General features: G+C 52.1%; 3 protein-coding genes across 4 annotated transcripts; 2 read left to right on the top strand and 1 right to left on the bottom strand.

Moving 5' to 3' along the window:
- The first annotated feature begins 13939 nt into the window (after positions 1–13939).
- HAPLN2 (hyaluronan and proteoglycan link protein 2) lies at positions 13940–15916 on the top strand. The gene is made up of 5 exons (XM_065926135.1): positions 13940–14027; positions 14231–14584; positions 14782–14898; positions 15042–15224; positions 15636–15916. The coding sequence occupies exons 1-5, from the start codon at positions 13940–13942 to the stop codon at positions 15914–15916; spliced, it is 1023 nt and encodes a 340-aa protein (XP_065782207.1).
- Positions 15917–32558: 16642 nt separating this feature from the next.
- Positions 32559–46074, top strand: BCAN (brevican). The gene is made up of 13 exons (XM_065926122.1): positions 32559–32649; positions 33330–33704; positions 33990–34164; positions 34453–34580; positions 35280–35573; positions 37512–37745; positions 38310–38951; positions 42364–42471; positions 43127–43285; positions 43902–43984; positions 44335–44479; positions 45077–45267; positions 45585–46074. Exons 1-13 carry the CDS (start codon positions 32559–32561, stop codon positions 45690–45692), a joined length of 2733 nt encoding a protein of 910 aa, XP_065782194.1. The 3' UTR covers positions 45693–46074.
- Positions 46075–54509: 8435 nt separating this feature from the next.
- On the bottom strand, positions 54510–64021 carry NES (nestin). Of its 2 annotated transcripts, XM_065901877.1 has the most exons (6): positions 63962–64021; positions 62418–63840; positions 61248–61372; positions 59412–59485; positions 57802–59179; positions 54510–57708 (listed from the first exon to the last, which is right to left on the bottom strand). In XM_065901877.1, exons 2-6 carry the CDS (start codon positions 63198–63200, stop codon positions 55050–55052), a joined length of 5019 nt encoding a protein of 1672 aa, XP_065757949.1. In that variant the 5' UTR covers positions 63201–63840; positions 63962–64021; the 3' UTR covers positions 54510–55049. The 2 variants fall into 2 exon arrangements, with proteins under 2 accessions (XP_065757949.1, XP_065757941.1); XM_065901869.1 differs by having other exon boundaries at positions 54510–59179; positions 63962–64019.
- Between the last annotated feature and the right edge of the window lie 5071 nt (positions 64022–69092).

Here is a 69092-nt window from a genome sequence, read left to right as displayed (position 1 = left end):
ACTAGGTATTAGATTACTTTTCTTTACTCTAAGTCTGCACAATGTCATAAAAGTCATACTCTGCTAACAAATACCTTTGGTGCATAAACTTGTGTAACATTTTCCTCTACCTTTTCTCATTTATTTATTTATTCTATTACTGAACTACAAGATTGAGGGACAAGAAAGAATTTGTGGTTGCAACTACAGCATGGGGATTTTTTAAAAGTTGGTATCACAAATACTGACAATGTTTATCTAGTATAATGTGTGTGTGTGTGCACTTTGTGCTGCAAGGCTTTCAGGATATTATTTCTCCCACCAGGGATTGAACCAATAGTCCTCCAGTAGTGAAAGTGAGGAGTCCTAACCACTGGACCACCAGGGAATTCCCTAACATAATATTATTTTTCTGTCTGTCTCTTAGAGTTTTTCTTTAGGCTGATAGTATTTCCTAATCTTCAGGCCTAGGCAGTTTCTAATTTTCCTACTCCATTAACCATTTGGAATTTATAACAATAAAAATAATACAATTTCTTGCGTAGAGTGCTCTGCTATTTAAAAATAGTGGATTTTATTTAAAACAGTGGTTTACAGTTTGAAATATCTTCACAAACATCAGTATATTTCATTCTCAGCCCAATCCCATGTTGTATGTAAATTTCCCTATTTGTAAGTAGGTAACCTGAGGGCCAGTCGGCACAGAAAAAGGAAATAGAATGGTCTCCACCATAGGCGGTTGTTCTTTGACGCAGTTTAGTGTGTGTTTTGCTTAACAAACATTTCTCTTTGAATCATCACTGCAGCTGCTTCTCTCCAGTCTGGATCAAGACCTTTCTCTGAGTCCGGCATCACTGTCCCTATACTTCTCCTCTCTGTCTCTCCCTGGCCTCAGCGTCTCCTTCTGTGAAGGGGCTTGAACACCCCAGAGCCTGTCCATGCTGGTTGTGGTGGGGGGTGGGGAGAACGGATGAGGGAGAGAACCACCTAAGAGGTCTTCTTTCCTCTGTAGTGCTTTCTGCCACTTCTAGAGTCAGCCTAGAGGAGTCAAGTTTTCAAGACAGCAGATACTTCCAACTTGGGTTGCTTTTTATATTTAAAAAATGAAATGGAAAAATTTCAGGAAAAATGCCATGGAAAAATTTTGAACGGGGGAAGGATGAAAGACACCAACATGAGTGGGAGTAGAGGCAGGAAAAAGGACTGAGCTGAAAAGAGAAACACCTCTTTCCTTTTTCACTGCTGCCGCAAATATCAAGAAGAAAAACACTGAGAACTGGGACTCTCCCTCTGAACAGAAGCTTAGCTAAGCCTTGGCAAGCAAGAGTCTGAAGGGCGCTCTGAGTCTGGTAGACGCCCCCAGAACTTGAAAGTCTCTGCCGTAGCATTCCCATCTCAGAATGTTCTCCGCCTTAAACAAATGGTGATTTTCTAGCAGGGCACAGTTCAGTGCGGAGTCCAGCGCTCTGCAGGGCCTGTCAGTGCTGGTAATACAGCCTACTCCTGCTACCTGCTGGCTATGTGATGTATTGCATATTAAATCATGAAAAAAGTCAAACCAATGTAAGAAACAAAATCCCTTGAAAATTTGGAAGGACAGACAGCAAAATGTAAAATTTTAATTCTTTCTGCATGGTAGGATTAAGAGGAATTTTCATTTTTAAATGTTTTTATGTTTGTTAAATTGTCTGCAATTAGGTGCCTCATTGTGGGATCAGTTTTTAAGAAAACAATAAAAGTGGTCCTCCAATTTAAAAATTATTATTCTATGACTCATTCTGACTTCACTTTTTAAAATTTATTTACTTTTAATTGGAGGATAATTGCTTTGCAATGTGTTGATTTCTGCCATACATCAACATGAATCAGCTGCAAGTATACACATGTCCCCTTCCTCTTGAACCTTCTTCCCACCTCCCACCCCATCTCACCCCTTTAAGCTGTCACAGAGCACCGGGTTGAGCTCCCTGCATCACACAGCAAATTTCCATTGGCTCTTTATTTTATATATGGCTTTGTTGTTGTTGTTCAGTAGCTTAGTTGTATTTGATACTTTGTGACCTCATGGACTGCAGCACACCAGGCTTCCCTGTCCTTCATTATCTCCTGGAGTTTGTTCAAACTCATGTCCATTGAGTCTATGATGCCATCCAACCATCTTACCCTCTTTCATCCCGTTTTCCTGCCCTCAGTCTTTCCCAGCATCAGGGTCATTTCCAATGAGCTGGTTCTTCACATCAGGTGGCCAAAGTATTGGAGCTTCAGCTTTAGTGTCAGTCCTTCCAATGAATATTCAGGCTTGAGTTCACTTAGGGTTGATTGGTTTGATCTCCTTGCAGTCTGAGGGACTCTCAAGACTCTTCTCCAGCACCACACAATTCAAAAGCATTGCTCAGCCTTTTTTATGGTCCAACTCTCACATCTGTATATGACTACTGGGAAAACCATAACTTTGACAAAATGGACCTTTGTCACAAGTGATATCTTTGCTTTTTAATATGCTGTCCAGGTTTGTCGTAGCTTTTTTCCAAGGAGCAAATGTCTTAATTTCATGGCTGCAGTCAATGTTAGCAGTGACTTCAGAGCTCAAGAAATTGAAATCTGTCACTACTTCCACATTTCCCCCTTCTATTTGCCATTAAATGATGGGAACAGATGCCATGATCTTAGTTTTTTGAATGTTGAGTTTTAAACCAGCTTTTTCACTCTCCTCTTTTATCCTCATCAAGAGGCTCTTTCGTTCCTCTTCACTTTCTTCCACTAGAGTGGCATCATCTTTATATATCTGTGGTTGTTGATATTTCTCCCAGCAGTCTTGATTCCAGCTTGTGATTCAACCAGCCCAGCATTTCACGTGATGTACTCTGCATAGAAGTTAAATAATCAGGGTGACAATATACAGCCTTGACATACTCCTTTCCCAATTTTGAACCAGTCTGTTGTTCCATGTAAGGTTCAAACTGTTACTTGTTGACCTGCACATAAGTTTCTCAGGAGACTGGTAAGGTTATCTGGTAAACCATATCTTAAGAATTTTCCACAGTTTGTTGTGATCCACACAGTCACATATCATGCAAGAATGGATATGATAAAGGACAGAAATGGTAAGGACCTAACAGAACCAGAAGAGATTGAGACAAGGTGGCAAGAATACACAGAAATATACAAAAAAAAAAAAAAAAAAAGGTCTTAATGGATAACCATGATGGTATGGTCACCCACCTACAGCTGGACATCCTGAAGTGTGAAGTCAAGTGGACCTTAGGAAGCATCACTATGAACAAAGCTAGTGGAGGTGATGGAATTCCAGCTTAGCTATTTCAAAATAATGCTAAAAACTGATGCTGTTTAAGTGCTGCATTCAATATGTCAGCAAATTTTGAAAACCCAGCAGCAGCCAGAGGACTGGAAAACAAAGAAGGGCAATGCCAACGAATGTTCAAACTACCATACAATTGTGTTCATTTCCCATGCATATAAGGTTATGTCCAAAATTCTTCAAGCTAGGCTTCAGCAGTCTGAAGTTCTTGTACCAAGAACTTCCAGATGTACAAGCTGGATTTAGAAAAGGCAGAGTAACCAGTGATCAAATTGCCAACATTCGTTAGATCATAAAGAAAGCAAGAGAATTCTGGAAAGACATCTATTTCTGCTTTACTATGCAAGAGCCTTTGACTGTGTAGATCACAGCTGGAATACTATACAGACCTGGAAAAGAATGAAGTTTAATGTCATGCACTAATAGGAACAGATGCTCACAACATATTATTAGGTTAAAAAAAGCAAAGTAGGGGACAGTTTGTATAATATGATCTCAAATAGAGTTTAAAAAGAATATATACCTGATGTATATTTCTATTTATCTGCATTCTTGTAGTTTCTTTAAAACTTTCTGGGCATTTTATAGAAGAAAATTAGCAATAGTTTAATTGCTCCAGGAGGAGGTAAGAAGAAGGAAGGATTTTACTTTTCATTTTATTCCTTTGTTTGTAGTTTAATTCTTTTTTATTCTGTTCATGCATTAATTTTGTTGTATTTTGTGATAAAAATAAGCAGAACACTGACTTGTATGCATTTATGGTATTTGTGTTCTTAAGATCAGGTGATCCGTTAGAATCAATCAATCAGTATCTATGTTTTGATTGATTCTGTTCCCTTTGACACTTCTTCCCCTTACCAATGGTAAGGACTAAAATATATTGAGTTCATTATATGAGTCAGTTTGTTACTTTTGTTGCTAAGTAATATCCAACTCTTCTGACCCCATGAACTGGAGCCCACCAAGCTCCTCTGTCCATGGGATTTTCCAGGCAAGAATACTGGAGTGGGCTGCTATTTCCTTCTCCAATATGAGTCAGGCTCAGTTCTAATTATTGATGTTGTTATCCTCATTTTCAGATGAAAACAATGAAGAGAAGGTAAGTTGCCTAATGTTATCCAGCTGGTAGGTTGCCTGAGATTTATCTCCAGACACTCAAATTCCAGAGCCTGTGAAATTCTAACATTATGCCCTGCCTTTTGGTTAAGCTTGCAGAAATTAAAGAAAGAAGACCTCAATTTTATCTATCTATTCAGTCAACATTTTCTGAATGCCTACTATATGTCATGTGAGAAAGCTGTTAAATTTGGAGGAGGTGGTGACTTCCTGGAGGAAGAACAATGGATGCATTATAATGTCTCTGATGTAGCTAATGAAATTGAGTTGCTGTAACAATGGTGGCCCACTGGAGCAGCAACCTTCGTAGCCTTAACTGCAAGAAGGCACTGTAGAGGACTCTTGCTGCGAATGGCCACTTCCTCCTCGTGCCTTTGCTGGTCCTCTGCAGGCTGGTGATACAAAGGAGCCTACCCTCAGAGAGGTTCAGGCTATCAGGACACTCCTGTGCTAGTTTTACAAGTGGATCTGCTGTTGGAGGGAAAACAGCCACCAATATAGGGAAGTTGAGAAGTGGAAAAACATATTTCTCTAAGTTATTTGTTAACACACATTAAAGATTGACCTAACTCATTAATGAGGGAACTAGAAGAAGACAAAGGTGCTGCTTTGAAGAGCATTTGAGAAACAGGGAATTTATATAGTCAATAAACAAAAGGAATACTGAAATAAGACTGCTAATTTAGATATGATTGGTCAATTTTCCAGGACAATAGAACCAAAATACCTTTGTGGTTAATTTCTCTATTGGGCAATAAAACCCTATTGTTTTATCAACTTTAGCAAGTTAACCACTAACCATGGTTGTGGTGGTTTAGTCACTAAGTTGTATCTGACTCTTTTAAGGCCCCGTGGACTGTAGCCCGCCAGGTTCCTCTGTCCATGGCATTTCTCAGGCAAGCATACTGGAATGGGTTGCCAGTTCCTTTCCCAGGGGATCTTCCCAACCTAAGGATCAAACTCAGGTCTCCTTCATTGCAGGTGGATTCTTTACCGACTGAGCCTCCAGGGAAGACTAACCACTAGCTATACAGGACTGTAAATGTTTTATGTTTTTTGATTGTAGATTATTTATCAAATATACTTCAACATCAAAGTTACAATCTCCAAGAGAAACAGTTGAGTGTCAAGCAAACTTCTAGACAGTCCACTAGAGCAACACCAAAAATACCCCAAACTAACAAAAACCCCAATAATCAAAACGACTCTGGGCAACGCTATGGACAATGCTAGCCAAGGTCTTCTGTCCATAGTATTCTCCAGGCAAGAATACCGGAGTGGGTTGCCATGCCCTCCTCCAGGGGATCTTCCTGACCCAGGAACCGAACCCATGTCTCTTATGTCTCCTGCAAAGGCAGGAGGGTTCTTTACCACTAGCACCACCTGGGAAGCCCTAATGAACAAAACAAAACAAAACAAAAAGAAGCAATCTTGATTTTACCTCTTCTAAGTTTGGAGGAATTATTCTTCTACAGAAGGGAAGAACTTATCTAACTCTAGAGATGAGCTACCTGGGTTACTTACTAACAATTTAGTAACTTTCTTTAGATATTAATTTCTTCATCCATAAAATGGAAATGATACTGTGAGAGTATTTATACCTGTCAAGTGGCAGAATATAAAGCAATAATTTGGTGCTTGCTTTTTTATATTTGCTTTTTATTTTTAAAATTTTTGCCTGTGCTGAGACTTCGTTGCTGCATGCAGGCTTTCTTTAATTATGGCAAGTGGGGACTACTCTTCATTGCAGTGCACTGGTTTCTCATTGCAGGGGCTTCCGTAGTTGCAGCTCGCTGGCCCTAGAGCGCAACCTCACTAGTTGTGGCACATGGACTTAGTTGCCCCGTAGCATGTGAGATCTTTCCGACCAGAGATCGAACCTGCAGAGATCCCCTGCATTGGCAGGCAGATTCTTAACCACTGAACCACCAGGGAAGTCCAGGGACTTAACTTTTTAAAATTATTCACATTTGAGTCTGAGAATGGTTGATTAATACCTGCAAATCTTCTTACTTCTGGGCTTAAATTTGAGCCCCGTGAGACTGAGAGTGAGACTATGTACAAAGTCGAGTTAGATCCGACCAAGGCTGGCTTGAAGGAGAACAGAAGCAGGAATTTGAGAGAGCAAGCCTGAGGTCCAGGAGCATGAGAAGGGATGATAAAAATGAGGACTCGGGAACTCAAGAAATTTGCAGAGGTCAAAAACACAGTTTTTAAAAAAAATTTATTTTATTGAAACAGAGCTTATTTATAATGTTGTATTAATTTCTGCTGTATAGCAAAGTGACTCAGTTACACACATATATACATTCTTTAACACATTCTTTTCCATTATGAGTTATCACAGGCTGTTGAACATAGTTCCTTATGCTATACAGTAGGACTTTGCTGTTTATCCGTCCTACATGTAACAGTCTGCATCTACTAACACCAAACTCCCAATCCTTCCCTCCCCAGCCCTCCTCCCCCTTGGCAACCACAAATCTATTCTCTATGTCCATGAGTCTACTTCTGTTTCATAGGTAAGTTCATTTGTGTCATATTTTAGACTTCACATATGGTATTTGTCTTTCACTTTCTGACTGCACTTAGTTTGATAATCTCTATATTCATCTATGTTGCTGCAAATGGCATTATTTCATTCCTTTTATGACTGAGTAATATTCCATTGTATATATGTAACACACCTCTATCTGTTCATCTGTAGATGGACATTTAAGTTGCTTCTATGTCTTGGCTATTGTGAACAGTGCTGCAAAGAATTATAATTCTCAAATTATAGTTTTCTCTGGATATTTGCCCAGGAGTGGGATTGCTAGATCATTTGGTAACTCTATTTTTAGTTTTTTGAGGACTCTCCATAGTGTTTTCCATAGTGGCTGCACCACAGAAACACAATTTAAATGGCCCACTTGGACTTTCCTGGTGGTCCAGTGGCTAAGACTTCTCACTCCCAATGCAGGGGGCCCAGGTTCAATCCCTGCTCCAAGAACTAGATCCTGCATGCTACAGCTAAAGATCTTGCATGCCACAATGAAGATGGAGGATCCTGAGTGGCACAACTAAGACTCAGCACAGCCAAAAAAGAAGGCCCACTGGAATACAACCATGAAGTGACTCTGACAAACAGAATGGGTAGGTAACATGGTTAGTAATATGTGAAATATAAATCTTAAAAAATATAAATCTTGTTAAATCTTGGTAACCATGGAAATAGCTTCTAGATATTTGTTTTTTGTTGTTGTTGTTGTTGTTCTCTGCACTTTCCATCATTTTATTTTACCCTCATCTACCTCTGAGATTGGAGAAAGAAATGGCCATCCACTCCACTATTCTTGCCTGGGAAATCCCATGGACAGAGGAATCTGATGGGCTACAGTCCATGGGGTCACTAAGAGTCAAGCCCAACTCAGCAACTGAGCATGCACCTCTAAGATAGGAGAGGTGTTAGTTCACTAAACTGAGCACTTTATAAGGTGAAGACCTTCATAAGTTCATTTACTGAGTTGCTCAAACAGTTCTCTATATCCTGAAGCCCTTCAGAAAAGATGGGTTTCAGAAAAGCCCTACTCTGGCCCCACCCCCACCTTAAGGAAAGAGGTGGTTGGCAAACCTGAGCATTTGCCAGGTTGAGGTGAGGACAAGACATCCCCACTGCAGTCTTCCAAGATCTTTTAGAGTCAGCAAGCTGCCCCCTCTGGACATCTTCACTTTTAATTTCCAGGTTCTGATCAGTACTGAAGTGGGCTTTGTGGGGTCCACTTCTCAAGAGCCCCACATTAAGGGGCTGGCGTGACAAACAGGGAACAGGGCTGGGCAGCCTGCGATGAGGCACAGTCAGGGCTCCATGTGGCATCTGAGGCATGGTGGTGATCTCTTCATATTCTCCACAGAGATGGAAATAGAGTGAGACAGAAATATAGAGAGGGACACCCTCACTGTTTAGACAGACCCTAGCCCCACGAGGGGCCCCTCTGTTCTTGAAGAGTGTGGCTAATGCAAGGATGAGTGGATCTAATGAGTCTCAGCTCTTTCCCATCTTGTTCTCCCCTTTTCTAACCCTTTTCTAACTTGAACCAACTGTTATAACAATGAACATCATTCCTAGTGTGCCTTTCACTTGGTAGAAGGCTGCTGCATCACCCTCACCCCAGCCAGCCCCTTTGGGCAGGTGTGGTGCACATTTGACAGTTACAGACACTGAAGCTCCGGGAGCTTGGCAGAGCCTCATATGAAGTCAGCATCTGGAGAAGGATTCCTGATTCATGGTCCAGAGGTTTTCCCATTAGGCCACGTGGCCTCATGCCCCCTTCAGATTGGCAGGTCCCTGCAAGGGCAGGGACCACATCTTCCCCTTCCTTCCCACCCTTGACTCTAACCACAGTACAAACACTGTTCAGAGTACACGGAGGTGTCCTGAGAGGAAATCATGTCTTTCCCCAAGGCTGAGTCCCCCAGGTTCACCCCCCACAATGTCCTGCAGGGCGACCAGGATCCAGCCCCTCAAAGGGCTTGAGCCTGGGTTAGAAAAAAAGGGAGGCCTGGGGGCTCCCAAGCAGGAGGACAAGGGTGAGAGCCATCTGAGAAGGAGCACGAGACCGCCCTGCAACGTCTGCTGAAGACAGTGCTGCAGGGAGACAGGGAGGTGGGGAAGCGGTTGGGTGTGAATGTAAATTCTACTGGAAGGAGAGGGAAGCCCCGCCACGCACACCTGGTCCCTCTCTGCTATGCCCCCTAAAGTACCATTTTGCCAACTCCTCCAGCCCTCCATGCAACAATCCCGTAGAAAACTGGGCCCCTGCTTGCCATCACCAAAGATCCAGCAAACTAATCAGCTGAATGAGCCTGGAAGGTGGAGGCTGAGCCTGGGGTATCAGGGAAAGAGGTGTCGGAACTCCAGGCTCATCCTAGATGATTCCACTTCATCCTGGTTGGTAGGCAGTGAGAATGGCAAAGGCCTGTCCTCAAAAGATGCTAGAAAAGATACCATCTCAAGCCTGAGCAAACTTACCCCTTTCTTATCTCGCAGTGTCTTTCTGGGAGAACTGAGAATGAGCGTGACCTTGAGCAAACTAAACACAGTTTGGTTATTCAGGGTATATTTATTCCTGCTCTGTTCCTTTCTCATTCCGTACTCAAAAGGTTCTTTGGCATCTATCACAGTTTTAACCCTCCCTCCTTGCCAAACTCAGCCTTTTACAAATTTATACACCAGAGACTTCCAAACCACGACTCAGAAGTGATGGGAGAGAGGTGAGCTGGAGAATAGAGACACAACCATTGGCTGTGGAGCCTTTTTATGCTCCCTCTCTGTGGGAGGCTGTTTGTGCTGGGCTGAAGCCAGTCAGATGCACGGGATCAGGGTGTCCTGGCAGAGGAGACAGGCAGCTATTTGTCTCTTCTCATTTGTCCCTCTCTCTGGGAAGAAGAGGGAAGAGTTTAGGAAGGGGTGGAGGAATGAGATGACAGTCAATCCAGTCCCTAAAAAGCATCATCCTGGTGGGCACCATGCTGTCAAATATGGCCCCAGGGGAGACCTTGTAGCTGGGGGGCTGACTCCAAAGGTTGAGGAAAGGAATGGAAGAGGAATCAGCTGGAGAAGCAGAACATTCTAGGCTTGAGTCAACAACTGCATTGTGTGGTCTTGGACAAGTCACTTTCCCTTCCACCTGGTAAATGAGGACGCTAATGATGCCAAGGTCCCCTCCAGTTTTTTTTTTTCCCTCTAGTTTTGAAAGTGTAGGATTGGTCATTTGAAGTCATTGATGTTGGGTGGCAGAGGAAAAAGAAGGCCAAGAGGCAATTTGAAGCTTGAAACTTTTCGAAATGGCTATTTACAGAGAGAGTGCTCCCTTTGCATTGATAGCATACAAAAAAAGAAATGGGCTATTCTGGGTGTTGGAGAGATTCTATATCTTGACATGGGCCTGGGTAGTTCAAGGGTGTGTACACATGTCAAAATTATTGAGCTGTACACTTATGATTTGCACTTTGTTTTATGTAAATTCTATCTCAATAGGTTTTAAAAATGAGCTTAAGCTCTAGTAGGAGTTTAGACTTCAGAAAGAACTTCCTAAAAAGGGGAATTTTAGAGAAGTGAATCTCTACTCGAGGAAGTTAAGGATCTCCCTTCTCTTGAGAACTTCATCCATCTGGTGAAGGAGGAGGTAGGGAACTAGGGAACAAATAAAATGACCTCTCTGAGCGCTTTCCAAAGTCCTTCCATCCTCAGAAATTCCCAAGTCCTTCCCAGAGACAGAAAAATTCTCCTTACTCTCTAATTTCCATCCTCTTCTGTTGCAATGCTAACTAGTCACTCTACCCTCCTTGGCACCCAACCACTTCCCTGGCCTTACCCCAATTCTCTTTTGAGACTTGCAGCTGGACTATTAAGGCAGATCCCATTTCAACCTTCTCACCAACTTTCTCTCTCCCTCTCCCCATTTTCTTCTCCTTGGGGATGTCATTTCCTGTTTTGAACCCGCCCCTACCCAGGCCCTTTTTCCGGTGGTGTGTGCCAGCCGGTCCTGCATCCCACATCCCCAGCTGTTGACATTTCGTTGCCATTACCCAGAGGATAAAGAAAGGGCCCCTGTTATCCAACAATAGGGGGAAAGAAGGAGACAATGGGAAATTGTGCTTCCGATGGGGAGGGGACAGAGAAGGAAAGGACAGACAGATGACAGACAGAGGGGGCTGGACAGAAGGGGTCAGGTTTCTTGAAGCAAGTGGAGGTCCTGGAAGTCTGGTTCCCACCTTGACAGCCTCTTCCCATAGGCAATGCGCACCCAGGCACCGGAGGGCAGAGGTGAGGACTCTGTTGGGGGAGGGAGAGGGGTGCAGCTTAGAGGAGGCGCATATAGAAAAGCAGAGGCAGCTGTAACTTGACACATAGATCTCTGAGCCTCATCTGTAATTCATCCCCCTGCCCAGCAGTCCAACATCCTTATACCCACCAATTAATCTATCCCTTCTCTGGTTCAAGAGCATCTAGAAGAAACGAGGCACCCCACTGTCTGCAATATTTCAGGCAACTATTCCTGGGTTGCCTCCTTCACTCCATCCCTCTTCATGGGTTCTCTTATCATGCTGTGTCTTCCCCCGGGCCCAGGGCAGTGAGTTCCACAGACGCAGTGCCCAGTCACAAAGCTGGACCCGAGTCACTAAACGTGGCTTAGTGGAATGATGAGTGGGGGAGTTTCTGGTACCTTGGCTTCTTTGAACTCAGGGCAGAAGCATTTCCTCAAAGGTTCAAAAGAAGAGACCACACTGATTAGGGGCCCAAGTCTGGAGGCTCTTAAGTGTTTGGACCTCCCGGGGCCCAGGCAACTCCTTCACCTGGAAACTCTTTCTTCAGCAGGACAAAAAGCTGCCAATCACTGCACCCACCATCTCTGTGAAGAGGCCTACTTCTAACAGGTCAGTGTCAAAGTATCTCACAGCATATTATTGAACAGAATGTCCATAAAATAATTATCAGAGAAATGATTTTATATTATATCTAAAAGTATCCCATAAAAGTTTTGACTATTTCTCTTAAAGAAAGCTTTATCAGTGAAAACAAAACAGGGAGTAGGCACTGGCGCTGTTGGCCACGCTCTCATTCTCTGTAAGGGACATGAAGAAGGAATGTGTGCGCCTGCTTTGAGATACAGAAACACAGGCCAATGACTAAGAGCTTGAACCTCATGTCAAGCCTGAATTCAAGTCCCAGCAAACCCCTCCCCTTAACAGCTGTGTGACCTCATTCAAGAATCCTGACATGGGAGCAACTTTGAGCATGTATAATTGGGATTCATAATCATTCCTAACTCATAGGATTGCTAAGGGGAGTAAATATAAAAGTGTACTTGAAAAGTGCTTAGAGCAGTTTCAGGCACATTTAACTTTAATGTGTTGGTGCTGGCTGTGGTTACTATGGATCCCTCCACTGATCTCAGTTCCCACTATCTCTTACCAGTTCCCACTATCTCGACCAGGTGCTTACCAGGTTGTCCTGTAGAGGAGACATGTTCTCTCACTGACTTCTCTGTTGCAGATGCTTTTCTTCTTAACCATTGGGAAGTCCTTTCTGCACCTAACCTCTGTCTCCTGCTGCATACTCGGCTCTGACCTTCATCTGGAAGGTCAGAAGTTCCATCAGGAAGATGGAGCTTGGCTCCTTAGCCTTCCGAGTCCTCCTCAAAGTTTCCTTCCTCTTGCCATGTCCCTGCTCTTCTTCCCAAAAGTCCTTCATGTGAGCTCATTCATTAACACACATACTTATTTAGCACCCACTGTGTGCCAGAATCTATGCCGGGAGCTGCAGATAACAACTAGCATATACATAGCACTTATTATCCATAGATATCAGGACCTGTTTAAGCATTTTATGTATGTTACTTCGTCCAACTCCACAACTCCTCAGTGAGGTAGATGTGCTACTATCCCCCCCACCCCCGATTTTACTGATGAGGATATTGAAGCAGAGAGAGGTTAAGCAACTTGTTCAAAATGTGATTAGGAAGTAGATCTTAAAAAGGGATAAAACTAGGTTAAAGGGTCTTTAGCCCAATTATTTTAAAAAATGGCCAAGGTGGTAAAGAATAGATAAGATAAAGAAGGGGGGAAATCAACTACTGAAATAGACGGCTGTGTTCGAAATAATTTTTAGTAGCCTTATACTTTTATATTTTATAACTTTATAATTATTGGAAAGCTCACTGATGTAGTCTACATATGCATATGTATTTAACTTTCAAATTCACACTGCTAATTTAGCTGCTAATAGAAATACTTCTAAGGAAAAAAGTTCCGAGTCCAGAGCAGTAGGAAAACCAGAGTGGTAGATCACAGTGCACTGCAGTGTGATGAAGAGGGGGCGAGAGGAAAGGTTTCCCAGAGGAGGTGACGCCCAAACTGATTGCCTGTAAGAAGGTGAGGGTGAACTCGGACTGTGTTGGAGCCAGAACATGTCTGCAGCATAGTGCCAAGGGCACAGGTGGTGAGGAGTGGGGTGGGGGGCAATGCTGGAGATGACCTAAGAGGCTGGATCACAGAGAGCCTTAGAAGTTGGGTTAGGATGCTGGATTTGATCCTCATGGCAACGAGGAGTCACTGCTTTAAGCAGGAGAGTGACTAGATCATATTTACTCTGGCTTCAGATGGAGAATGGGTGTTGGGTGAAGATAAGAGACCAGAGATGGCAATCCAGAAGGGAGGACTTGGGAAGTAGCACTTGTGCTGAAAATGGACAGGTAGAGGAGACTCAGTCCTGACCTGCTGACTGAAGGGACAAGAGAGGAAAAAGGATGGGCCCAGGAGGTCTGGCAGGGTGGGGATGGGTGAGAGGAGTTTGTTACTGCCCTCCCCCATCGCCTTTCTTTGCTAACAATTTCAGCCCCTTTATCTGCCGCCCTGGCTTCCAGATGAACAGTCCCCTCTGAGGAATCCCGACGGGAGTTCATCATCTCCCCACCCCATTCCCTTAGTGCTAAGAAGTGCCCAACCTTGTGCCCCACAGACCGTGCTGGGCTGACTCCCACCATGCAAGGCAGGATCAGTCTCCCCTCTCTCTGCCACTTCCTTCTCCCTTGGGCCTTCGCCACCTTCCACAGAACCCTGGGGGACCAAGGTAAGACCTTAATTCGGCCCAGAATCTGGAGAACAGTGGTGGGGAAAGTGGGAATGGTTGTTGGAGGTCCTCAGGGACTGAGAGTCATTTCTGAGTGAGCAATGGAGAGAGGTTTGGGGGAGTCTGGGGAACGCTGGCTTTGGACAGGCACTTGGGGCAGTGGGGGTCAGGGGGTTCCTGCCACTGTGGCCCCCTCTGCTCAGCACCCCACCCTGGCCCCCACTACCTCCTGCCCCCCATCCACGAGGTCATTCACTCTCGTCGTGGGGCTACGACCACGCTGCCCTGCGTCCTGGGCGCCCCGCCTCCCAGCTACAAGGTGCGCTGGAGCAAAGTGGAACCCGGGGACCTCCGGGAAACGCCCATCCTCATCACCAACGGACTGCACGCCCGGGGCTACGGGCCCCTGGGGGGACGTGCCAGGATGCGAAGAGGGCATCGGCTGGACGCCTCCCTGGTCATCGCCGGCGTGCGCCTGGAAGACGAGGGCCGGTACCGCTGTGAGCTCATCAACGGCATCGAGGATGAGAGCGTGGCGCTGACCCTGCGCCTGGAGGGTGAGGCTCTTCAGTTGCTGCCGCTTTCCTCTCTGGCGGCGGTTCTGCCGTCTGGTCTCAGGTCTCCCGGGGCTCCTCTGCAGCCTCTCCCCCTCCCTGTTCCCGGAGCCCCCAGCCCTTTCCCCTGGGCTGCACCGCCCTTCCTTGCCCCTCTCCTTCTGCCGGCTCTCTCCAGGCTGTCTGCCCCCCACTCCCAGGTGTGGTGTTTCCGTACCAGCCCAGCCGGGGCCGGTACCAGTTCAATTACTACGAGGCGAAGCAGGCGTGCGAGGAGCAGGACGGCCGTCTGGCCACCTACGCCCAGCTGTACCAGGGTGAGTGGCCGAGCCCGGGGACCGCCCAGGCTCCCTCCGAGCTGTCGCCTGAACCCCAGGGGAGGCGAACTCCGGGTCTGGCTCCTGCCTGTGACGCGTTTAATCCCGCGACCCCCTTTCCGTCCCCCGCCATCTCCCGCCAGCGTGGACCGAGGGTCTGGACTGGTGCAACGCGGGCTGGCTGCTCGAGGGCTCCGTGCGCTACCCTGTCCTCACGGCGCGCGCGCCCTGCGGTGGCCGAGGTCGGCCCGGGATCCGCAGCTACGGGCCCCGCGACCGGAAGCGCGACCGCTACGACGCCTTCTGCTTCACCTCGGCGCTGTCAGGTAAGGGGCCGGGGCGAGCCATCCTCTGCGGCCGGGGTCTGACCTGCACCGGACAGAGGAGGATCCCACCTGAGAAGGAGGCGGGGGGCGGGGCGGGCGGGGCCGGGACTCGGGCCTCTAGAATGCGGCGGGGAAGGTAGAAGGCCAGAGGCTTGAGATTACCGGCCAACTCCGTGGTCCCTTGCAGGCCTCGCCCCTCCGTCACTCTGCCCACCCAGCCTCCAGCCTGTCTTTTACAACCTCACCCGCACCCCCAGTCTCTATACTCCCACTCCTCCTACCCAAGCTCGGACCCACCGATCCACACCTGCCCCTCTTCCCCATCCCGACTCTGCGCCCTGGGAGTCTGAATTCCGCCACGCCCCGGCCGGCCCTGCTCCCGGTCGGTCGGTGACCTGCTTCGGTTCCCAGGTCACGTGTTCTTCGTGCCCGGGCGGCTGACGCTGTCTGAAGCCCACGCGGCCTGCAGGCGGCGCGGGGCCATGGTGGCCAAGGTCGGGCACCTCTATGCCGCCTGGAAGTTCTCCGGGCTGGACCAATGCGACGGCGGCTGGCTGGCGGACGGCAGCGTGCGCTTCCCCATCACGACGCCTCGGCCGCGCTGCGGGGGCCTCCCGGATCCCGGAGTGCGCAGCTTCGGCTTCCCCAGACCCCAGCAGGCGGCCTATGGGACCTACTGCTACTCCGAATAGGGGCCCACCGCACCCCCTCCAGCGCGCGCGACAAAGCCTGGGAGTCGTGGCGGGGGTCTCTCGCCGCTTTCCCGAGAGCCTCCCCTTCCATCGGACGAGGAGCAGCGCCCCCTGACCCGCCTTCTCGACCGAAGGCTGCGGGCCGAGGATCCCGGCTGGCCCGGCGTCGGGGAGGGGACGTGGTGGCGCCCCGGGTGGTAGAGAGCAGCTACGAACCTCTGACCCGAGGCGGTTCGCGCCCCCCACCCCCCCGCAGACGACGCAGCCGCGGCTAGGTGACGGGAGAGGCGTCCAAGGGGCATTAACTGACTTCTATCCGGCAATAAAATAACCTGAGGACTTTTTGTGTTGGGTGAAGCTGTCAGCGAGGCGGGGGGCTGGGGGCGCGGGGGTGGCGGGGGATCCCGTTGGATCCAGCGTGCTGAGCCAGCGCCTCGGAATACAGAGGAAAACGAGGGGCTACTGCCCCCGAGGGAGGAGCCTGCAAGAGAGGAGGGATTTCGAGGCGCTGTGCTGTGCTCACGCGCTTCAGTCGTGTCCGACTCTGCGACCCCATGATCTGTCCTGCCAGTCTCCTCTGTCCACGGGATTTTCCGGGCAAGAATACAGGAGTGGGTTGCCATTTCCTCCTCCAGAGGATCTTCCCGACCCAGGAATGGAACCCGTGTCTCCTGCTTCCTCTGCACTGCAGGCAGATTCTTTACCATGGAGCCACCTACTGGAAGGAGGAGAGGGCACCAAAAGGCCTTAGGAGAGTTGGACACACCGTGGGCGGCCAGCCTTGGAGAGAATTCAGAGTGATGTTGTGCCAGGCACCACGCGGGGGCGCCACACCCCTACCTAAGGTTACTGGCTAGGCGCGCTCCAAACCCCAGGCCTAGCCCCTGGGCATCCCAGAACAGACAGAAGGTGGACCTAAATATATTTCAAAATGTGTTTGTATCCTGCCAGTCTCCCAGAAGAGTGTGCATGACTACTATTAAAGGCAGGAAAGTCACTCCGTTGTTACAACTGACGGGAAATAAACGGAAGGCGGAGGTGGCACTCTGACACAACAAGGTCCTCAGAGGGCTAATACTTCAGGGGGGTGTGCATTTGGTTTACGTTCACCGCCGCCATGGCCGCCAGGGCAAAAGGGGCAACTGAACAGGGAACACGCTTATCACATCAGGCTAAAAGAAACATCCCTGTAACTCAAGAGACAAGCTCCAATGTCATTAATTCATTTTCCTTAACGTATATTGTGTATTTTATTTACTTATTTCCGTTTAAGCAGTTTTTTCTTTTTGGGCCGTGCCACAGTTCCCCCACCATCGAGGCAGTGAACAGTGGCCAGCCCTAACTACTGGACTGCTAGGAAAGTCCCTGTTCAAGCAATCTAACTACACCACAGAAAGCCTGGGCTAGAGAATAATCAGGACTGGAGCAAAGAGTAGAGCTTGCTTTCTTTTTTTTTGAGTATGAATTTTCGGTGATGCTTGATCCATGTTGTAAAATGGCTTCCCAAGAGGATTCTTGCAATCATTGATAAGAGAATTGATCCCATGAGAATTTATATGAGGGACAAAGAATGATTGAATGAATATCATCTTAAATAATTGTCATATAGCAAATGAAATATTTGCGACAGTCCCTAGGCTTTGATTTTCTTATCTTGGTCACGGGGTAATGATAACTGCCTCCTGAGTTTGTGGTGAGCAGGAACTGAGACAAGGCATGAACTGGGTATAATGCCTGATACACGTAAGAGGCACTCAGCAAGTGGCACCATTAATAATGAATGAATGATGGTAACAGAATAACAGTGATAATTATTATTCAGGTTCTTACCAGGTAGCCTGTGGGATTTGTCGCTGTACAGCAGCGGTTAGTCAGGATGAGCTAAATTATGCTTTGATAACAAACAACCCCCGAATCTCAGTGGTTTAAAACTTAAAGATTTATTTCTTAATTGGGCCACATGTTCATTGTGGTCAACAAATGGACTCTTCTCATTTTAGTCACTCAGGTATCTATCTGGATTGATAGAGAAGTCACCATGTCGTATGCCATCAATCACTATACCAGAAGGAAAAAATAAAAGAGCTCTAGAGGGTCTTATACAAGCAATTAAAAGCTACAGGTCCCAGGGACACCAGTCTTGTCTACAACTCATTCTCCAGAACTAATCACAGGGCCCGGCTCCACCACAAGGGGGCCTAAAAAATTGGAAATACCCGGTGAACAGAAACAGCACCCATGTCTACCACCAGCAGCAAGGAGAACAGTCTAAATTCTGGGACATATTGATAGTCACTCACTCCCTTACTCTTCTAGGTTTCTAAGTTCTGGCCCATTATGTAGTCAGAGTCCCAGAAAGTCAGTATCTGAGGCCTCGCAACTCAGACTGTAAGAAGATAGCTTTTCTTCAGTATATGAGAAATGGTCATGGGAGAAGCTTTTCATTTGCTGCAAAACTTTGTTTCTTTGCCCGTTAAAATATCTAACCATGAATTCTTACAACTACTCTTCATATTGCTATTACTATTATCTTTTTGTTATAGACAATTTAAAACACACACAAAGGGGGCGGGGGTTGTGACGGAAAAAAAATAAAATAAAAAAAATAAAACACACACAAAATAGAGAGAATAGAATAACAAATGAATCCATCTTCCAGTTTGATGATTTAAAAATTCTTATCTCTTGAGTCCTCTCATTTGTGTTTGCTTTTTGCTGGAGTATTTTAAAGCAAATATTAAACAGCATATCATTTCACCTGTAAATACTCAGTTTGTATTTCTAATATATAGTGACTTAAAATCATAATTCTACTAACATATTCCTCAATAAAATTAAGTTAATGTCATCTAATATTTAGTTCATAACAACCTTCTTCTGAATGTCTAAAAATATAACTATATATATAAATTTTATAGTTTATATGTACTTTATAAAGTATATATATAAAAAGTTTATATATAAACTTTATAGTTTGTTTGCTCAAACCAGGATCTACATTGCATTTGATTTTTTTTGGTTAAGTATCTTTTAAACCATAACACTTCTTCCTCTTTCATTTTTTTCTATGCCATCTTGTTTGCTTGTTTATGAAACTAGGTCACTTTCCTGTCAAGTTTCCCACATTCTGGATCTGGCTGAGTGTATCCTTGAAGTGTCATTAAATATATTCCTCCACCCCCTGTAATTATATTTGGAAGTTTGATTAAGGTTAAATTCACTCTTTTCCCCAGGAATATTTCATAAGTGATAACTGGCATGCTGCGGTCCATGGTGTCGCAGAGTCAGACACGACGTAGCAACTGAACAACAACTGTGTACTTCCTCCTCCATCACATCAGGAGGCACATGGTGTCTGGTTGTTGGACTAGAATAGTGATGCTAAGATTGATCAGTAAATTCAGGTAGTGTGAGTCTGACCCATTCATTATAAAGTTCTTCACTGTATTAGTTTCCTATGGCTGCTGTAACAAACTACCTCAGACTTGGTGGCTTAAGACAACAGAAGTGTTATCTTAACAACAGTCTGGAGGCCAGAAGTCCAAACTAAAGGTGTTAGCAGTGTCTCACTCCCTGTGGAGGCTCTGAGAATTCTTTCTTGTCTCTTTTATCTTCTGGGAGCGGGTGGCATTCCTGGACTCTTTTGGCTACATCGCTGAAATCTCTCGGCTTCCCTGGTGACTTTCACTTATCAGCCGTGAATTGTCTATAAAGAAAAATGTCCCTTATTGACTATTTTGTTAACCTGACAGATAAGCCATTCAGAAGGGTAGGATTATGTTTGATTCTCAGGCCTTCCCTGGCGGTCCAGTGGTTAAGAATCTGCCTTCTAACGCAGAGGATGCAGGTTCGATCCCTGGTCAGGGAACTAAGATCCCACATGCTGTGGGAGTAAGTAAAACCCTCGCACCACACCACGTGCCTCAACTGCTGAGCCTGCACACTGCAATAAGTAAATAAACATTTTTAAATGTTTGATTCTCTTCCATTTGTCTTAGATAGGTGTTATGGAGCGAATGTTTGTGTCTCCCTGCTCCAAAAAATTCCTGTGTTAAAATCCTAATCCTGAATGTGCTGATATTTGGAGATGGGACCTTTGGGAGATAATGAGGTCATGAGGATGGCGCCCTCATGATGAGATTAGTGCCCTTATAAGAAGAGACTTGGGAGAGTTTGTTTCCTCTCTCTGCTCTCTGCCATGTGAGAATAGAATGAGAAGACAGTTGTCTGCAAACCAGGAAGCAGGCCCTCACCAGACACCAGATATGCTGGCCTCCAGTACTGTGAGACATTTAAATCACCCCAGGTATGGTAATTTGTTTTAGCAGCCTGAACTGACTAAGACAACAGGGTTCCCTAAAAGTAGATGTGAGTCAAGACTTTGAGTGCAAGGAGTTTATCTGGGAGGTCATGCCAAGGGGCACTGGTAGAAGACTGAAAAAGAGAGACAGGAAAAGGGAGAAAGCTGATGAAAAATTGTGATAGAGCTGATGGAGCAGCTGGGGCTGAATCCTGCTTGGCAATTCTGGAAAGCGGTATAGAACCTGTCTCAGGAAATACCACCTGAGGGGTAAGAAACTAAAGTACAGTAAGTCCCCAGATACAAACCTTCAAGTTGTAAGCTTTCAAAAGGCAAACATTCATCACTGGATGGTTGTTTCAAGAGGGTTGATAGAATTGACACCATAGAGGAACCAGAACCCATGCCATCAGCGTCAGGTGAGAGTGAAACTGTGGCTTGCCCTCTGTCTCCTATTGCTGACAATCTTTCAGCTTTACCATCTCCCACCTCCTCTCCCTCCTCCAGTCAATAATTCCTCTTGCCTGTTCACTTGATGCCAGCCCCTGTATGCCAGTTGTTGTATTATACTACTGTACTTTTCAAGGTGCTGTCCTATAAAGTTAAAAATGTTACCTTTATTTTTTGTGTTTGTTTGTTATGTACATATAATTAGTGTGTAAAGTATTATAAACCTATTACAATACAGTACCATATAGCCGATTGTGTTAGTTGGGTACCTAGGCTAACTTTGCTGGACTTATGACCAAATTGGACTTATGAAGTGCTCTCCGAATGGAACTCATTTGTATGTAGAGGACTTATTGTATTACTGGTCAACTTCCTGTCTGAAAGTTGAGGGTTGCTTCTGGGAGCGTTAACCCGTTAGCATTCCAGGCTAGCCCTGAGCACAGGCAGGCTCCCACAGCCAGAAGAAAACACCCCCAGGTAGACTCACAGATGCTCTCCCAGAAGGCTTCCTCTCCAGGGATGAATGTGAAGGATATCCACAGCCATGCTCCACCCTTTGCACTGTTAAGACCCATTTGTGTCTCCATAACAAGATCACTTTGTTCCTTCACTGATTCTTTAAGGTGGTAGCTGATCACAATTTCTAACTCTTTAAAAAGGGAGTATTGGAAATTCTTCTGGCAGTCTAGTGGTTAGGACTCAGTGCTTTCATTGTTAGGGCCCAGGTCCAATCCCTGGTAGGGAAACTAAAATCCTACAAGCCCTGTGGTGTGGTCATACAGTTTTTTAAAAAGAAAGTCTTACAAAGGGAGGGTCAGTGGGACAAATAGCTTCTGCAGTTGGTTCCAAGGCTGTAATCAATATTCAACACCTCCCTCCTCTACCATTCATTCTGTTGGTCTATGAGGTTTTAACAATGGAAAAACCCTGACCTTCATCCTGGAAGGCCTCAGTCTTTCATTATCATGCCCTTAACAGGCCAACATCGCTGGAACTGCCTATTCATGATTACCACTGGACATGGGATAATCAAGATCAAGCATCTTTGCCAACAGAATTCTTTCTTTGCCTACTGGTCAGTTGGCATGAGGTGTCCAACCTGACCCGGAAGCTGCTACAGCGCTCAGTTTAGTGATACCCTTCCTGTGACACCTGGTAGTTGCATCTCTTGCCCTAGGAACTAGGACTGCTAATCCTGCAGAGCTTAAATTTATAGGGACAGGAGGCACAAATTCCCTAAGTGGGTCACTGGTGAGGGGGTATTGCTTCCTCCATATCCTGGTTCCTGTACCCACGATTTCTGGCTAACTGGGACACAGCACCATGTAATGGCCACTGGTTCAAAATACATATACTTCATTGTAAAGCCAGTACCCCAACGCCAGAGGACATTTTCCCCAAGCTGGCCACACTAATGTACTATTAGGTTGGCAGTTTCAAAGAGATGTTGTATACTGTAGGGTCAGTGGACCCTGTGATCCTGTGCCCACTGGCACATTTACTTCACTGTAAGTAGATGCCCTTGGTTAGAGAGAATACTACATGGCGTCTCATATGGATAAACCCTTTCCTTTATGTCCTTGGATATAGATATTGGTGATGGCCAAGGTACTTGGGCAGGAAAAACAAATCCATATCCAGAATATGCATTAATCCCAGTAAGGAGTAACTGCTCCGCACCTCCAGACTGAAAGAGGTATGCTGTAATCAATATGCTCCCCAGTGGTGGTTGGTGTCCTTGAGGGATGGTACCAGGCTGAGCTAACATCTGTCTCCACTACTGACAGGCTGAACATCCAGCACTGGCAGCAGCTAGACCAGCCTTGGTGACAGGGAGCCCATGCTGGTGAGCCCTTGTCTAGTCTCCATATTCATCACCACAGTCACTCCATTCACAGGCCCATTGTGCAAGCCCTGCATGGTGGAGGACAAAGGCTGGCTGTTATCTACTGGAGTCCTTCTGTCCCCCTAGCTCTTCAATGTCTCCTCTGCCGTGAATGCCCTTAGATGGAACGGCCATCAGACACAATGCCCACTCCTGTAGGTCCATCCATTATGGTTATTGCCTAGACTTCCTTACCGCCAACCTTCCAGTCTTGCCCACTCTTGGCCTGATCAACCAACAAGCCATTTGCCATGCTCAAGAGTCCGTGTATATACTTCCTTCAAGTCACCTCTGTCCCTGCAAAGTAGATGACCAGTGTACTGCTTGAAACAACCCCATGGGAGGATATTCCCTCACCACCGTCTTTCAGGGCCACCCGTGGGTGGGGCTGCGGTGTGGTGACAGGCTGTGTTCAGCTCCCATCAATATGTCACGGTGACCCAGCCATGGTCCAGGCATAGGTTTTCTGCTCCTCCGAATTCTAATCACAGACAAACCGCACAAGGTGATCGGGTGAGCTGAGAGAGAGGCAGGGGTGCAGCAGAGATAGGTTATGTGGGGCCGGGCCTCCGGCTCACACGGCTTTCTCCTGTCTCTGCGTGTACTCACACCCACTCACAAACGCACCACTGGGTTGGAGCTGTGCCCACCCATGAGTGCTCAGGACTCAGGGGTCTGAAAATTCCCAGACCTTAATGGGAAAGGGAAACCTTAGTAGGAAGGGGAGGAATCCAGTAAACAATTAAGTAAATACAATTGGGCAGGTGATGACTGAGGGCAGCTGAAGCTCACAGCTGCTGGCAGCTCTGGGAGGAACCTGCCTCACAGTGTTCCTTCCTGAGAGGCAAGGGGCTGGCTTTTAGTCTGTCAGCTCGCCCTCTGTCGCTGAAGGAGGGCGGTTGCCAGGGCCATTCTGACTTGCGATGCACTTAGCCAGGCATACCTGCGTGTCAGAAACTAATCCTTAGGCAGTCAGCAGCCTTTGGCCTATCAAGGTGGTTGCAAAGGGCAGACGGACGGGGCCACCAACAGGATCTGCTCTACCCTGTTCATTTTCAAAATTGAGTTGATGTCTTATCACTATCCAGAGGTGACCAGTGATCCTATTTTGCAGTATCATTATAAACTCACAGACTCTGTATCCGTTTCATGTGTCTCAATCTCTTCCAGCCATTTCAGCATAGTGCCCATGTTGTTTCGTCTCTGGCCAGTGGGAATCTTCTCAAGCTGGCTACTGGCTCCTTTTCACATGAACTTGACCTGAGCCCTATAACTTCCTTATTCTCAAGTATAACAAACTCTCCTGCCCTAGACCTGGAATTTCTCCAAAGGGTTCCTTTTAGTGAAAAGTGCTATTTAGAGACCACAGTCTGGACATAAGAGGTATTCACTGTTATTGATTTGTCATTGCTTCTGAGTCTTTTCAGGAGACTTCTCTCAGAAGATAGATATGTAAATCATGAGCTCATGCTGTTATTTTCAATTTGGTTTTTTTCTTTCAATTCAGTTTTAAGATGAGCAGTTTTTGCTTAATTTTCCTTTTCTTACACTGAAAATCTTATTTCTGAATACCATTACTATAATTACTTGTTTGCTTTATCACCATAAATAGCACTTTTCAAAATAATAATGCCAACAGTAAGATATCTCCATGGTTCTTTTTGTTCCTGGGGATCTACAGAAAATGCTGAGTGTTATAATCACTTGAAAGAAAATTCTTCTATGTAGTTTTACCTCCAACTTCATATATATAATTAGGTACATTTGCTTCATTTTGTTTTAAAATTTTAGGGATTGCATCACTTTTCCTCCATTTAATTTAAAATTAATTCCTTCCAGTTTAATTTGTTTGTTCTAATTATATAAAGCATTCATATGGTTCCAACATCAAAACCATAAAATAAAATGCTATTACCATTTTAAAAGTGAAGAAACTGAGACTCAGAGAGTACCTACCTGCCCCAGGATAGAAAAAGTGAGCTGTCTCTCCCCATCAGGGGTGGGAGAGGGGCAGCGGGGAGCCTGCAGATGGCATGGACTTTTTTTCGAGAATTAGGTTTGGAAGTACTCAGGGTTGAGGCTTCCAGTTCCTTCAGCTGTTGTGTCCTCTGAACACGCGTTTGCAGCCCTCAAAGCGAGGGTCCGTCAGCTCAGGGGGGACAGCTGGCTCCTGCTCACGTCGCAGGGTCTCTCCCACAGCGTTGTCAGCTTGCAGGTCCCCGCACTGTCTCCCCACCACCCTACTTCCCCTCCCACCCACAGTCAGCTGCCGGAGCCCTCAGGAGCCCATTCCTGTGCCCTCCCTCGCTAGGGCTGGGGTCCCGTGCTTCCTGGCCCTTTTCAGAAGCTATCAAAGCCCCTATTCTCCAAACACAGCTGTGCCAGCCTTCAGCGCTGTGTCCGTCCCCCGTCTCAGCCCCACTCCCATGTCCCCATGGCACAGGATCCAGGTGCCCGAGCAATGTGCAGGGCCTCAGAGAGAAACCAAGCTGCTTGGGCCCCCACCCCCAAGTCTGGGAAAGTGAGGGCAGGTTTTCAAGAAGCTGGAAGGACAAGCTCCCTCAGTAGCCACTGTGACTGTGATTGGCAGTCCAGTGAGGAAGGCCCAGGGCTAACAGGAGATGGGGGGAGTGAGATGCTAGAACTTGGAGAGGAGAGGGGAGATTCTGTTTCCTGAACTTGGGTCATGGCCTCAGCTTTGTCCTGGATGGAGGATATTGGAGGGGTGGGGATGGGGGGAGTGGTCTGGAGATTGATTGTTCTCATCCAGAGAGATGGAAAACTCTCCAGGGTCCAGGAGGCTGGGAGACAGCCAGATGGATTGCACATGGGACAGGGAGAAGGGCTGCCCCCCACTCACTTCTCTCTTCTCTCTACCTCCCCCATTTTCCCTTCCCTGAGAGAGACAGCTGCAGTCCCTGGCAAGAACCCGGGCCTGGGAGTCTGGAGACTTGATTTTGGTCAAGTCAGGTACATGCCCTGTGACCCTAACAGTTACTTCACCACTCCAGCCCAGCCTCAGTTTCCTCATTCAGAAGATACTAAGGTTACCGGAGACATGCTCCTCCTGTTACTGGGGCAGAAAGTTCTACCTGAAAACTGACTTTCAGTCTTCCTGCTTCCATTAATCCTGTTTGCTTCCAGTCAGTCCCTGAGTCTCCCTCTCTGAGTCCTAGAAGGGAAAGTCCTGGTTCTCATCTCTTCTCAGAAAGAGGATAGAAATGGGCAGTAGGTGCGGGGCGGGTGGGGGGTGGTTGTCCCATGGCCATGGCTCAAGATGCAGGTAAAGAAAGTCGCTGATCAAAAATTGCCAGATCAAGGGCAAGGTTAGACTTTGGTATGAATTGTCACATCTGAATATAATGGAAAGTCTTGGGAGGGTGCACATTTCCTCTCCTGGGAAAGGACTCCTCTCTCAAATAATGAGCCCTCTACCCCATTCGCAGGGGAGTGGCCCTCTGACCTCCTGGCCAGGAGATCTAGTGCAGATCACAGTTTGTGTGTATGACTAGTAAAGGAAAATAATTAGATTTTAGATTGTGTTGTTGTGCACCTGAAACTAACACAATATTGTAAAATGAGTCTACTTCAATTAAAAAAGAAAAAAAAAAAAAAAACAATTAGAGTTTGCTGAGCCTAAGCTATGGGTCAGGTGCCTCTCTTACCCATCCTGTGTAGTAGATATTACCCAGTGCAGTAGATACTATTCAGCCTGTTGTACACAAGAAGAAATGTTCCACAGAAACAAAGACCTTTCCAAGGTTTCACTGCAAATGGTGGTACAGGAGTTTGACCTCAGTGCCCATGACTCCAGAGTGCTGCTCTCATCAAGATCTTTACAGCAGTGGCCGACTGTTCTCTCACCAGGTCTGGTTTCCCACCAGGGGTCTGCCTCTTGGAACAGACTGTCTGGTTCCAGCCCTTTTCCAGACCCAGGTGCTGCTGGAGGTTGGACTCCTCCAGGGCACCAAAATGTGTGCCCACATTTCTAGTCACAAGGGTAGGTGGTGAGGAAGGTCACTTTCTCTGCCTTCTCTGGTCACAGCCAGGTTTCCCCGAGGCAAGAATTGTGGTTACATGTGAGCCACCACCAGGATTGAATTTCAGCCACTCAGTTGCCTGGCTCTGTCTGACTGTGCTCAAGCTCCATCAGGCCCCATGTGGAGATGAGCCTGAGTGGGGGTTAGGCTGGATGCAGGCACCAATGCTGAGACTGTCTCTCAGCTGGGGGATGCAAGGTCTGAGGAGAGCAAAAGGAGGTCCCAAGACTACCCAGGTGCTGCCCAGATCTGTTCCCAGAGGCCTTCTCAGATCCCCTCCTCTCCACTAGAAAACATGGGACAGCATTCCTAAGACCTAAAATAGTGCCTGGTCCATAGTGGACATTCAGTTCGTATTTGTTTAATGAAATGGATGAACTGAGGTTTCTTTCTCCCCAGATTCCCCAGGCACCTTGCTGTGTCCCCATCAGTTTTGCATCCCTGCCTGGGGCGTGTCTCTTACTGAGGGACCTTACAACCCGCTACTGCCTGGTTCTCTTGCCCTGTCTCTACAGGAGATGGGTCTCTGGGAAAGGGCTAGAATAATACCTTTTAAGTTCTCAAGGATTTGGAGAGGAGGGTTTTCTGTTTGAGGGTTTTTTGTTTGTTTGTTTTGTGAGTTTCTCAAGATCTTTGGAGCCAAGTCCACAGCACAGAGAATGGCAGCCCAGGCAGTGATGAGTGGGGCAGTTGGGGCATCCAATAGAGTGCAGTCCAGAATCCCATATAGAAGGGACTTGGATGGGCAAGGGACCTGCCTTGAGGTTGCATTTGCATTACAGGCAGCCCACTTTCCTTGGGATATTTTGGAGGTGCTGCTGGAGTTTGTGGGGATCAAAGACCCTGACAATCTATCCTCGATGCCATCCCTGGTATCCAAGGGACAGAATCCAGGCATCTGGCTGTCCTGCCCACAGTTTGTACCATGGACTTTGCCTGGAATCCCAGGAGGGAGGAGGGAAGGGGAGAGAGAGCCTGGGAAAGAAGAGGGAAGCAGAGGCTCTGGAGCTGTGGAGGGGGTGTCATTGGTATTCTGGGCGCTGAGGAGTCCCCAGCCGCTGGGCCGCTCTCAAGGCCCACCCCCTGGCACCAGGCTGTGCATTCATCAGCGACAGCTCTGGCCTGTGGGCCCTCTGGGCTCCCAGCAACCCCTGCATTTTGCACATTGGTTTGCATGACCAGTAATGTCCGCTCAGTGCCACGTCCCCTCCTCCATGTCTAGAGAGGTCCTGACTTGCTTTCCTTAACCAGTGAATCTGCTGCCTAACCTCCATCCCTCCAGCTGCAAAGTCAGCTCCTCCTCTGTGCAGGGAGTGGGAGCATCACAGAGAACAAAACCCAATCAGAGCTTCCTCCAGGGAGGTGGTTAAGGTCACTTGCGCCTGATCCTGCCTCCAAAAAAGAGATTCCCTCCCCCACTTATACGTGTGATGTCTCTCCAGGAGCAAAGCCTCCCTCCCATTCTCCCTTCATCCTTTTCTCTACTGGCTGAGTCCCTCCTCCTCTCCCCCTGAAAAACGGGAAGTCCCTCCGACAGTCTAACTTCCATCCCTCCAGCTGCAACATCATCCTGTAGATCGCGAGCGCTCCCTGCCCGCCCCTTCTGCCTTCCCTCCCTCCCTCCCTACTCCAAGTCTTCGGCTTCTCATCCCCAGGACGATGTCCTACTTCGCTCGTCCTTGCTCTCGCGGTTGCCGCCGCCGGGAACCGATGCAGAGAAGGCAGCGGGTCGCGTGATCTTTCCGAGCCCCCTGCGTTCCCAGCCTGGGGGCAGGGGCGGCCTCGAGGAAGGGCGGGGCGGGGGCGGGGGGAAAGAAAGGGGGTTTTGTGCGGCGCCCGGCGGCCCGGCGCCCTCTTCCGAGCGTCCTGCGGGCCCAGCCTCTCCTCGCGCCCGCGCAGTCCCCGCCGCAGTCTCGGCTGCAGCTGCAGGACCGAGCCGTGGACCCAAAGGAGACCCCCAGAGGAGGCGGCAAACTTCGCGGGTGCCGCACCCCCACCCCGGTCCTCAGTTGCCTGCCGGTAGGTGAGTGTGACGGCATCCCGGCCTCCCAGACACGGGAGGGAGAGAGAAGGGCGCTCCCGGCGGCTGCCCTGTGGTCCGCGCCCCCGACCCCTCAGCTTTTGCCTCCCGCGGCCCCGGCGCACTCACCCTGCAGACCCCTGACTCCTCGGCGAGGTCCGCTGCCGGCCAGCTCGGAGCGCCCACTGCCCCTGCTGCCATCCTGCCATCTCCAGCTCTGCCGCTGGCACCCCCATTGCTGCTTGCAGTCTAACCCGCAGCCCCCTCGACTCCGCGGGCTCATGGGAACGCCCCTCTGGGTTCTCGCGTCTTCCCTGCTGCGGGCTCCAGTCCCAGCACCACGGCCGAGATTTCCGACCTTCTTCCCCCGCCGCTGGGTACCCACGGTGCAGGCAGCAGCGCGGGAGGAGCCGAGGCGGGCCACCCTAGGGGTACCTCCTTGTAGCTTGCGCGATAGCCGACGGGAGCCTCTGTATTGGGTGGTCCTGGCGCCCACTGGAAATGGAATCCCAACTTACTTGCTAAGTGACCTTGGGCAAGTTAGTTGACCTCCCTGAACCTCGGATTGATTACATTGATGTAATGCCTAAAGAGTATTTTTCTTAAAGTTGAGGTTATACATGGAAAAGACTTCCCAGGTGGCCTAGTGGTAAAGAACTCGCCTGCCAATGCAGGAGACATAAGAGAGAAAGGTTCGATCCCTGGGTGGGGAAGATCCCCTGGAGGAAGGCATGGCAACCCACTCCAAAATTCTTGCCTGGAGAATCCCATGGACAGAGGAGCCTGGCAGGCTGCACTCCATGGGGTCACAAAGAGTCAGACAGGACTGGAAGCAACTTAGCATGCAAACAGGCATACATGGGAAGCATTTAGTTAAGAGGCCTGGCTCAGGTAGATGGTCAGAAACTGTCAGCTGGAATTCCAGTTACCACTCCTGTTTTCCTTCCTAGCACTGCTCTTGGGCTGGGAAGTACCCCCCTCCCCTGTCAAGTACTTCCATACTCCCTTCCTATCGGAATAGCTCAGCCCACTGGGTTCTAACAGGACTAAGATTTGCCATCAATTTTATTAGCACCATTAGTATCTGTGTTATTCCTATTCCAGATAAAACCAGTGAGATCAAGGGACACTGTTACCCACAGACCCTCCCCAAGTATTACCAGTGCTTGTATTATCATGGCTAACTTTGCCGTTGATAACAGCATCACCCACAATTCAGATTTTATACTACACAATAGCTCAGCTGGTGATGTTGCTAATCATATTATTAGCTGTGCTTCCAATAAATAGGCCTATTTTTTTTTTTTTTTTTTTACAATAACTGCAATTACTCCTGTAGGCCCTGTTAAGGCCTCACTGATATTGTGTAGGTTCCTGTTGCCCCTCACATGGCCTCAAAAGGGATAGCAGAAAGCTTCCCTCCTGAGGTAACCAAAGTTCTGGCCTCCTGTGCATCCCTGCTGACTGCTGCCCTGTGAGCTCAGTTCCTTTGGGGCAGACCTTGAACTGCCAGCCGATGGATATTCAGCATGGAGATGGTGGGCGTTGGATGCACACACACAGCACACACAGCCTGGTCTTGATTCTCTGTGGACTGGGTTTATGAAGCCTGTGAGGGGATAGACATCCATAGTCAGACAGGAATGGTAATGTAACATGAGGGAAGTTTCCCAAACAGCTGGGGAAACTCAAAACAAGGGCAGAAATCCAGAAGCTGGAGCGGAGGAGTGGTGTGGCATCAGGGGAAGGGACAGGAAGACTGCTGAGCTCCTGAGGTTAGAGATGGAGTGGTGTGTCCAGCTCTGGAGGATGAGAAGATGGAACGGAGGTGGGAGAATGTGTGGGATGGAGACTAAGGCTTGGGTCCCTGAGTCTAAGTCTGGGACCACAAGAGGGGATGCTTAAGTTTTCTCAGGACTCCTAGCTATTCCAGGAAGGGACTGAGGCCCAAGCTTGGTGGGACTGGTGAGGGGGTAGGAGGTGTGTAGAACTCTTTGCTCCTGAGAACCACACTATCAGGGCCACCTCTTGGTCTTGCTAATCAGTGACTCCCAGTCTGGAGGTAGGGGTGGGATACACTCCATGATTCAGTGCATCCAGGTCCTCATCAGCTTCAGACTTTCTCCCTTCATTCCCCCACCTACATAACAGGGTTGAAAGGAGGTTCTAGGGTGTTGGTCCCAGAGTGGCTCCAACTATATGGGTTTCTGGGCCGCCCGTCAAAGAGCTGTGAGTAGCTCCAGCTCTAACCCAGGGAGAGGGGAGGGAAGGCGCCAGAGAGGGGCCTAGCTCAGGACCTGGCACAGCTCAAAGGCATGGCAAAAGAGTCTCCCAAGCACCCGGCAGGCACTGACTGTTCATGCCAAATGGTCCCCACTCCAACTCCAGAAAGCAGTCCTCTCAAGTGCTCCCATACCCAGAGCTGCTCCCAGCATCCTCTGATTGGGTCCCAACAAGAACCTCCTCCTTCTCAAAGGTCAAAGAGAGGCTCTGGGTATCTGGCTCCTGCCATTCCACCCCCACCTCTGACCCCAAGGAAATGATACCTAGCCACACTGGGGAAAACGGAGATCATAGTGGTGGGGAGGTGTCCTTAGGAGGATCTGGGATCTTTGGGAGGATCTGGGAGAAGAGGGTAATTTCCTATCAGCTCAGCCTCAGGAAATGGGATATATATACAAGGGCAGAGCCTGATTGGTCAGGGAAGACGGGAGTAGCCAGTGGGAAGAAGCCTGATGTCTAGGAAGTCTTGCTTGTAGTCTAACCTTCATCTCTCCTGCTGCACCCCTGGCCTATTCCATGGCAGTTTGGGACTCCATGCTCTTTTGAGGCTAGGCCAACCATTAAAAATGAAGTTGGCTCTGCAGCCTTCCCTCCTTGGGGCACACTAGTCTGGTACTTGACTTGGTTTCACTGGGGACTCAGTTTCAACCCTATCCCTCTCTGAGCCCCTTTCTCAATGTCCCGTCCCCATCCATCCATTATGAGAGTGTAATAAGTGCCTTGAGATCTTCGGAGGAATAGTATGAGTTCTCAGAGCTTCTGATGGCCAAGAGCAGATGGGAAATGGTCCCTCTCATTTATTCTCACACATCCCCCTTAGCCTGGTGCTGGAGTTGGGGGAGGAAGAGGCTGGATGGAGGCCAGACTAGCAGAGACAGGGGCTTTGTCCCAGCTGGTTTCTGAGCCAGGAGATCCGGTGGGAAAGCCCGTGCCAGGCAGAAAGGAAAGGCTGGGAAGGAGAGAGAAGGCAGCCAAGGAGGAGGGGGTGGAGGATGCTGGGGGGTAAAGAGAAGAGTTGCCTTATAAGTAATGGTGCAGTGTAGGGGGGGAGGCCAAGGAGGGGTTAGACTGGAGAGAAGCTGTATATTGCCTGGGTTTAGTCTAGGAACTCTTCCTGGAGGAAGTTAGGTGGGTAGAGTACTCAGGGAGGAAGGTATAGGAAGGAAAGGTTGGATGGGTATTGTGGGAGGAGGAGGGTTCAAAGAAGTCTGGCCCTGGGAAGGACAGAGGGGACTCTAAGCATAATAGCATCTGCCATTATGCTATATGCCGTAAGCATTTATTGAGCTCTTACTCTATGCAGGGTTTGTTTTTGTTGTTTTTCTTTTTCGATGAAAAGCATTCTCAAAGCACATATCCTCATCGCAACCTGTGAAGTGGTAGTAATGGTTCTCCTTTACAAGTAAGAAAATAAACGCTTAATGAGAGTAAAGAACTTGCCTGAAGTCACATGGTGAGCTGACAGCACCCAGGTCTTGGTTCTGAATAAGAGTCCCCTGGGGGGAGACAGGGATCAGAAGTAGTGTTAATAAATAGTGAGGTGGGGACAGTGGGCTCCTGGAGTCAGCATATGTATGATCCATGTGGATCCGGTGGGGAGTCAGAAGCCCATCCTGAGGTCTAACCCCGTCTTTCCTCCTCCAGTCCCTCCCTCATCTTGCAGCATGGCCCCACTGTTCCTGCCCCTCCTGGCAACCCTGGTTCTGGCCTGGATCCCTGAGGCCTTGGCTGATGCTCTGGAAGGAGACAGCTCAGGTAAGCAACCCCACTCAGGGTCACCGTTTGTCTCCTACCTCTCCCCAGTGGTAAGAAGGAGCCTCTTATCCAGCCCTAAGCAACCTCTGTCAGCCCCGAGGGACCAGGGAGGAACTGGGAGCACTGTGGAGGAGGGCCGACGCAGGGATACTTGAAAATCAGGGATGATTTGTGGGCCCTTGATAGGGTGATGGAATTTGGGGAGTAGGGCTGGGGTGGGGCACTAGGTACGAGGCTGTCGGTCTCCAGGGTGGAGGATGGGGGACCCTTCGGGCACGATGAGTGGGGCTGCGAGGCAGAACAGGGATGGAACTGGGAGAAATCCAGAAAGGGACTCAAGGGAACAGACTAGGGAAATTTTGAGAAGAGGGTTGCAGGACCCAGGGGTGAGGTTTGAGGACCCAGAGTGGGGCCCAGGAATCCCAGGGTGGTACTGGGAGGCTCTGGGGGCAAAACTAGCTGAGAGACTTTGTGACGGGTCTGTCGACCCTGAGGGGTGGGCCTGGGGGACCTACAGGTGAGTTTGCAGGACTCACGGCCCGAGCCTTGAGTTCCTGGGGGGCGGGGTTACGAAAACCCGAGGGCGGGGCGTCGGGATCCTGGGGCGGGGCTTAGAAACCCCGGGATGGGGCGCGGCAGATCCACAGCGCGAAGATCCAGCCGGCTCCGCCCGTCCACAGAGGACAGGGCCTTCCGCGTGCGCATCGCGGGCGACGCGCCGCTGCAGGGCGTGCTGGGCGGCGCCCTCACCATCCCATGCCACGTTCACTACCTGCGGCCGTCGCCGAGCCGCCGGGCCGCGCAGGGCTCCCCGCGGGTTAAGTGGACCTTCCTGTCCGGCGGCCGGGAGGCCGAGGTGCTAGTGGCGCGGGGCCTACGCGTCAAGGTGAGCGAGGCCTACCGATTCCGCGTGGCACTGCCTGCCTACCCGGCGTCACTCACCGACGTCTCCCTGGTGCTGAGCGAGCTGCGGCCCAACGACTCAGGCATTTACCGCTGCGAGGTCCAGCACGGCATCGACGACAGCAGCGACGCTGTGGAGGTCAAGGTCAAAGGTGAAGGGTCGGAGACGGAGAGGGGCTCCCGGAGAGGGGGAGGGGAGCCCACTGTGGGGGGCGGAAGCAGACACCTAGAAGGCGCAGACCGAACTGGAAAGGGAGTTTACCTCCTTTCTTTCTTCAGGTGGAGGAAAATTCTACCCACAGCCTAAATTAAGTCCCTCCTGCTATAGAGTGAGCGCAGTCCGGACTTTACCCTTTGTCTACAGGGGAGTGACGTGGAGGGTAAGGGGAAGTCAGTGTGCTGGGTGATCCCGCCTCAGGGTCCTCTCTGCCCCTCAGGGGTCGTCTTTCTTTACCGGGAGGGCTCTGCCCGCTACGCTTTCTCCTTCACTGGGGCCCAGGAGGCCTGTGCCCGCATCGGAGCCCGAATCGCCACTCCGGAGCAGCTCTATGCCGCCTACCTCGGGGGCTATGAACAGTGTGACGCTGGCTGGCTGTCCGACCAGACCGTGAGGTGTGCCGGGGCTGTCGACCACGAACTTCTAGTTGTTTCTGAGGGGGCTGTGGCTTCTGGTTCTACCAGGGGCTGCCGGCTGCTGCCTCAGGCGGGCCACATAGGGCTCCCTGCCTGTGGGAGATGAAGTTGGTCTGCGGCGGGCGGGTTAGGACCGTGTGCTGGCGGGGTGCATTTCTGCAGAGCTGAGAAGACACTTGGAGGCACTGAAAGCCATGTGATTCGGGGGCGGGGCGGGCGGTCACCACGGGCCGGCTCCTGGTGAAGACATTTGTACCTCCGCCCCAGGTATCCCATCCAGACGCCACGAGAGGCCTGTTATGGAGACATGGATGGCTTCCCTGGGGTCCGGAACTACGGAGTGGTCGACCCAGATGACCTCTATGATGTTTACTGTTATGCTGAAGAACTAAATGGTGATTGGGGGTGGGAGGTTCTCAGGGGAAGAGTCCCCTCTCCAGGGCTCCCCTTAGGTCCTCCTGGGCCTCTGCTGGACCTTATCATACTACGTTTAAGTGTGCAGCCAGGAGTAAGGGGAACAGTGTCCCTCCCTCCAAACACTGTCATAGAGACAGGTTCACGGCCAAAGCCTCCAGACAGGCGGCTGAGATAGGAGGCTGAGTCTGACTCCGCTGCCACCTGCTGTACATCTCTTTGCTGGATAATCAGTGTTGGTAGCTCAGTCGTGTCCGACTCTTTGCGACCCCATGCGCTATAGCCTACTAGCCTCCTCTGTCCATGGAATTCTCCAAGCAAGAATACTGGAGTGGGTTGCCATTCCCTTCTCCAGGGGATCTTCCCGATCCAGGGATCGAACCCGAGTCTCCCGCACTGCAGGCTGATTCTTTACCATCGGACCCACCAGAAGGTTCCATACATCTCTTTATGTTTTAGCATCTTTGAGTCTCAGTTTCCTTCTTTGCAGAATGAGGAAGTTGGGCCCGGTTCCTTTGAGCAGTATTATTTATCCTAAGGTTCTATCAAGACTTCGAGCCTATGAAGTAGGGCGATGGGCTCCATGTCACAGATGAGGAAACTGAGGCCCAGAGTCCCAGTGGGAGCCCCGGGTGGAAGAAGCTACCTTCCTGGTAACCCAGCCTCTTCTTCCTCCCCAGGAGAGCTGTTTCTGGGCGCCCCTCCAGACAAGCTGACCCTGGAGGAGGCACGGACATACTGCCAGGAGCGGGGTGCTAAGATTGCAACCACCGGCCAGCTATATGCAGCCTGGGATGGTGGCCTGGACCGCTGCAGCCCTGGCTGGCTGGCTGATGGCAGTGTGCGCTACCCCATTGTCACCCCCAGCCAGCGCTGTGGTGGGGGCCTCCCTGGTGTCAAGACTCTCTTCCTCTTCCCCAACCAGACCGGCTTCCCCAACAAGCACAGCCGCTTCAACGTCTACTGCTTCCGAGGTGAGCCCACTCCCTTGCAGAGGCTGAGACCAATCTCAGGCAGGCAGAGTCAAGCCCTCCAGTTCCACCCCAGCCCTGATCGGTTTCTCTTGGGTCTTTGCCGTTTGCCTCATGGTGCTGTGGGTGGTGCTCTCTAACTCGGGTTGTGCTCCCTGACTTGGTCTGCGTGGCCTCAAGGAGGGCTCACCTCTCCACATTGCCTAAACTGCCCCCACATCAGCAGTTCTTGCCTTGTTCTTTCTGTTGCAATACTGCCTCTCCCCTATTGGGCTGCCAATTATATCTCCATCTCTGGTCAGCTCATGAACAGAGCAGAGATGACCAACATTCTCTGAATCCAAGGAATGATCCACTTCAGCTAACCAAAAATCCTCCAGAGCCCTCAGCGGGGTTTCCAGAGCCTTCAGCTTGAGCTTGAAGGTATCAACTCTTTAAAACCAAATATTGATGGACAGACGTAATCCCCCACCTCTCACAGGGAGCAGATCCTTAAGGACCGTTGGGTAGAGACGGCTTCCTGCCCACGTCTTATATTGAGAGCTGGAGGAGAGGCCCAGGGCCCAGGCCAAGGGTGACTGACAGTCAGGGAGGCATTGCCATGGAGATCTGAGCCTTGCCCCAGCTGGGAGCCTTCAGTAGTACTGGTACAGGGCTGGAGGCAGAAATGGAGGGAGAAGAAACAGTCTTTACCCTCAGGGAGCCCCCAGTCTGAAGGAGGAAGATGCAACTTCTGCCATGGGAGCCCCCAGTCTGACTGAAAACAAGATGTCTCACTCCCAGCATGAGGAAAGACTGGGAGAAAAGCTTTACTTCCACTGGGACTGATCTCCAGACAGCTTTGGCCTGAGGCTGGGCGGAGTAGGGAAGTCAAGTCCACAGGAAGACAGGTCCATCTGAATAGGCTTACTGGAACATGGATAATGGTGATAATGATAATTATAATAATAGTAGCTAACACTTCTAACACTGATTATAATTATGTGCCAAGCACTGTTCTGGGAAGAATTGGAAGGAGGAACTGAATCAGGAAAGGGGCTAGGGAAGAGGATGATTAGAGTGGGAGCAGGTGGGGACAGAAGCAGCCTAGGGCACAGGTTTGCTTGTCTGGTATGAGCAGGTGACAAAGGCAGGCAGGACATGCTGTCCTATCCTGTCTGGCTGAGCAAGGACAGCCCCCAGGGCTTTTCTTAGCCCAATTCCACCTTCCCTTCATTGGTTTTCTGCTCTTGGTTCCCTTCCCCAGGGACAAGTCAATTCATTCTAGAACTCTGGTTATTTGAAGAGAGCAGATCCTGAAATGATAGGTCTGCTCATCCTTTGCCCTTTTGCCCCAACACTGAGATCGTCTGGTGGTGATGGTGGAATGTCTTTCCTGTTCTCTATCCTTCAGCTCTCCTGTGGTGATGGCAGCCTGTCCCTGTCCATTTCAAAGTCTTAGAATGACTGGGATCCCTCACATCTTGCCCCAAACCCAGGGTCCCAAAGTGCTGAGGCCATTCTGTTCATCCTTCTGTCTCCAAGGGATGACTTCTCTCCTGAGCCTTTCTTTACCAGTCTATCTAAAGTAGTACTTCCAACCTCCTAACTCTGCTTAATTGTTCTTTAGATGGTAAAATTATAATGTATGTTTATTTGCTTATCTGTATCTAGAATATAATAAATTCTGTAGGGGCAGGAATCATGCTATTTGGCTCTGCACTCTGTCCTTAGTGCCCAGAAGATTGCTTGGCATGGTACATAGTGGACACTTGATTAATGCTTGAGGAATGAGTGATAAAGTACTGGAGTACTCCCTGGGCCCCATGAGTGCTCCACAGAGAGGATGGGAGAGAATTAAGAGAATTCCATGATCTCTGAGTCTAACCCAGAGCCCTCACATGCAGGCATGCGTTGGGGGGAGAGCCACCTCTCTAACCTCCCATTGTCCTTCTGCCACAGACCCTGCCCAACCTTCTGCCATCCCTGAGGCCACCAACCCAGCCTCTGACCTGGCCTCTGATGCACTGGAAGCCATTGTCACAGTGACTGAGACCCTGGAGGAACTGAAGCTGCCCCAGGAAGCTGTGGAAAGCGAGTCCCGAGGAGCCATCTACTCCATGCCCGTTATAGAGGATGGAGGTGGCGGAAGCTTCACTCCAGAAGACCCAGCCGAGGCCCCTAGAACCCTCCTGGGTAACTCAAAGCTCTCATCCTGGGGGTGTCTTCACCTGGAAGAAGTTAGAGGCACAAGGGGCCAGCCTGGGCTGGGGCCGGGGTTGTCACCACCGTGGCTCTGCCCTCTCAACAGCGCAGTAGTGCAAGGCACTGCCCCTTGTCCCCTCTCCCAAACTTTGCCTTTCCAGCAAAGCCCTCTCCCAAATAGCTAGGTCTGGAGATGCTTGGACTAAGGAGCTGCCCTTTGGGAAAGAAGGATCTCCTTTCTTTGGTCCGTCCTCCCCATGATCTATCTAAAATAAACAGAATTTTAACAGACTGGTAGAGGGAGATGCAACCACCAGGTTTTCCAGGACTGATGACACCTCACAGAGCCTTCTCAAGTGTTGCCTCAATATTGCAACTTCGGTTGAAATTCTTCTGGTTCAGAGCAAAGGCAACTCCTCCCCAGAGCAAGCAGCCTCTCGCCTCTCCCCCAGGGCTCACCCTCCCCATCCCCACGTCTCTCCCCGCATCCCCTTCCTTCTTCCTGTCCTCTGGTGGGTGCTGTCCCTGGTGCTGAATCATCTGTGCTTTGCCTAGAATTCGAAACCCAATCCATTGTGCCTCCGCTGGGGTCCTCAGAAGAGGAAGGCAAGGTGTTGGAGCAAGAAGAGAAATACGGGGGTGAAGAAGAGAAAGAAGAGGAAGAGGACGAGGTGGAGGATGAGGCCCTGTGGGCCTGGCCCAGTGAGCTCAGCAGCCTGGACCCAGAGGCCTCTCTCCCCACTGAGCCGGCTCCAGAGGAGTCACTCACGCAGGCATCCCCTCCAGTGAGGGCTGGCCTGCAGCCTGGTGCATCACCACCCCCGTATGATGAGCCAGAGGCTCCCAGGCCTCCAAGGGTCCTTGGGCCACCCACCAAGACCCTGCCCACTCCTAGGGAAGGGAACCTGGCATCCCCCCCACCTTCCACTCCGTTTGGGGCAAGAGAGATAGAGGAGGAGACGGGGGGTCCTGAGCTCTCTGGGGCCCCTCGAGGAGAGAGTGAGGAGACAGGAAGCTCCGAGGATGCCCCTTCCCTGCTTCCAGCCACACGGGCCCCTGGGGATACCAGGGACCTGGAGACCCCCTCTGAAGAGAATTCCAGAAGAACTGTCCCAGCAGGGACTTCAGTGCGTGCCCAGCCGGTGCTGCCCACTGACAGTGCCAGCCGTGGTGGAGTGGCCGTGGCCCCCTCATCAGGTAACTCTGCCCAAGGCTCAACCTCCCTCCTTATCCTCCTCCTCTTCCTCCCCCTGCAGCTCTGGATCACCTGACCCATAGTCCTTTAACCCGCCATTGCCCCAGACTCTCGTCCTCTGCCTTCATTCTCCTACCCACCTCTACCTGCAGGCTTCCGATCCTGGATGCCCCACTTTGTGACTACCATCCCAGCTCTCTGACTTCTCACCCTATAACCCCCAACTCCATGACTCCCACCCTGTGACCTCTCCCTGTTTCTGAAATCCTCACTGTGACCCCCAGCCCCACCACCACCACCTGGAGCTTTTTCTTAGCCTCGGTTCTCTACCTGTGACTCACATCTCACTGGCCCCACAGAGCAGCCTTGTTCAGTGGGAGTCCTTGTAGCCTTTTGCATTCTTCAAGGCCCAGGCCCATCCCCTGCTGCTCCCTGCCCGTCCTGTATGCCTCTCCCCTTCAGCTGCCTCCCACTGGTATCAGGGAAGCCTGCAGTCCCGTTCCCACCCCTCAACCTTTGGGGTCCAAGAGAGCCCTTATCCCCACAGAGCCTTAAGCAACTACTTCTATGAAGTACTTTTTTCAACTGTTTCATGGAAACAAGCCTTGGAAATAAATCTCTATTAAACTGCTTTATAACCAAAACTCTGGCACCCTCTGTCTCCACCCCCAGCTGTTCGCCCCTTCATCCCATGGATTTGTGTGCTGGGTAGCTCTTTGGTGCTTCCTGTGGTTCCATCTCTGTCTCTCTGTCTCTCTCCCTGGGTCTTTGTGTGTCTCTGTGCCTCTTCCTTTTCCATCTTCCTGCACCCTTTCCTGTCCTAGTGGTCTAACAGCCCCTTGCTGTTCCTTCATGCTCTCCTCAGGCTTGTCTCTGCCTTCCTTCCTGTCTCCTGAATCCCAAATCTGACTATACACGTTACCCCAGAGAAGTCTTTGTCAGTCTGTGGGAGTGCTGGGAGTTGTAGTCCCTCACTTCTGACAGGGAGAAACCTCTGCAGCCCGGAGTGTGTGCATGTGTGTGTGTGCGTGTGCACGCTTGAGTGTGTATATGTCCCTTTGTATTCATTTCTGATCCATTCTCATGGCTCCCACCTAGAGCCATGCACAGAGCACTGACAGACAGAGTCCATCCTAGTGTGGAGGCCATTCCCTGGCATCCAGGTGCCCCAAGACCCTGTCCCCCTCCTGCAAACATCCACAGGGGGTTAGGGTCTCACTTTCATGCCCATGATCTCTCCCTCCTCCACTAACCCCTATGCTAATGACTACCCTCACCCCCTATTTTACCCTCCCTGAACCCAAAGGATCTCAAAGTTGCTAATGCTGGAGAAGACACAGAACAGCAGGGGGAGACGGAAAGTGTGGAGGGAGGGGGAATGGGGAGTTAGGTTTAGGGGTCTGAGAGCAAGAAGCCCTACCTATTCAGTGAAGGCTGAATTTCCACATGGAGATCTCTGGAGAAGGCTGGGATCCTCCTAGTCCCAGGACCGCTGTTCTAGATGGTCCAGGGTGGGTTCAGGGTCTCTGCATCACACCTGGGCTCATGCATTTTGACTACTGGCTCCCTGCCCAGCTGGCCTTGGAGTTCAGTGCTGCATTGGGTGGGAAGGGGCTTTGGCGGGAGAGGAGCACCATTGGAAGTATCTGTGGTGTCTTAGTTACCCCATCTGGGGGATGAGTGAGTGGTCCTCCAGCCCGCTATTGCAGCAGGAAGGCAGGGAGAACTTTCTGAGTGTGTATAATAGTTGATCCAAAAGGGGTGGGGGGATGGGAATACGAGAAAGTCTTGAGAAGTTCCTTCACCACCAACACAGCCTTCCCTCCTGGTCAGGTTCTGCCACTCATAGCTAGGGAGAGGGAACTTTGGCTTGGGTGGGATTCCACAGACCAAGTTTGAGAGTCTTTGTCCACCAGGATTGGAGGGTTGGGCAGAGAGGACCACAGGGGAAGCAGAAAAGTGTGAGAAATGAAAGGGAGTACAGGACTCCTACCTTCTGTAGGACCTGGTGCTTAAAGAGTTAAGTAAAACACCTCCCCTCCTTGCTTTGCCTTGGGAGGCAGCAACACCAGATTGGAAGAAACTGTTGGCAGAAGAGGTGATGACAGGGGGAGTGGTGCTGGAACAGCTGATTCATTTTACCCAAAACAGCTCGGTCATCCCAGAAAAATTCTTTGAACCAACTCCAGCTTCTCCTCCCCCCACCTCTGCTCTGATCCCCACCAGGCAGTGGGATCTCGGGCCAGAGTGAAGCATTGTGGGCACTGGCCTTGGCCACTAAGAGTGGATGCCATGGTCTGAAGGTCCCGCCCCAAGCTGGGCTGAGAACCCTTACCTGTCCTGTCAGTCTGTGAGGTCATCGTCTCCCAGTCATCTGGAACAGAAAGCAGTAGAATTTGTCAGCCCCTTCAGCACCCAGGCCCAGTGTAGGGGCAGCCACCCAGCATCCAGAGAGAGAGTCCAGAAAAGGAGGCAGATGGCCTAGGCAGATGGAGCTGGACCTAGATAACAGATTGCAGGCCTTCAGGGTAGTGTGTTAGTCCAAGAAGACTGCCTGGAGGAGAGGGAACCAGAAGGAAGGAGTTGAAGGGGTTTCTAGGCTGGGGGAAACTTCAGGAGGCCCCAAGTGGAGGGGGAAAGGGGAGCCTAGTGAGGGGGGAGAGTCTGAAGTGATAAGAAGGGAGGCAAAGAGGTTGGATGATGTTGAGAGAATGTGTGGAGCCAGTGCTGCGGGACAGGGGGAGTTACTGAGCTCCATTCCTGGGATGGGTTGGGGGTAGTGGGGAAGGAGAGGGCATAGAGTGAGGAAAGTACATTGGATCTTCCCCCAACAGCTTCTGGGCCTGACTCTGCCCAATGGACAGCAGGAGGGGGCGTTGGCTCCCTCCTGGACCACCCCAGTATCAGGTTTCAGAAGCAGTAAAGGGCAGGTCACAACTCACTGTTCCTGTGGTGACTCTCCTCTCCTTCAGCTCCACCCAGGCTATCTAGACTACACAGAATCACGCTAAGACCTGGCACAATGACGGGGGTGGGGGACTAAACTCTAGACATAGAGAAGAAAAGTGACCATCTCACTGTCACCCAGCAGGGTCAGAAGCTAGGTGAGAGTCCAGGATGCATGACTGATAGCCCAATATCTTTCCCCTTGGTGGAGTTATATCCTGACTGCTTTCCTGGACACATCCCCTTGGTCCCTGATACGGCCCACACTGGCGGACATGACAGTGACCAGCATAGGACTGAGCCAGTGCTGAAATAGGGGGCAGTGAGGAGAGGAGAAACCCAGAACTCAGGCTTCAGGGGGAACAATGAGGGTGCTGTGATAGCCCCCAGGACGAGGCAGTCGGGGCTGGAGGGCTGGCTGCAGAGCTGCGCTCCCCTGCCCCCCACCTCACTTCTCTCCCCCCTCAGGTGACTGTGTCCCCAGCCCCTGCCACAATGGCGGGACGTGCTTGGAGGAGGAGGAGGGGGTCCGCTGCCTGTGTTTGCCTGGCTATGGGGGGGACCTGTGCGATGTTGGTGAGTGTGTTGAGGGGCTGTGGTTGGGGGAGATCTGGAGCCTAGGCCCTGCCACAGTGCGCTAGTTCTGGGGGAGGGGGGCGGAGGGGGAAAGGGCCTCCCTTTGGCCTTGTCACTAATAAACCTCCATTTGTTGTCCTTGCTCTTGGACATTCCCTACCCGGGATGAACTCAGGCCTCCTGCAGTGGAAACGCAGATAATGAATTATCATTTTAGACAAATCACATAACTTCTCTGAGGCCTACCCTTAAGTTCCTTATCTGTTAAGTGGAACCAAAAATGACTCTCTCGGGGAGTCTGTGAGCCTGGAATTTGGCAGGCACAGTCAGTACTTGTCGGTTTCCATTCTCCTGGGAGGAGAGGAAGGTCGGTTTTTCTTTCGGATGGAGGATGGCGGAGACCCAGGTCGGGACTCCAGCCTTCACCCTGCTCTCTTCGCTGCAGAGAAGGAAGGCATCAGGGCCGCCCTCCAAGAGGGCCCCGCCAGCTCCTAGCTGCTCCTTGCCAGCTCGCTCTCGGGCGCCGCCCTCCTGCCCTCAGCCCCGCCCCCTCGGCCTGCTGCGGTGGGAGGAGCCCAGTCTTCCTGTCTGGGGACCCAGCCTCTCAGAGTTCTGGGGTCCTCCCCCCTAAGCTGCCTGCCCTTCTGTGTCCCAGGCCTCCACTTCTGCAGCCCCGGTTGGGACGCCTTCCAGGGCGCCTGCTACAAGCACTTCTCTACCCGAAGGAGCTGGGAGGAGGCAGAGAACAAGTGCCGGATGTACGGCGCGCACCTCGCCAGCATCAGCACGCCGGAGGAACAGGACTTCATCAACAGTGGGCTGGGGACAGGGAGGGAGGCGACCCCTCGTCACCTGTCCTCTCAGCCACACATTCACTCACTCATCAGTCAGTCAGTTAAAGAGTGTGTTAATTAACTCCCTTATACTTTAATTCAGGTACTCATTACTTGGTTTACCTCATTCATTCATTCATTCATTCACTTTTCTTTCCTGTCTCCCTCCTTCCCACTCTACACGTGGGCACTGGGGCTTCAGGCAGGGCAGGGCTGAGAAACACGCAGAAAATACACCTGCATAAGCCTGGTGGTTCTTTGGGGGCTCGTTTATAATCGCTCCCCACCCCCCTGGCATTCCTGCCTCCATCTACTCTCCCCGACTCTGACGCTATTGAAAGTTTTTACATTTTCCAGAGTTTCCCTTTTCTAGACCTTGTGATATTTTCCCTCTTCCCTCACCCCTACGCCCCTGTTTTCTTCCCGCCCGTGAGCAGAGGTTGGAGGGAGAAATAAGGATACCGGGAAGCGTGGATTTGGGGCTGCGGGGACTTGCCCCGCGAGCGCCCACAGACCGCTCGGTGACGGGGAATGGCCGCCCTCTGCTGGCAGCGAAGCTCACTGCACACTTTCGTCTCCTCTGCGGTTGTTCCCCAGATCGATACCGGGAGTACCAGTGGATCGGGCTCAATGACAGGACCATCGAAGGGGATTTCCTGTGGTCAGATGGCGTCCCCCTGGTGAGAGGTTCCGACCGCCCCTCATGTGGTCTAGGTCGTTTCTTCGAAGCACTTCTACCCTCTACCCCCAGTTACCCCCATCTCTCCCTCTCCTTCTCCTGGCCCTTTACCTTTCCCTCTTCCTGGCCCTTCTTCCTTGTGTCCCCTTCTCTTTTCTTCTCATCTGGTTCCCATTACCCCTACCCCCAAATCCCCTGACACCTTCCTTCGGGGTCCCGTACTCCCCATCCCGCAAGCCTTCCCGCCCGTCCTCGACCTCCTTCTCCTCAAGTCCTCCAGGTCCATTCCTCCCCGTGCTCCTGGTGCTGGAGCTCCTCACTACCTCCTCCATCCTCCCCCCACCCTCCCAGCTCTATGAGAACTGGAACCCTGGGCAGCCAGACAGCTACTTCCTGTCCGGAGAGAACTGCGTGGTTATGGTGTGGCACGATCAGGGACAATGGAGTGATGTTCCCTGCAACTACCACCTGTCCTACACCTGCAAGATGGGGCTGGGTGAGGGCAGGCAAGGGGAAGGAGATGGGGCCGGGGAACCCTGGAACTGCTGTGTGTGCAGGAGGAGAGAGCAGAACTCCATAGAGGAATCAGAAATGTGCCCCGGGGCTGTGAGCGTGGGCGGGACACCAAATTAGGCGGGTTCACTAGGCGCCTCTGCTTTTCTAAACAACTTTATTATTTTATTTATTTTTGGTTGTGCTGGGTCTCTGTCGCTGTGCCGGCTTTTCTCTAGTTGCTGTGAAGGGGGCTCCTCTCTACTGGCAGTGCACGAGCGTTGTAGTGGCTTCTCTTGTTGAGAAGCTCAGGCTCTTGGCACTCGACTTCAGTAGCTGCAGCGCCTGGGTTCTGCAGCACAGGCTTAGTAAGTAGTTGTGGAGAACCTGGTCGCTCCGCAGCATTTGGGACCTTCCCAGATTAGGGATCAAACCCATGTCTCCTGCAGGGCAGCAGATTCCTTACCCCTGAGCCCCAGGGCAGCCCCTCCGCCCCCTGCTGTCTGTCAGTCAGGTTGTGGCCTGCCCCTCTCCTCCTTCATCCCAGTTCTGGGAACTGTTGGAGCCGGGCTCCCGGTTCCTGACTGTGTTCTCCCCGCAGTGTCCTGCGGGCCCCCACCAGAGCTGCCCCTGGCTGAAGTATTTGGCCGCCCACGGCTGCGCTATGAAGTCGACACAGTGCTTCGATACCGCTGCCGGGAGGGGCTGACCCAGCGCAACCTACCACTGATCCGCTGCCAGGAGGATGGTCGCTGGGCACCCCCCCAGATCTCCTGTGTGCCCCGCAGGCCTGTGAGTGCCAAGAGGAGAGAGGTGGGGGACACTAGCCCACATAGCCTTGGGCTCCAGTCCTAGCTCTGTCCATCACTGGCTAGGTAAACTTGGAGTTACCATTACCCCTCTCTGGGGCACAGAGGAGGTGGGCTGAATGCTCTTGGGGTCCCCTTCAGTGCTGCTGTCAGAGCCACAGTCTGGGCTTTTAACGGCTGAGCCAGGGAAAGTGTTTTGATGAGATCAGAGGTCAAGGAGCAAGAACACCAGAGGGCGGACCCTGAGAAGAGAAGAGACAAGGAGCCCAAGGGTGGAGGGTGAGTGTGTGTCTTTCCCAGGCTCGAGCTCTGCGCCCAATAGAGGCCCCAGGAGGACGTCAGAGGAGGCTCGTGGGGCACTGGAAGGCACGGCTGAAGCCCTCTCCCAATCCTGCTCCAGGTCCCTAAAGGGCAAGGCCCCCGGCGGCACTGCCGTCTGCCACCAGCCCACCAAGACCCATGCTCTTCCCCCGGGGGGTGACAGCCCGAGAGGGGCGGAGCTGACCTCCACACGGCAATGCCTGCAGGGGCTTCTGGGAAATACTGGGTTGGTGAACAATTCCTTTGGCTTTTTTGGTGACCTCAATATCGGGGCGTCTCCAGTCCTGCCTTAGGCTCGCTCACTCCTATTCTGGGCCTCAGGTTTTTCCCTCAGGGCCTTGAGTGGGTCTCTAAGTGCCTCAGCTGCCCGCTCCTTGCCAGCCATCCTGTCCCGTCCATTCCCCTGGAGGCCCCAGTGCCCACTCATTCTCAGTTTCCCAAGAGAATGGGTTTGCAGGATGGGGTACCTGTAAAACAAGCAGAAAATAAAGCTGCATTTGAGCCCAAGCAAGTCTGATGCCTCTGTGTGTGTGTGTGTGTGTGTGTGTGTGTGTGTGTGAAAGAGACAGAAAAAAAGTGGAGTTGGGCCGGGCCTCACAGGATATATAGACCTTCTGTGTTTACTAGTTTCTGAAGGTCAGTGAAGTCAAGATGTCAGTGGATATGAGTTCATGGCACAGAATAATCCAGTGTTTATGGAATGAATGAAACACAGGGGTTGGAAAACAGCATAAGGATATTTGGAAGAAGCTGGAGTGCCCAGAGTGTCCATTCAGACTGGAGAAGTTCAGTCTGGGGAGAAAGAGGCTGAGGGTTCAGAGAGGAAGACAGAGAGGTGGGTGCCTGGTGTCCCCATTCTGAGGTTCTAGAGGGGAGTTTTCTCTCAGGGAGTATGAGCGTGAAGGGAATGAAGGGGGTTACACTTCAAGCAGGCCTATTCCAGCAGAAGGAGAGATGCAGGAACAAGGAAACAAGATAAGGACAGAGAAGAGATTCCCCAGCCCTGCGGCAGGCAGGGCTCTGGGGAATGACCTGCGAGGCCCATAGGCTGTGGCCACAGGTGGCGCTGCGGCCGCAGGCACGTCGGCCTGAGCGTGCCTGTGTGCGCGTGCGTGGGTGGAGCCGACCTGCAGGAGTCTCAGGATACCGCCAGGGGGCGCCGGTGATCTGTCTTTCTGAGGAGCGCCCTGGGAAGAGAAGCCGGGTGGCTGGCTGCGGGGCTAGGGACAGGGGGAGGGTAGGACTTCCGGCCAGGCTGAGCTGGCCCTGGGGTCTGTGAGTCAGCGGAGACTGAGATGATGAGGTCATTCTCTGAACGCTGAAGAGAGAATGACCGGCTGTGTGTGTGTACCTCAGCGCAGGGCACTGAATTGTGCCTTCTGGTGCCTCCGGGTGAAAGTGTGTGTCAGGATGCCATCTGTCTTCCTGCTGGGGGTGAATCTTATTGCTGCAGTTCCTCACACTTAACCACACTTGGCCACACTCATGAATACACGTGTGCGAACTGTCCTGTGTACACACTTCTGCTTGTGCCCACTGTTGCACCGCATTCATACCAACTGGCATTTCTTATTCTCTTTTGTAGAAGTCAGTAAAATCTGTTAAAACTAAAGGACAGAGAGACAGATCCAGAGGAGCAAGAAGTGTAGAGAGGGCCAGACAAGAGAGAGGGGACAAAGACAAGTGCTTATTTGGGGCAGCTAGGGGCTACCAGGCCATTCCTGCCTAGCTGGGCCTCCTTCAGGTATGTAAACCCCAAACCAGCTGATCTCTGAGACACCAGCCCTGACCTCCCAGACCTACCTACCACCAAGCCCCACATTCCTGTCTTCGCCCCTGGCTCTCCTGTCCCAGCTTCTGCCCTCCCCACATGACCCAGCCTAGCATGGCTAGGGAGCGGGGCTGTTCCTTATGGAGCTGCTGGGAGGATGAGCCTGGGGCCAGAGCAGAACCCCACTTTATCCTGTACTACCCTGCAGTTGCCCACTCACTGCACTGTTAGGGAGGTCAAGAGCATTAAGCTGGATTTGTAAGTGGATCAAGACCAAAGTGGGCCATTGAAGATGGGGTCTGAAAAGAGAAGGCTGAGCAAGGGGCAGTGTCTATCCTTGGGTTCTTAAGGGAGGTGGTCTGAGAAATATATCCTCACAGGGACAGAGTTTAGGTAGCGGGTTGGATTTGCCCGAGAGACCCTGGTGGTGCGCTGGGAGGGTCTGGTTTCCCAGCCTTTTCATCAGCTTTCTCTCTGAATCTCCCGGACAGCAGTAAGCAGGGATCCACCATCACTGATGGGTGGATGAAGAGGGTTCCAGAGGTAGATATAGGGCTGGAGTGAGAATCCTCCCCCTTCTTCCCCTGACACCTGCTGAGCTGCTTGGGCAGGGCTGCCGGAAACAGAAGCCTTCTCCTGGCTTTGTTGGGCTTCCTGGGGAAGGGAGAGCTGGTCTAGGGATGACTCAGCACCCTGTACAGAAAGTAACCCCTGGACCAGTGTGTGTGTGTATGGCCTCTCTTGGCTTGAATAGGGGGACTTGGCCCCCCATCTCTTTGGGCAGCTAGAATAGGGGCCCACCTGTATCTACCTCTGCCTCCAGGACACAGCAGACGGCTGACCATGTTCCCACCCTTGCCAAGCCCCTGGATATATGGTTAAGCTCCCAGCCACCTTCCCATATGTCTAAAATGGGGTCCCTCCACAGGGTTTCCTTTTCCCTGGGGTTGAGGAAAGTCAGAGAATGGGGACATCCCTGGCAGTCCAGTGGTTAAGACTTTGCTCTCCAGTGCAGGGGGCGCAGGTTCAATCCCTGGTTGGGGAGCTAAAAACCCAAACCCACATACCTGGCGGCCAAAAACCAAAAACATGAAACGGAAACAGTATTGTAACAAATTCAATAAAGACTAAAAGTGGTTCACATCAAAAAAAAAAAAAAAAATCTTTAAAAAAAAAAAAAAAGAAAATCAGAGAATGTCTGGGTCTATGTGGAGAGAGGAGGCCCAGCCTAGATTAGGGGCTTGCATGTACAGAATGGGCCTGAGAACCCAGGGAAGTGGGTTTTCCAGAGGTCCTCCATCCACCAGAGTTCCCAGCTTTGCTGAGGCTGCTCTGACCCACATCCCACTTCCCCATTCCTCTCCCACTCTCCCACTCCGACTCCCGCACACTGCCCTGACCTCACTGGGGCCTTTGTCCCAGTCCTGAGGCTCTGTCTGTGAGCCTGTCTCCTGTGCAGAGACAGACAGGGCCCCATTGTCCTGGCTGCCTTCTGCGACACAGTAGCTCCCAAAGACTTCCAGAAATGCTCAGCCTGTCAGACCCCTGTGGGCGGGAGGGCTTTCCCCAGGAGTTGCAGTCAGACCCTTCCTGGAGTGAGGGTCCAGGTACCCGGCTTCCAGCAGTAGAAAACTTCCTCTGTTCCCCAGGCTAGAGGTCCTTCCTGAGATCTCACTTCCTGTCTACCTCCTGCAAAACTGCCTGCTTCCTCCTGGGAAGGCAGGACTGAAAGCCTGGGGCAGAGCAGGAGAAAGGGGCTCTGAGGAAGGAGAGGAGAGAAAAGCAAAGAGGGAGAAGGAAGAACTCTGGGAGGAAATTCCCCCACTGAAAGATTCTAGACTCTTGTCAGTAGTCTGAGTGGGTAGATCTTGTGACCTCTGTGTTTATTCCCTGATGATTCTTCCTCGTGGTCTTTAGAAGTTGTTAACAGAGGGAAGCCTTTTGCTTGACCACTTTGGACTGGAGCCCTTAAGAGGAGTATCCCACACCCCCGGGCCCACGTTCTTTGGACCCCAAGTGGCATCTAAGGATTCTTAGTATCCTTGGCAAAAATGTCTATCTGCACCTTTATCCCCATCAAGGTAAACCGAAGTTCTCTTCCAACACAGAACTTCCAGGCAAATGAGGCCAACAGAAAAAGAGGGAATCCAGGAGAGATCAAAGGATTCAAGAGTTGGGAAGCAGCCAGGGAGGAGGAAGGGGAGGAAGTGGAAGAGTGGAAGATGAGGAGAAGCAGAAAGGGGGAGACAGGAAGGAGAGGGGGTCTTTGAGGCTGACAGCAAGGGGCTGTCTCTCCTTAGCAGGGAGGATGGAGGAGAGGGCCAGACATCTCCCCACCCCTGAAACTGAAGTCTCCCAGCCACCCCTCCTGGGACCCTGGGGCTCCACTTGTGAGCAGTTGAGCCTGCAGCTGCTGGGAGGTGGTTCCTAGACAGTGGCCCCGGCACCTGCCTCGGTTTATTTCTGGTGCCACAGCTGAGTCATGGGGGTGGGGAGAGTGAATAAGAGCTGGGGGAGGGGAGCTTATGACTGCAAGAGGAGAAGACTGAAGGGGCCTCTCAGACCTGGGACTCTGGGGCCTGGGATCTGTGCGTTTGGGGAAAGAGGGGGGCCAGACATGACAGCATGAGAAACAGGAGTTAGGTTACCGGAGCGGTGTCCACTTTGGAGACCTTGGTTTGGTGGGGTTGGGGCAAGGGTCGGGGAGCAGGAGGCAGAATCTACTACTTCTCAAATGTTGGAAAAGAAACACGATCTGGCTGTGGGGGTGCTGTGTTAGAGAGGGAGGGGAGAAGGGAGAGGAGCCCCCAGGGTGGATGGGGAGGTGGATGTGGAATCTTTGGATCATCAAAGAGGAAACAGAGGATGGTGGTTTCCTTGCTTCTGATCACAGACTCCTCGGGCCCTCACCTGAGGCCATTCTGTCCCTCTTCCTGCCCCTGAGCCAAAAATTCCCTTCCCTGGTGGCTCACTGGAGATTCCCCTTTGTCTTTTCCAAGTGGGCCTGAGGACTTTGGAACGGGTATCTGGGTCCTTCCTTGATCCACTAGAGCAGCATTCACATGACGTCTTCTGCGGCAGCACCTGTTCTGCAACCTACCATTCCTTCTGGGGTGGGAGTGGGGGCCTCACGGGGCCCCAGGGGCCTGGCCCCAAGCCCAGAGCCTTCTTGGGTTTCCTGGGCTTAGGTGGGCTTAGTGTCCATTCGCTCCCCTTTCTAGGGGCAGCCCCAGAGGGCACATTCCAGCTGAAATTAAATCACATTCCTCCAGTCCTGCCTGACAGGATGGCATTTCTGACAGCAGCTGTGACACCAAAGAGTCAAGTGGCAGCAGCTGGTCCCCCAAGGAGGGGCTGAGAGTGGGGAGCTGAGAGGAGCTAAGGGGCCAGGGCCTTGGGAAGCAAGGAATGGACTCTGAGTCTCTGATCTCGAGTGAAAGTTGCTCAGATGTGTCCGATTCTTTGCAACCCCGTGGACTCTAGCCCGAGAGGCTCCTCTGTCCATGGGATTCTCCAGGCAAGAATACTGGAGCTGGTAGCTGTTCCGTTCTCCAGGGGATCTTCCTGGCCCAGGAATTGAAGCAGGGTCTCTTACATTGAAGATGGATTCTTTACCAGCTGAGCTACTAGGGAGACACCAAGGCAAAAAGTCTAGACCCTGCAGTGGGAAGGGTAGAGGTTAGACCGCAGGGTCTCTTCGCTGCGTGGAGCCTCAGGAATGGCCCAGTCTGAGCGGTATTGTGCAGGTGGGAAAACCGAGGCCTCCGGCATCACTTTCTGAGAGGACCCTGGAGAGACCCCCCTGTCCCACCCTAGACTGAGCTCCCGCATAGACATGAGGCTGAAGGGGCCCTTTAAGAGGCCGCACTCTGAGCTCCCTTGGCCAGAGCCCAAAGCCCAGGCCTTTGATTTCCTCTGCGACTCTGGCAGCAGCGGCAGCAGCCAGGCGGCAGGGACAGCATCAGGCCGGGCTGAATGGAGAACTCAGCCCCTGACCTCACCCTCCCAGGCGCCTCGGCCCGCACAGCCTTATAAGGAAGTGCCCCAAACAAACCGAGGAAGCCACCTCCGGCCCCCCACCCCGCCCCCACCCCGTTCAGAGGCTATATTTACCCAGAGGAGGCCCCAGAATAACCTCCCACTTGTCCTTGTGCTGGGGAGGGTGGGGGGATGGCGGGTGCTGCCTCCGGGTTCCCTCCCCTGGGACTCCACCCTCCGGAGTGCTTCCTGTTGTCTGACCTCATCACAGTCATTCATTCATTCACTTATTTGTTCAGTCTGTGTTTACTGAGCACCCTCGGGCCCCCAGGCACCGTGTCAGACCAAGGCCATGCTGTCCCGGGGCTTTCGAGACAACACGGTCTCCAAGGGACCGCAGTCCCCTGGTCCTCCTTCTCAGGCTCCTGCCCAAGTGTCTCCTCCCAGCTGGAGTTCCCGGGGGCTCTGTCCTGGGTGACCTCTAGGCCAGAAGTAAAGTGAAGTGTTACTCACTCAGTCGTGTCCGACTCTTTGTGACCCCATGGACTGTAGCCCATCAGGCTCCTCTGTCCACGGAATTCTCCAGGCAAGAATACTGGAGTGGGTTGCCATTTCCTTCTGCAGGGGATCTTCCTGACCCAGGGATCGAACCTGGGTCTCCTGCACTGCAGGCAGATTCTCTACCATCTGAGCCACCACCTTTCTGGTGATCCACAATGGATCAGCAAGTCCTGAGACTCTGCTTCCCTTCCGTGCTTTCTCTCCAGCTCCACTGCTGCCCTCACCCCCTGCCTGGACCACGGCGAGACCCTGAAGGCCTTCTACCTACCCCAATCCATTCTCACACAGCAGCCGGAAAGTTCTATTTAACACGCAAACCTGGTCGTGTCATCTCACTACTTCAGAGGAGACTCATTTCCCTTAGGATGAAAGCCGTATTTCCTGGCTGCCTAGGGAGGCCTTAACCCCCGGGCCCCCAACTCCTCTTTAGCCTTATCGCGAACCTTTTTACCCCTCATTCTCCACCTTCTGGTCACATAAGCCTTCTTTCTGTTCCTCAAATGCCCAAACTTCTCTTCCTGCCCCAGGATTTTGTCCATGCTGTTCCCTCTGGCTAGAATACTTTTCCTCCCCCTCCTCTTTTCTCCTCCTCCCTACACTGGCCAGCTCCTGCTCCTCTTTTAGGCTGCTAGAGTAGCCTTCCCTGACCACCTCCTCCCAGCCTCCCCCAGCTCAGATCAGGGGGGGCGCCTGCTGTATGCTCCCACAGTCTCCTGCCTGTCTCTGTTTTTGAATGATTTCCACTCAGAAGCCCTTGTTCAGTTAGAAGGCAGAGCTCTCAGGGTCAGGAACCCTGGACTCCCAACGCTTGCGTGGTCCATGGCGCACAGTACATGCCCCCATAGCAGCTGCCAGTCCCTGTTGCTGTCCAACCCCATTTCTCCTGCTGCACAGACTTCCTTTGCCAGAGAGGACACATCTCCCATGGCCTACCTCCTTTAGAGAGTCCTCACTTCTGTCTAACATTCCTCCCCCTGTTAGAGATGGTCAGCAGAAATGGCTATAGTTTGGGTAGTTCTGCAGGGAATCAGGGGCCCTGGTGTGTGTGTGGTGGTGGGGGGAATGGCAGGATGGCCCGGAGGCAGGGAAGGACTCAGCCTCTGTCCTTGGCCCTTCGCCTAAGTGGGGGTGCCCAAGGGCCTGGGGAGGCAAATACAGGGCTCGTCTGTCCCATCCGAGGAGCAGGGAGGGGGCCTTATTCGCCCGGATGCCAGCGTGCTGGCCCCCAGCCTGGTGAGATCAGACATGGCCTTGTTAGCAGTGGGTACAGGAGGGAGACTGGACGCCAGGGGGGCCGCCAGCATCCGCGACCCCGAGGGCCGGGGCGTGTGTGAAATGGAGGCCTGGATAACCGACACAGAGACTCCCAGAAGGCGGAGACGGTGTGGGGAGAGAAGCAGACAGTGGGGTCCTGTCGGGGGCCTCCTGTCCACCCCCTCCTTGTCGGGAGGATGAACTGAAGTCAGAGGGGTTGAGAGTTCATCTTCTTGTCTTCCCCTGGCCTCAGCCTGAGGTCCGAGAAAAGAAAGGGCCTGCCTCTGGCCTTGGGATTGTCTCTCCAAGGGGGACATTCATCTGGCAGCTCCTGCCCCACCCCCACCCAGAGTATTTAGAGGTGTCGCCCTGGCCTGCTCTTCTTCCCTCCAGAGCTCAGATGGGGAGTGGCTTCTATTTGGGTATCCTGACTACAAGGCCTTAAAGCCCAGCCTAATCCGGGCACCCCTGGTCCCTCCCAGCCCTATACAGGGACCCAGAAAACTCCTGGGAAGGGGGGTGTTCTTGGAAAGACGCTGTGGCTGGGTGGACCCCCAATCTAACTCCAGGCATCAGCATACCCCGTCATCGCGCTTTTGTTTCACCCGACATCTTGTTTATCCCCCTCAGCTCCCCTTTCTTGTCGTCCCTGTCTCCTGCTTCCACTTGCAAGGAAGTCCTACTGAAGATCTAATCGGTAACCCTCTGGCTTCTCCTCGTCTGCTCACTGCTCTCTCTGCCCTGGGAGGCCCCCGAGTCCCGAGTCACCTGGCCCCTGTCTGTCATTGTGTGGCTGGATCTGAGGTTCAGAGAGGTAAAGCGCGGACCTGAGGCTACCCAGCCAGACTAAGGCAGAACGGCCTCCTTCCCCCTCACCCGGCTCTGACCCAGCCAGTCTGAGCAGACACCAAGGCCAGACAATTGTTTGGGTTTGGGGGCAAGGGGGCTTATTATGCTGGCGGCGCTGAGGGGCCAGCAGGGAGGACATGCGAGGGTGGGGGTGGCCCCAAGCCCTAATCCCTGTAATCAGCGCTGTGGGCAGAGATGATGACAGGCCTGGCTTCTGCAGGCGCCAAGGTCACCTGGGTTGGCACCCCCATCCCCTGGTCAAGCAGCACCCCCAGCCTTCCCCAGGCCCCCAGCACTGCTGCCTGCAGCCTTCATCTGCCTGCGCCTTCATCTGCCTGGCTTGTTGCCACCATGTGAGGCCTTCCAGAATCTTCTATCCCCAGCAGGCAGCCCCTCCCCAACACCAGCGTCTCCTGCTCCCCCCACCCCGGCTCTTCTGCTTCTGTGTCAACCGGGAGGCCCCCCTGAATTGAGGAAGGGAGAGTCCAGACTTTGTAGGCGGAGGCATTACTTTATTCAGGCAGGAATGAGCCAGACGGGGCCACAACATGGCAGGTCTATGGGGGGGTCAGGACACAGGAGCACCCCCTCACCCTCATCAGCCACCAGCCCACCATCTCATGAGGGTGCGGGAGGAAGGGCAGAGCTGGTAAGCCCTGGCACATGGACCACCTCAGCCCCTCCCTTTGGAGGGGCCACTGGGCCCTGGCCTTCTCCAGGTAATGGGGTGGGGAGGAAGGAGGTGCAGTGAAAACGAGGGACTAGTCCTACAGGGATTCAGCTGGCTTCAGCCTCACGGGACAGTGCAGGCAGGCTGTCCCCGCGATGCGGAGGCCAAGGGGCTGGGATCTATTCCTGGAGTCTCCACTCTTGGACCGGGTCCCTTTGCCACACCCATTTCACCTTGGCCAGCCAGGCCTCTGGGACAGAAACCCCAGGTCAGGAGAGCATAGGTGAAGGGTGCTGCCCCGAGCAGGCAGGGGACCGGGGGATACCACTCCGCCCAATGCCTCCGTGTAGGAGTGCTTTCTCTAGTCCTCCCCAGAGGACCAGGAGTCTCCATCACCTTCTCTCTGACTGAACTTCAGGAATTGGCCTTGGCCCAGGTGAAGAGGAGCCCCTGCCCAAGGGGCCTTCAGGGAACCCCCCTCCTCCTCCAAGGGGCTCCCTCGGTCCCCCTCAGCGGCCCCCTGGCCTATCCCCTCGGACTGCTCCAGCCCGTTCACCACGCCCCCATTCACGTGCTCCAACTCTTCCTTCAGGCTGGGACCTGGGCCGCCGACATCAGGGGTGTCCTCCACCCCACTGAGGGTCCCCAGAGGACCAGGGACTTGGTCCTCCCTCTCCAGGGGGGCAGCATCAGACTCCTCCTCTGAGCCCGAGGCCTCAATGATGTTCTGGGACTCAGTCTCCGGGGCAGTCATGGGGGCGTCAGGTGCCGAGGCCCTCGGGCCATCGTCCCAGGGGACACTGACATCTGTGGTCTCAGACCCCAGGAGGTTCCCTCCCTGAGGGCTGTGCGGGGCGGGAAGGCTGCCCACGGAGGGCACGGGCCCCCCGCGCCCTGCCCCTGGCTCCCTCCCCTCTTCTTCCTCTTCTTCCTCTCCCTCCTCCCCACTCTCTTCCTCATCTGCAAATCCATCAGATTCACCATCACGATCCCAAGCTGCAGGCTCCAGGAGCAGCTGGGGCACTTGGCTCAGAGGTTCTTCCCCCTCCCCAGGGACCCCAGGAAGGAGAGAAGCCTCAGTTCCCAGGTCCTCAAACTCTTCTGACAGCTCAGAGTCATGGCCACGTTCCTCCTCCTCATCTCCCTCCTCTTCCTCCTCTGAGGGGTGAGCCCCAAGGCCCTTGGAGGCTGGGACTGCAGGACCCCAGCCTTCCTTTCCAGGTTCCCCTTGAGGGGAGGGCCTCTGCTCTCCAGGCAGGTCCCACTTGGGGGAAGCGGGGGACCTGAGGTAGAGGCCTAGGGGAGTGGAGTCAGGAAGGGTCTCCCCTAGCTCATCCGCCTCACTCTCTTCTCTGCTCTCCTCCCCTTCCTCCTGGAGGCCCTCTGGGATCCCCCCAGAGCTCAGATCCTCCTGCTCACCATCTGCCTTTCCCAGGACCTCAGCCCTGCCCTCCAGCCCCCAGCTGGCCTCTTGGTTCCCCTCAGCCAGGGGCTGGGGCCCAGCGGCATCTTCAGGGATTAGGGTGGGCGAGCAGGACTCGGTGGGCCTCAGACTGGGGGGCCCCAGCATCGGTTTGGCATCCTCCTCTGCTCCCTCTGACCCCAGGGGCCTGGGCTGAGGGGTATTACTTCCCTCGTGGCATAAGGTCTCAGCTGAGACTGTCTCCTCTGTTTTCCCAGGGGCCCCAGATTCTGACTCCACCCAGTCCCTAGGAGTCTCCAGCGGGTCTCTGCTCTTCCTGGGCAGTGTGGAGACCTCCGGCTCCAGAGTGCCTGCCTCCTCCAGCTCCTTTCTGGGCTCTTCCAAGCCCTGTACCTTCTTTGCCTCCACACCTCCCTCCCCCAGGGGTGACTCCATCACCTCCTCTCTGACCAGGCCACCTGGGTCCTCCAGCCCTACTACCTCCTGCTCGGGTCCCCGCTCCACTTCCGCAGACCCGCCCATGGCCGTCTCGAACTCCAAGGTGACCTCTGGGGAGGCTCGGCCATCCCCTGGGGCCACATCCTTATCTTCCAACACGGGCTCCACCACCTCTGACATGCCCTGGGCAGCTGGGAGGCCCAGGGCCCCAACCTGCTCTGGCTGCTCCTCAGGGTCCTGGAGGCCCTCAGCGCCTCCTGCCCCACCTGCTCCCTCAGCTGGGAGCCTCTGCTCTTTGGGCTCGGGGCTGCCTGGGTGCCCCTCACCTGTGCCCCAGGCCTCACCTGTGGCTGTCAGATGCAACTCCCCCTGCTCCACCACCTCCCCCTTCGCAGGGAAGCCAGCCTGTTCTTTCGGTTCCAGCTCTGCCCCATCCTCACTGTCCACCCCAGCCCTCCCAGGGGGCCTGTCCTGATCCAGTTCTTGGTCCCCCTGCGTTATATCTTCCCACTTCTGTTGATGTGCAGAGAGCGGCAGCTCCTGTCCCTGCTCCTCCAGGGGCCTCAGTGACGCTTGACTCTCTTCTTTCTCCACGTTCTCTTCCTCTTCCAAGTGCCTTAGACTTCCCTTGTCGGCCTCCTCTAGATATTGCAAATTCTCTACGTTCCACTCTGCCAGAGAGCCCAGTGACTCTTGATTCTCCTTATCCGGGGGTCTCAGTTTCTCGTGGTTCCTTTCCACAGACTCCAGTGGCTCTTGACTTTCCTCTTCTAGAGGTTTCAGTATTTCCAGGTTTTCCTCTTTGGTAGGCTTTAGTGGTTCTGGAGTCTCTGTTTCTACAGACCTCACTGCCTCTATACTCTCTTCATTTAGGGACCTTAATAACTCTTGATTCTCTTTTTCAAGAGGTATAACTATCTCCTGATCTTTTCCAAGAGACTTTAGTGTCTCTGGTTTCACTTTTTCTAGAGGGCTCAATGTCATCTGGCCTTCTTCTTCTAGAGATCTCATTGCCTCCTGCTCTTCTAGAGATCTCAGTAATTCCTGTTTGTCTTCTTCTAGAGGTCTCATTGTCTCCTGTTTTTCTTTTTCTAGAGACCTCAGTGGCTCTTGGTTTTCTTCTTCTAGAGGTCTCATTGCCTCCTGGTCTTCTAGAGACCTTAGTGATTCCTGTTTTTCTTTTTCTAGAAGTCTCACTGTCTCCTGGTCTTCTTCTAGAGCTCTTATTTCCTCCCGGTCTTCTTCTAGAGACCTCAGTGACTCCTGGTTTTCTGTTTCTAGAGACCTCAGCGGCTCCTGGTTTTCTTTTTCTGAAGGTCTCACTGCCTCCTGGTCTTCTTCTAAAGATCTCAGTGACTCTGGGTTTTCTTTTTCTAGAGGTCTCAGAGCCTCATGATTCTCATCTTCTGGAGCCCTCAGGGCCTCATGATTCTCTTTTCCTAGAGGTCTTGATACCTCCTGGTCTTCTTCCAGAGACCTCAATGGCTCTTGACTCTCTTTGGCTAGGAGTCTCAGTGTTTCCTGGTTCTCTACTTCTTGACATCTCAGTGGCTCTTGACTCTCCCTTTCTAGAGTTCTCAATAACTCAATGTTCTCCTCTTCTAGAGACCTCACTAATTCTTGATTTTCCTTTCCTGGATATAAAAATGTCTCTACATTAACTTCAAGAGACCTCGTTATTTCTTGATTCTCCTTTTCTAGAGATGGCAATGTCTGTGGATCCTCTTTTCCTATAGGCTTAAGTAGTTCCAGAGTCTCTTTTTCTAGAGATCTCACTATCTCCATCTCCTTTCCTTCGAAAGCCTTCAATAATTCTTGATTCTCCTTCTCTAGTATTTTTAGTGTTTCTAAGTTCTCTTCTTCCAAAGGCCTCAGCAATTCCAGATTCTCCTTCTCTAGAGATCTTATCGTCTCATGGCTCTGCTTTTCCAATGGAATCGATGGCTTTTGAATCTCTTCTTCCAGAGACTTCAGAGTTTCTTTTTCCAAAGGACCCTGGGAGTCTTGGATTTCTTTCATGTCCAGATCCCCCTCTTCTTGCCATGTTTCCTGCTGCAAGCTGCTCACTGCTTTGACCTCTACCACTGTTTCTTTCTCTGCCATCCCCCAGAGTTGTCCTTCATCTTCCTCCTGGGGTCTGCTGGACTCTCTAGACCCACTGGGTTCTCCACCTTTGGCCTCTAGACTGGAGTGGTCAGGGCTGAGGGCTGGAGCCAGGGAGGCATGATCTTCAGGGGATTGGCTTGGACTGGGCTCTTGTTGCTGGCCCCCAGGCTCCTCTGGTCCTGGCAGGACGCTGGCAGGGATGGCCACCTTGGCTTCAGCCCACATGACTTCTGGCACCTGTTGCCTCCCAACCCGTGGTTGGGGCAGGGACCCAGGGGCATCCTGGGCTCTGATCTCGGCATCTACAGCAGGGCAGGGAGCCTGAGGGGTGGGTGGGATGGGGGTGCTGGCTGAGGTCGGGGTGCGGGCCTGAAGGAATTCCTGGCTCTTCAGAAAGGTTGGCACAGGTGTTTCAAGGGTACCGGGCAAAGGTGAGGAGAGGGGAGTCGGGCTCAGAACAGAAAGCAGAGGTCCCGGACGCCGGCCCTCTGGGGTCCCAGGGAAATGTAGCTCCAGCTTAGGGTCTGGAAAGGCAGAGGGGGGAACATGGTGTCAGGACAGATCAGCTGGGATGGGGAGGGGTACCCTAACCCTGCTCCTGCCTTTTTTGGGCTGGGCTAAGTGCATGCTCATTGATGTTAGGGGCCGCGGAGTCAAGAGTTAGGCTTTCCTGCTTATCTCAGAAAATGAATCGCTCTGGGGTATGAAGAGGAAACAAAGGTAAAGTTCTGGGGCAAGCTTGGCCCCTCCTCTTACCCAGAAAGCCGAGGGAAGCCTTGGAACCCCCTCCAGGTGTCTGCAGCCGGGAGTTCTCGGCCTCTAGGAGGGTCCTGGGGATGAGGGAAGAAAAGCAGGGTCAGCCCTCTGCCCATAGGCCAGCAGGCCAGCCAGCCGGGGGAAAGTCACAGCTCCCGCCTGGCAGGCCTCCTCTTCATTGTCACCACTATCACACAAAGCCACAATGGGGTTATACTTGGCTCTGCACATGAAATCACATGGTCACACCCACAGATAGCACACACTTGGTCACACAGAGTCACACACTTATTTGAACACACAGCTGGACTCACAGACACACAGGCAGTTCCCACAGAGTCGACATAGTGTACACACCCCCCAACACAGCGCTTAGACTAGTCCCCTCCCCATCCCAGGCCTATGACCTCATCCTCCGGTGGGGGGCCGATTCTCATGCTAATTGCTGCCTTTGTCCACACCGCCATCTGGAGGGTCTGAGGAGGGGGCTTCCCTGGGGAAGTGGGAATTCTCCGGCCGTTCCCATGGGATAGGCTCCCTCCTCCTCCTCCTCCTCCTCCTCCCCCAGGGCCCCCAGAGCTGGTTACAGACAAAAACAAAACAATTCAGCTCCCTCTCTCCAAATCCTTTTCATGCCTCAAAACCCAGGTTAAGCCTGCCCAGACCTTTCCCCTCAGTGGTTTGATTAGGGGTCAAGGCTCTTATCTGGGGATCTCTAAGTACTCTGGATCCCAAGCCTTTCAGGGCAATGAAGGTCTTTGTGTCCATGGCCCTGCCTTAGTGTCCCATGGGGACTGAGAAGGAGGGGACCGATTGCGGGGAAGGAGGACCAATCAATTCAACAAGTTATGCTGAACATCTGTCTCCTCTGTGCGCTTCATCATCTGAGTCTGGTCAGTGTCTTCTCTGTCTTCCTGCTGCAGCGCCGTGCTCTCTGACCTCTGTGGAGGTGGGGGCCCTCCCTTCTCATCCTGAGAGCCTCGCTGACTTGACTCCTCTGGGCTCTGCCTCCCCTCCCCTCCTGAGCTTTCTCCAGGGCCCCTGCTTTTGTTCGTCCGTGGATTCTGGGGGCACTGTCCTCATAGGCTGTCCAGCCCTGGCGCCACCCTGTGGGCTTGAAGTACGCAACCCTTCACCATGGCAAAGCCCCTTCCTTCCTCAGGCTCAATCAGTGGGGCCTGGGCTAACCAGGTCAGTTTCCCAGGCGAGACTGTGGGTTTGCCCAAGGCCACAGAGTCAGAGAAGCAGCACTTCCTTGATCTCAACCTTTCCTGAGCTAACAGTGTATGCGGTCAGTAGAAGGGCTGGGCAAGGCCAAGGGCACCAAGGCTTGAGAGGAGTCAGGCCCCCGGACAGTCAGGATGGAAGGGACTCTGGTTGTCACCTAGCCCATCTCCCACCTCCACACCAGGGGACTGGGGCCCAGGTCAGGTGGCAAGTCGGTGCTACCAGCCCACACCGGCAATTCCTCCTTCCTGAGGCTGCTCAAGGACATCACCCTCTTGGTGTGAGTGCATACACACAGGGACTGGGTACCCTTGGAGGTAATGTTCTGGATGCAGATGACCTGTAGGTGTCCAGCCTTCTCCTTCGAGGCTGTCCCACTCAGCTATATCACCACTCCTTGGAGGGTCTCCTGGGCACAGGATACTTCTCCGGTCTTGAACCCAGAGGACAGCAGGTGGGCTTAGGTGGAAGTGATCAGCCTAGGGTCACAGGACCGAGTGGTGGCAGAGCCCCCACCCCACCCGTGGCTCTGGGCCCCTTCAGGTGAGGAGTCTGCCCCCACATGTATATGTGCATCTGTGCTCCGCATGGATCAGGGTCAGGATCTACCTGTATGTGGCCACCTCCAGGCTGAGGGACATCTTGAGGTGTGCCAGCTGCTGCCGACCTTCCAGGACTTGGGCGATTTGGCTCTGGAGGCCTTGTTTCTCCTGCTCCAGGGCCTCCACGGCCAGCTGCAGAGCGAGCCAGAGGTAGTCAGTGAAGGGGAGGCCTCCTTCCCCCTCTGCTGCTGCAGCAGCAACTTCGCTTCCTGATTAACTTCTCCGCAGAGCAGATTCCTGCCTCCCCCTACCCCACTCCCTGCCCAGAGAACCCCCTTCTGGAGCCTCTGAGAAGGGCCCCTCTCAATCCTCTCCCACGGCCTGGCTCCTCCTCTGAGGATGCTGATTAAATGGTAGCACATGCGGCTCAGAATTCAACTCCCACAGGAAGGGGGAGGTGAGGGAGGAGAGGAGATGGGTTACAGAGAGGAGGAGAAGGGGGAAAAGTGGAAGCAGAAGGAAAAACGATTAATCAACAGGCCTGGAGCCTGCAGGACTGGAAGCCAAACAGCCCGGGTCCCAGTCACTGTCTCCTGCTCCCCACACTCGGCCCCCGCCCCCTCCACTTCCCACATGTTCTCATGTTCTGGAATCTTTCTCCTCTGAAGGGGGAGTGGGGGATAGTGAGACCTCTGTCTGGGCCAGGCAGGAGGCTGTTTTCTCAGCTGCTGGTCCCATCTGCGCAGTGTGAGGGGGAGCAGCTGTCCCAGGCCTCTGGAATGTACTCAGGAGCCGGACAGCCCTGACAAGGGAGAAGGGGCTGGTGGCCCCTCATCCAGGGCCCCTCACCCTCTCCTGTCAGGGGGAGCAGGGCTGTTGAGAACTTGGGAGACTGAGAGGCCAAGTCCTGAGTATCTTCTGAGTGACAGCAGAGCCTAGGGAGGAGCCCAGGGGCCATCAGGGTAGGAGGGTGCCATCCAGACGGGAGGAGACTGCTGCAACGTCTTGGGCCTGTCGGCCCTTCGAGGTGCGCTTCGAAAGGACTCTGAACCTCCAACCCCGCACTAGCCAGAGTTGTGAGAGTCCAGGCTAGTGGTACCAGGCATGGTTTTCTAAGAAGTGGCCCCTAAATGTACAGCCACCCCCCCAACTCCCCACTCCCCTTCCCAGGTCTCTGAACCCCAAAAGGACTTCTTGAAGCTTTGTCTGGCCCAGTCCGCGCCCCCGACTTCCTCACCTGGAACTGCTCAGCGGTCTGCAGCCGCTCCTGCCAGCGGCCCTCCAGCCTCTGCTCCAGCGCTGCCCTGCGCTCCTGAAGGCCGCTGCGCTCTGCCTGGAGTTGCTGCAGCTCCAGGCGACCCTCGCGGGCGCCCTGCAGCGCATGGCCCAGCCGCTCGCGGGCCTGGCCCAAAGAGGTCTCCATGTGTGCCACGCGTTCCTGGTAGCCGCGCACTGCCCCCCGCCACGCCTCGCCCAGCCGCTGAGCCAGCTCCTCCACCTCGGGGGCCGGCGCGGGGGGTCCCCGGGGCGGAGCGGGGCCGCGGGGGGCGCAGGCAGCCTGAGCGTTCAGGCCGGCGCGCTCCTCCTCGTGCGCCGCGCGCAGAGCCTCCAGCTCGCGCTCCAGCTCCGCAGCCTGGGTGCTCAGCCAGGTCTGGGCGCATTTCTCGGCCTCGACCGCACGCCGGCTGCGGGCCACCTCCTCCGCGGTCCGCTCCCGGGCCAGCCGCAGCTGCTGGCACCGACTCGCCACGCCCTCCACCTCTTCTGCCAGGTTGTCGCGCGCCACCTCGGCCGCGTGCTTCTCCCGCCAGCGCTGGTCGACGAGGGCCCGTAGGGCCGCCAGCTCGTCGTCGGCACGAGCCCTCCAGGAGGCGTCCCCGGCCTGTGCCCGGAGACCCCCGAGCTCCGCGCTGAGCAGCTCATTCTGCTCCTCTAGCGCCTTGACCCGGGCCAGGTAGGCCTCCAGGCGCCGATTGAGCTCCCACATCTGAAAAGATTCTTCCCCCAGGCAGCCCTCCATCCTGCTCGTCTGACCCACCGAAGGTGGAGAGACTCGGAGCACCAGGAGAAGCCAGCAGCTCTCAAAGCTTTGAGGACGGAAGGGAAAAGACGCGGATGGGGACAATGACGGGGCGGGGCGAGGAGCAACCGGAGAGACTGGGAGTCGGGAGTGGGAGCGAGGCTATTCATACTCCCGCCAGCCTGGCGGGAAAAGGGGCGGGACCCAGGCCTTAACCCCTTAGGGTTCAGAGAGAAGGCGGCAGCCTCTGTCCCTGCCGCCCCGGGGGTACTGCAGAGTGGAACCAAAGGAAAACCCGTGCCGGGAAAATCCGATCTGAAGGCGGTGGCTTTCAGGCGAAGGAGGCCGTGAGGCAAGGTCATCACCCCAGATAAAAGGAGATTATACACAGAACTGAGCCAGGGGATTCAGGCCTGCGAGGGGATGCGAGTCTGTTACTCAGGCCATCCAAGAAAAGTGTCACTCATTGAATTCTTCTCGGACTCAGTTTCTTGACCCATAAAATGGGAGCGCTGATGGAACTCTCATGGGACGGCTGAAAGGATAGATGTGGCCATGTTTTCCCTAAATAGCAAAGACTCACCCTCCTGAAATACTGGAAGAAGGCAGCATTGAAGACAGAAGTCAGAAAACACGTTGCCTGAAAAACACCAAATATGTGTGGTACTGGGAGACACCGCGGATGCACGCACACCCTGTTTCCTCAGTCTCCATCAGGAAACAAAGGGAGCAGGCAAAAGTGTGGTCTTTCCATTACTCACCTCAGGCTTTCTACTCCTCTTTCATATAACCTGAAGTTCACATACCCACTTTTTAGGTAATGAAACCCCACCTCTCACTCTCATTTCTGGGGCGGGGCGGCGGAGGAAGGACACTCCAGCCGGTCCTTGGTGGCGGGGATATTTGTGCAGAGGGCGCCCCCTGGTGGCGCTCAGACTGTGCCAAGAAGAGGAAGCTGAAAGGCATCTCAGTCACAAGGCGTCCAAATTTATCCAGCCTTTGGAATGTGCCAAATCATGTTCTAACATTTTATTTACGTTATCTGACTGAATCCTCAAAACATCCCTTTGAGAGCGCCACAGTTCGGGAGACAAAGAGCTCACTGCGGGCGGGAATAGCTGGGAAGGCTTTCTGGAGGAGGGGAGGTCCTTGAACTGGGTGGTGAAGGAGGTGGGATTTGGGGCTAATAAAGGGGAAGCAGCCTCAGAGGGGGAGAGGCGAGAATAATGAGACTCCTTGAAGAGGGGGAAGGAATTTCTGCTCATGTGCATCCAATTTAGCTCGAAACCTACTCTGTGTCAGCCGTCTGTCCCACCCCTGGAGGAGCTCATGATTTGGTAATGGGAGGGCAACAATGGTGGTGGGGGTAACCAATAAGGTTATCATAATACTTAGCATCTGAGGAGTCCTCGGAGACCCAGGGGGGCACAGAGAATGGAGGTTTTCTGAAAAGGGAATACAGCAGGATCCGTGACCTGGAGGCTATCCCACTAGGCCAAGTGGAGTTTGAATTCACTGGCCCACTGGAAGGGAGAGGCCAATGGGCATGGTGTGGGAGGCTGAGGCATCTCCACCCCCGCATTACCTCACAAATCCTGCGGTTCGGTTTGGGCTGAGGCCTCCCGAGGGTTGTGCCCAGGAATGCTGACTTGGAGTCTCTCCTTCCCTTTTCACTTCCTGGCTATTCAGACAGAGATGATACTTGAGATCCCTGGGATCCATGAGGGGGTCCCCTGGAGACATGGGAGTGGCAGGGGGTGGAGACTTTCTCTCCTGGGCCCCTCACTGTCACCCAGAGGCGAGAGGTTTGGCACTGTGTCTCATGCAGAGAGCCCTGGGTCTGACTGTTACACTTTCTAGCTGATTGACCTTAGGCAAATCACATAGGTTCTCCAACTGAGCCTCAATTTGCCTATTTTATAAAGGAGGTTAATACTTATCCATATCCAGGCATTTGTTCTGAGGATCAAACAAGATCAGGTTCCAGGAGGTCTTTGTACACAAAGCCTTTTTGAGGACTATCACCATGAAAGCCATCAAGCTAGAGCAAACCTTTTCCATGAGCCTCTCTTGTGAGTTTGGGGAATCTTGGGAAGCAGAGATGATCTGAAATGCTGGAGATGAGAGGGATGTTGATTTTCCCGAGGCAGGAGAAGGTGGGTCCCACAACCACAGCTGGTGGAGCTGACACCAAGACCCAGCCAGTTCTAAACAGTAAACTACTATTTGATGTGATGAGAAGCTGAGGAAAATGAGGCCCTCCATGGGCCAGGAGACACTCAGTGGGTGCAAGGTGGGCCAGGTGTCTTCTCCTTCCTGGGGCAGGGGATGGGGTTGCACTGTTACTGCGATTTTTGTTAGGCCTTTGCCGGCATTTTTTATGTCCCTGGGCCCAGGACACATAGGCTACCTGATTCTACAGTGAGTGGATACAAAGTTCATTAGTCAAACAAATGGGACCTAATTAAACTTAAAAGCTTTTGCACAGCAAACCATAAACAAGATGAAAAGACAGCCCTCAGAATGGGAGAAAATATTTGCAAGTGAAGCAACTTATGAGGGATTAATCTCCAAAATATGCCAACAGCTCATGCAACTCAATATCAAAAGCTAATGCCCCAATTAAAAAAATGGGTGGAAGATGTGAATAGATATTTCTCCAAAGAAGACATCCACATGGCCAAAAAACATGTGACAAGATGCTCAACGTCACTAATTATTAGAGAAATGCAAATCAAAACTACCATCGGAAAAAAAAAACCTACCATGAGGGGTCACCTCACACCGGTCAGAATGGGCATCATCAAAAAATCTACAAAACAAAGAAGTGCTGGAGAGAGTATGAAGAAAGGGGAACCCTCTTACACTGTTGGTGGAAATGTAAATTGGTACCGCCATTATGGAGAGCAGTATGGAGGGTCCTCAAAAAACTAAAAACAGAATTCCCACATGAGCCAGCAATCCCACTCCTGGGCCTATACCTGAAGAAAATCATAATTCAAAAAGACACATGTAGGGGACTTCCCTGGTGGTCCAGTGGTTAAAAATCCACCTGCCAATGCAGGAGACATGGATTCCATCCCTGGTTGGGGAAGGTTCCACATGCCACAGGGCAAATAAGCCACAAATACTGAGACTGTACTCTAGAGCCCAGATTCCGCAACGAGAAGGCACCACAGTGAGAAGCCCGTGCACCCCAAGAAAGAGGAGGCCCTGCTCCCTGGAACCATAGAAAGTCCACACACTGCAGTGAAGACCCAGCCCACCCAAAAATAAATAAATAAATAAAAACTTTAAAATACACACGAGCCCCAGTGTTCACTACAGCACTGTTTACAATAGCCAGGGTTTGGAAGCAACAGAGGAACGGATAAACAGGAGGTGGTACGTATATACAATGGAACGTTGAGAGCTGCCCTGGTGGCTCAGACGGTAAAGAATCCACCTGCAAGGCAGGAGACCTGGGTGTGGGACACATATATAATGGAATATTACTCAGCCATAAGAAGAAATGAAATTATGCCATTTGCAGAAACATGGAAGGATCTAGAGACTGTCATACTGAGTGAAAGAAGTCAGAAAGAGAAAAACAAATATTGTTTAATATCACTTATAGTGGGATCTAGAGAAATGATACAGATGAACTTATTTGCAAAGCAGAAATAGAGACACAGCTACAGAGAGCAAATTTATGGATACCAAATGGGGACAAGAGGGTGGGATGAATTGGGAGATTGGGATTGACGTATATACACTACTATGTACTGTGTTGGAGAAGGCGATGGCACCCCACTCCAGTATTCTTGCCTGGGAAATCCCATGGGCAGAGGAGCCTGGTGGGCTACAGTCCATGGGGTTTCGAGGAGTAGGACACGACTTGACTTTCACTTTCACTTTTCACTTTCATGCACTGGAGAGGGAAATGGCAACCCACTCCAGTGTTCTTGCCTGGAGAATCCCAGGGATGGGAGCCTGGTGGGCTGCCGTCTATGGGGTCGCACAGAGTCGGACACGACTGATGCGACTTAGCAGCAGCAGCAGCATGTACTATGTAGTCATCAAAATCGATGACTAACGGGAACCTACTATATAGCACAGGAAACTCTATTCAGAGCTCTGTGGTGAACTAAATGAGAAGGAAGTCCCAAAAAGAGGGGATGTATGTATATGTGTACCTGATATATGTATAGCTGGTTCACTTTACTGTACAGCAGAAACGAAGACAATATTGCAAAGCAACTACACTCCAATAAAAAGTAATTTAAGGGACTTTTGTGGTAGTTCAGTGGCTAAGACTCCAAAATCCCAAAGCAGGGGTCCCAGGTTCGATCCCTGGTCAGGGAACTAGATCCCATATGCCTCAACTAAGACCTGGCACAGCCAAATAAATAAATAGATATTTTTAAAAAAATAATAATTTGAAATAGATAAATTTAAACAAACAAAAAACGAAGTTCAGCAGCCATCCCGGGAGACATCCATGACAAAGCTGAGGGCTCCCTGCGCCCTCAGGGTTCTGTCCTTGGTCCTGAATATCACAAACTTTTAATAAAGACTTGGATGAAATCACAGAAACTGTACTGATTAAACCTACGTATTATTCAGGAAATGGGAGTTAAGCTTTGATAGAATAGGAGAAAAAATGAACCAGATGAATTTTAATTAGGATAAATGTAAAATCTGATTTAGATTTCAAAAAAATCAACAGAATAAGAAAATAGTAAAGTCTATCTAGTAAAGAAAAGATTTTAGCAGACCACAAACTCATTATGAACCAAGGACCATGATGAAGCTACCTAAAAAAGTAAAACAGATACAAGTAATTAATAGATGTAAGGCATCCAGATAGGGAGTGGTGACATTCCTTTTGCCCTCCACATTTGGAGTATTGTTCTGGACATAGTATTTTTAAGAGGGAATTTGGCAGGTTGGAATTGATCCCAGAGGAAGATGAGCAGATAGTAAGCCAACTCGGAATACTGTTTGATGAAGATTTTCTCTTTTTTACATTTTTTAATTTGGCTGTGTAACAGCCAAATTAACACCAGGTCTTAATTGTGGCATGCAGGATCTTCAGTCTTCATAGAAGCATGTAGGATCTTTAACTTTCAGCATGTGGAATCCAGTTCCCTGACCAGGGATTGAACCTGAGCCAGCCTTCATTGAGAGCTCAGAGTCTTAGCCATTGGACCACCAGGGAAGTCCCTGATGAAGACTTTCTGAATCTACTCAGTCTCAGGATTAAAACTGCATTCTCAAACTAAAACATTACAGGCTCTGAGCACCATACATATCCTAATGAAAGTTGGCAGCCCCACATGGAAGGGCTTACCCCTGTCCCAGCCTCCAAGAGAGAAAGACAGTGCAAAGAGGCTGCATGCAGCAGTACTGGAGTGCAGGGTGGCCAGCCTGGAGGGCAGGCGTGGGTTCCCCTCTTCTGCTCCGAGGGGAAAGGTGATACCCACCGAGGCAAGTCAGTGAGGCCTTTCAAGGGGATGACTCCTCAGGACTGGGCATCCGGCTGGAGGCACACTGGGGTCCCACTTCTGGGTAGCTATCTTCTAGGGCAGGGGCCTGGTTCATCTGCTCCCTGGGCCTTACTGAGTGAAGGACACGGACACGGAAGGGAGGTGGCTAGGAATAGAGGGGACCACCAAGAGGGACAGGTGAGGGTCTGTGTGCCAAGAGGACTCTGTAAGGAGCTCTCCAATGGGCAGCAAGCTTTGGGAATCACCACTCCCAAGGGAATCTGAGGGAGTCTGGCTGTAGCACTGGGTACGTGTCAGTCACTCCTGTCTCTTCCTCCCTCCTTCAGAGAAGGAAGTCTCAGAAGGGGGCCTGCCAAAGTGTCCTTAAGGGACAGGAGAGGGAGACACAACAGAATGTCATTTC

This window comes from Muntiacus reevesi, chromosome 1 (genome assembly GCF_963930625.1).
Source record: "Muntiacus reevesi chromosome 1, mMunRee1.1, whole genome shotgun sequence".
Taxonomy (NCBI): Eukaryota; Metazoa; Chordata; class Mammalia; order Artiodactyla; family Cervidae; genus Muntiacus; species Muntiacus reevesi.
This window is presented reverse-complemented; position numbering and strand designations above follow the sequence as displayed.

Bases quoted from the DNA above. Each gene is read 5' to 3' on its own strand.
- HAPLN2 (XM_065926135.1), top strand. From the start codon at position 13,940: ATGCAAGGCAGGATCAGTCTCCCCTCTCTCTGCCACTTCCTTCTCCCT. The intron at 14,028-14,230 runs GTAAGACCTTAA...CCCTCTGCTCAG, and splicing joins CAGAACCCTGGGGGACCAAG to CACCCCACCCTGGCCCCCAC. The intron at 14,585-14,781 runs GTGAGGCTCTTC...CCCCACTCCCAG, and splicing joins GCTGACCCTGCGCCTGGAGG to GTGTGGTGTTTCCGTACCAG.
- BCAN (XM_065926122.1), top strand. From the start codon at position 32,559: ATGGCCCCACTGTTCCTGCCCCTCCTGGCAACCCTGGTTCTGGCCTGG. The intron at 33,705-33,989 runs GTGAAGGGTCGG...TCTGCCCCTCAG, and splicing joins TGTGGAGGTCAAGGTCAAAG to GGGTCGTCTTTCTTTACCGG. The intron at 34,581-35,279 runs GTGATTGGGGGT...CTTCCTCCCCAG, and splicing joins TTATGCTGAAGAACTAAATG to GAGAGCTGTTTCTGGGCGCC.
- NES (XM_065901869.1), bottom strand. From the start codon at position 63,200: ATGGAGGGCTGCCTGGGGGAAGAATCTTTTCAGATGTGGGAGCTCAAT. The intron at 61,373-62,417 runs GTGAGGAAGTCG...CTCGCTCTGCAG, and splicing joins AGACCGCTGAGCAGTTCCAG to CTGGCCGTGGAGGCCCTGGA. The intron at 59,180-59,411 runs GTAAGAGGAGGG...CTGCCTTTCCAG, and splicing joins GGCTTCCCTCGGCTTTCTGG to ACCCTAAGCTGGAGCTACAT.